The sequence below is a fragment of the Magnolia sinica genome, chromosome 10 (genome assembly GCF_029962835.1).
Source record: "Magnolia sinica isolate HGM2019 chromosome 10, MsV1, whole genome shotgun sequence".
In the NCBI taxonomy this organism is placed as follows: Eukaryota; Viridiplantae; Streptophyta; class Magnoliopsida; order Magnoliales; family Magnoliaceae; genus Magnolia; species Magnolia sinica.
The window spans coordinates 87,699,650-87,771,738 of NC_080582.1; the positions used below are offsets into that span (position 1 = coordinate 87,699,650).

Below are 72,089 nucleotides of genomic sequence, written 5' to 3' on the forward strand. Positions count from 1 at the left end.
AAGTTTTAGATCTAACTCATTTTTAGGTCCATGCCATAAAATGAGGTTACAAAGCAAATGAATGATTTAGATACAACACACATGTGTTATTCTCAGTAATTTCAAATGATGGTGGGTATATCCATTCAACATACCACCGTATTACCAACAAAGCATGACATTAACCTTATCCAATGGCGAGGCAACCAGGGATAATCCCTGCCATGCCATGGGTAATAATTATGTTTTTTGAATCCCATCCCACCTAATCCCTTCTAATCCCACCGCCCAAACACGCCCTTAGGGTAATGCGTGAAATGATACTGGAAAATGGATAAATGGTGTTGATAAAAACACCTGAGGGTGGACCCTACATAGCCCTGCCCCTGACGGATTATCTTCCCGGCAGAGAAGAATGCTATGTTGCTTGAAACGCAGAAACTAAACGTGACATATGATTGTTTGACAGTTAATTTGTTTTCTGCTAAGCAGATATAGCTGCTTCATTTAAGACTATTAACTTTGACAGTAAGCATCAAAATAAGTAGATACATCCAAACGCAAATTAAGGAATAAATTCTATGAAAATATGATCGTTTACTCAATTATTAATGATGATTAATTAATTGATAAGTAGAGGATGAGGTTCTTCTTTTAAAAATGAGTTACTTTATATCTTCTATAAGAATTGACTTTCAGAATATCAATGCAAATTAAATATATAAAAAAAGAAGAAAACTTACAATTATCATTATGGTACAAATATGTTTCTTGAAAGAATTACTTGATATTAGATTTAAAAAACAAATTTAGCATATGAGAGTACACTTGGATTATATTTAAATATAATGGCTAAGAATTAGCAATACTTTTATGATAAGCTAATGGCCCGTTTGGCCGGGTGGATTGGAAGGGATTGAATGGTATTAGGGTGGATGACATGGATTTCAAGGTAATGATGGTGTTGTCAGTGGATTGTCTTAAGATCCATGGGATCGCTATATCCTGGGATTACTATATCGAGTTTGTTTGGCACATAGGTCAATCCCAGGATTAAACCTTCCCATCCCTTCCAATCCCTCGAACCAAACATGTCCAACCTGAATTTGAATGGATTAGGGTGGATTGGATGGGATTTAAAGGTAATGATGGTGTTGTCAGTGGATTGTCTTAAGATCCATGGGATTGCTATATTTCGGGATCAGGTCACCTAGTCTGTTTGGCATGCCCGGCCAATCTCAAGATTTAACTTCCAATCCCTTCCAATCTGCCCGGCCAAACGGGCCCTAAGATAAAAGATAAATAAATTTGGTTGATTTGAGGTGGATTTCGAAATCCCCTATATCCATAGGCCCCATGTGGATGTATGTGTTTTATGTTGTTGATGTCTCAAATCTGTAAATAGCAAAGTCTGTCGATGTCATTTACAGACCATTCAATGCCATCGAGTAGAGTTCGATGCCATCAAAATTTTTTTATATTTTATTGCTAGAAAGTGTTTTCTCGATGTCATTGACAGTCTCTCAATGCCATCGAAGTTCCATCGAATGTGTCATCGAACGCACGCGCAGAATTACATAAGTGTGGGATTTGTTTCCTATTTCAATTGCGATTCTCATGCAAGCTATAAATATGTGTGTAATCGAAATTTGAGAAAGAAGTAGGCTTTCTAATTCATTATAGGATTTCAAGGGCATAGCTTGAATAGTTTCAAAGCTTGTTCAAATCATGTAATATTTATCTCTTGTAAATTTAAAAAAAAAAACTTTCATAGTGTATCACTATCACTTTGTCTCGTGATTTTTTTTTTTGCAAGATTTTTTCGACGCTAGATTCAAATTTTTTGTATTTGAACTTGGTTGTATGATTTGAATACTTTGCTTGATTCACCTCCATGTACTTCTGCAGTTCTCCAACATTTTATCCATGCTGCACATCCATATGAGTCCCTACTGGCTCTGACCATGTTTTCCCTACTAATCTGTCTAACTCAAAAGGTGAGCCCCAATATTGGAAATGGGTGGTTGGGTTAAAAAACTTCAGCCCAAATATTTTAAAGTTGTACATTTGTTTTGCAAGCTATGGCCCAATGGACAACCTAATTCTTGGGCTGAGGCATCAGCAGTTCCTTTTTAAGAGATGGATTGTCTTTTGGACCTGCATGCCATATGGCAAACATGGGACCTATACACGAGTTGTATTGCACACATGAGTGGGCCTAGGAAATCCTGTTTCTATAGAAGTTGGACAAATGAGATTATGCATACAAGATATTTCAAGGGTTACAGTGCAAAAATAAGGGCCTGTTTGGGAGCGTGGATGGGAACCCCTTGGATTTGGAATCCCCAAGATTGGAAACCCCCTGGATTGGCAATCGATGCGTTTGGCAACCTGGAGTGTGAATCAACTTTAATTCAAAAATACCTATGCATGGTATATTTACAGAGGTTTGAATTTAATTAATAAATCAACTTTAATATTCCTAATTAGTGAGATATATAATTTTTGACACTATGGTTGTAATAAGCCCGCTGAAATATATGCTTTGCTTGAAAATGATGAAATTCCAAGTCTCAGATGGACCGCTAGCACAAGATCATGTCTGAGTGACTAACCAATGATTTTCAATCGTTGATTAATATGAACAATGTTTGGATGGTGCTGGACAATGTTTGGACGATGTTGATTTACATGGACAATGTTTGGACGGTGCTAATCATCATTAGTGGGCCATGCGCCCAATAAAATAATAGTATACAGTGACACACATGTTACACCTGCAACTATTGAGATGATTTTAGGTATAATCCAAGCTGTCACGGTGGATTGCAAACCCCCTCAAAGAGGGGATTAGAAACCCCAAGGGTTTGAAACCCCCAGTTACTCTATTTGCCAAACAATCAAGGGGATTTGAAATCCCCTCCAAAGTCCAATCCCCTCCAATTCACGGTGCCAAACGAACGCCTAAGGGCCTGTTTGGGAGCACCCTGGTGTGTGAATCAACTTTAATCCAAAAATACCTATGCATGGTATATTTACAAAGATTTCAATTTAATTACTAAATCAACTTTAATATATCTAATTAGTGAGATATATAATTTTTGACACTATGGTTGTAATAAGCCCGTTGAAATATATGCTTTGCTTGAAAATGATAAAATTCCAAATCTTGGATGGACTGCAAGCACAAGATCATGTCTGAGTGACTAACCAATGATTTTTAATCATTGATTAATGGGGACAATGTTTGGACAATGCTGGACAATGTTTGGACGGTACTTATTTACATGAACAATGTTCGGGCGGTCCTGATCATCATTAGTGGGCCATGTGCCCAATAGAATGATAGTGTACAATGACACACATGTCACACTTGCAACTATTGAAATGATTTTAGGTGTAATACAGGCTCTCACCGTATATTGCAAACCCCTTCAAAGAGGGGATTAAAAACCCCCTGGATTTGCAACCCTCAGTTACTCTATGCGCCAAACAAACAAGGGGATTTGAAACCCCCTCCAATCCACGGTGCCAAACGACCCCTAAGATTGATTAGCTGATCAAATCCATCCTAAATTCAAACTTCCTTCTACAGCCGTTCTTTTCCCAACCCATGGATGGGATCACGGGTTCGAGTACCCATTGTGGTGTGTGGGTGGGAGGGATAAAAATTCTTGCTAAGACCTATTTTTCTATAGATTATCTTGACCGTCCGCATCAGAGGAATTTAATAAGTTGGTTGAGACCATCAGATTGGTCTAATATTTTCATGATAGCCTATGAAATATAGTTTTCACCTAATGGACAGTCTAGATCAAACAACTGGACTTTTTAAGTGTCTAATGAAACTTGGATCACTATAACTTACACTGCTCTGAGAACACCGTAGCATCCGTCATAGTGGATTTCTCATCTCGTGATATCTCTTTATTTCTCGTGTCACGACGAGTCTTGTCGCCTTGCAAGTAGACTCCGTCTCACGCACTTAAATACTTATTAAACGAAAACGGAGCAGTTTTCTAGTTCCACGCGCGTGTGCAATCCCTACCCCTTTACACGCAGCAACACGTGCCAATATGAGACTCATGTTATAAACCTGAGCTTTACTTCATGTGAGCATCAGTGTCTAATCTAACACCTCAGGTGGGCCACAAAAAAATGGACCCAATTGAAAAATAAAATAAAATTCAACCGTCGGTTTACTTGTTACATCCTGACCCACCTGAAGAATGGAATGGCTTGAGATTTGAGGAAGAAGATCTAACCATTGTTTCAAAATAGAGGGAATTTTTGGCACGTGTGCACCTGTGCCTACAGGGAATGGGCGGGGTTTCACATGGGTGTGGAATTAGCAAACCTAATAAGAACAATGACAATGATTTGTCAAGCTGTAATTAATTATCTTTAATTATATATTTTGTCGCATATGATACCTTTGGAAAATATTTTAAAATAAAACAATAAAGTGTTTATAGATGCGCCAAGATTGCTAACGTGAGCGTGGGGTAACGGGAGTCCCAAAAAATTCCATTTAATTAATGCTTAAATGACCAAGGCAACGTTTGGGTAAATAATTAATGATTTTGATATTTTTACTTTCACTAGATTTTCCAAAACCTAATGAAATGAAATTCATTTTGGTATAAAAGAACTTCCATTTTGCTTACAAGAGCGACATGAATGATTTACATTTTTCTTGAAAATTTTATTAGGTATAGAAATTCCAAAATCACAAATTATTTTTTCAATCTTAAAATAGCCATGAGCAAACACATACAAGAATCGAAAGCCAAAACAATGCATAATACATGTGATTAGAAAACGGCATGTACCATTTTTCAAACAATTCAATAAGCTATAATGCATTTTATAATAAAGCTAGGAGTGGCTACTTGTTTTTTCAATGATCTTTCAACTATTTTTATTTTATTAATACTTGTAGAGCTGACCTGGGGAACTAGGGGTTGCAATAGGCCTAGCCCATGCCCAATGCTATAAGGTCTAAGTCTTGATCTTGGCCCAGGGCAGAAGACTAAGTATAACATATTTAAGCTTAAGCTTGAAAAAATCTCATTGGGTTTTGATTGACTTAGCTTTGCCTCAAAATTGATTAATTCTCTATTTCTTAAGATAAATATTCCTAGTTCATTAGATCATTAATAACTGAGCTAGAGGTATATGAAAAAAATAGTCATTTAAGGCTTGTTTGATTTGGTATAGATACAGATAAATCTTGGTAAAAGCATAATAATGAAGAGTGCCATTTGTTTAAAATATAAGAGAAATTTCATCTCAAATTTTGAAATAAACTCATCCTACTAAAAATGAAAATTCCATGGGATCCATGACATATGTGTTATATTTAAGTTGCCCATTCATTTTCTCATATCATTTTAGGACATCAGCTAAAAACGAAGCATATCATTTTCTCACACTTCAGTGTGGTCTACTTGAGCTTTGGATCAGTCTCATTTTTTAAGCCATGTCCTAAAAAGTCCATACCAAAATAAATGAATAGCGTGGATAAAACACGTGTGACATGACAACCATGTCACAGAAGTCTCTGAGCAACCCTTTATCTATCAAATCCTACCAGAGAAAGTGGTAAAGTAAATTATTATTACTTATTTACCTTAAATTACAGGTAATTTTGTGGAAACAAACAAAAGTCTTAATAAAATGAAAAGCAATGATGTAAATGCACTTAGTGGCCAGGCTAATAGGTCCAAGCCCAGTCGAAAGCTAGGTCAGGTGAGATATCTAGCTCGGTGGAACGCGTGTGGAGAGGAAGTTGTGCACAAAATGCAGGAGAGGAGAGATGAAGCAATTGTAAATATTGGGTTTCTTTTAATGTATACATGACATAGCTTTATGACAATCAAAACCATTCAAATGGCTAACCTGAATTAGATGGAGCACAACTTCAAATTTAGGTCAAGAACATGATATTTACTGTCTGATTTCGCATTAGGAATTGGGATCATTTTGATATTTTATTTCTAAGCATTTATTTGATAGTCATCAATTGAATGGTTAGAACACCTTGATTATTGGATTTTAGAGGTTTGATCCATCCATCATGTGTCCTATCATTTGGGTGGTGTAGATAGCCTTTTGTCACCTTAAATGTGAATAGATGAGTCTCTCACATTTTTTAGATGTTTGTGAATTATTGGAGGAATCTCTATTATTGTGAAAGAAGATGTGAGAGATAACTGCCCCACCTTCTAAATTTCCATAATGCCCCTTACTTGGATTTAAAATCCCTCGCATGTGGGGAAATTTACCCATAGACGCCCGTGTTATGTATGGTTTTTGTCAAAAAGCCTGGACCTATCTACATACCGCCGCACATGCCCATAGGGCACCTATGTGCCAAGTTCTAAGTTTTCTTTGATGTGGACTATGCTTTTTAGATCATCTTTCCCTAATATCAGGACGATTGGATCCTTAAGTAAGCGAAAGTAGAGATAGAAAACCCCTTAAGTGAACCTTTAGAATTCTAATTTCTTTTTGAATTTCAAGTGATCTCATAGTACACCAGGTTTCAACACAACAATTTTACTATGCTAAAGGATGTGTTTGGTTGCACCAGGTGCAACCAAACACATCCTAAATCAAATGAAAAAAAGAAAAGAAAAGAAGAAGACTATATATATATATATATATATATATATATATATATATATATATATATATATATAACACACGCACACAAATCCCCACACACTCACGGTCGTAGTGGGATTTCACCACCTATGGGTTCTCGAGCCCTTGACTCGTTCATGTGAAGCGGCACTCGTGAAACCCCAGGGCCCAAGTTTTACTTTGATCTAAAACTTTTATGGGCCATGAAAAATGAAAATAGTTTCCTCCCTTGATTTGCATTTCTCTTTTCTATGGCCCACCAGAATATTAGATCGGGGTGAAAAAATTTTTCATAGGGTTTTATGTGATTCCTCATCACATGGACCGTTCAGATTAGACACCCATGGCACGTGTGCAAAGGTGCGCACGTGCGTAGGTGTGCAAGGGAGCATGACTCTCTCTCTCTCTCTCTCTCTCTCTCTCTCTCTCTCTCTCTCTCTCTCTCTATATATATATATATATATATATATATATATATATATATATATCCAAATGCTTAGCTGCGCACCAGATTGCATGGAACTTATGCGAACCTATCATACGTAATGTGACTCTAAAATCTGAATGGTCCACGTGAAGCAGCACTTCATGAAAACCCCCGGGCCCAATTTTTACCTTGATCCAAAACTCTAGTGGGCTATGAAAAATGAAAACAGTTTCCTTCCTTGATTTACATTTCTCTTTTCTATGGCCCACCAAAAGTTTAGATCAGGGTGAAAATTTATTCCGTTGGGTTTTATGGGACTCTGCATCACATGGACCGTTCGAATTAAACGCCCATGACACGTGCAAAGGTATGCACATGAGTAGGATGTATATATATACATATATGTGTGTATATAAACAAAGGTAAAGTGGTAATTGGTTCCTTAGCCTATGTATCATGATATTTGGTGCAACCAAACACATCCTAAATCAAATGGGAAAAACAAAAGAAAGAAGGAAAAAAAGGAAAACAAAGAGAAAGAGGTGATGGGGTCCTAGGCCCGTGTAGAAGAGCATCAAGATGAGCTGTTTTTTTGTTGCGAATTTTATATGTGATAAAGGGTTTTCTATTTTAATGGATTAGAGATATGATGAGATATCATATTCAAAGTAAAAGGGAAATTGAAAAAGGATGTTTGATGAAAATGTGTAGACATTGTGATGTGTTTGCTAAAGTTATATATGAATATTATAAGGTAGGGATCATATCTTTGTTACATCACTTTCTCTATTGCGCCCCTTGAATGGTTCTCATCATTTCATCCTTTTACTAATCTCTTATGTATCATATCATATTAAACCCCCCACTTTTAATTCAGCACTCTCTCTCTCTCTCTCTCAGCAAGAGAGATTAGTTTAATCAAGGGATCCGGATTGTCCATTATATGCAAGATATTCCTTGTTGGCTACCATTTAAAAATGACACCAATTGGACCACTCTGACTATCTGATCAACAGCCTAAAAAATCAATGCTCGTGATCATTTACTTCAAAATAGGTCCAGTCAATAACTCCAAACTCTAATTTGTGGGGTTCCATCATGGAATTCCCATGGTAATAAAGCACCAATGCCGTTAGGTCATGCTAACCATCTCATCCATGGATTTGACCATCCACTTTGTGCAATTTTTTCTTGGTTGTCGGTAGAATGCATGTTGGACCTAATGGACTATCCAGATCAGTGATGGGATTTCCTCCCAGGATTCAACTGGTCATGAGCCTCGCTCGACCGGTCATAGGTGGCGCTCGACCGGTCGAGTGGGGCTCGACTCAAAGTCCAGCGACCATCTGATGATTTTTCTCCAGATTGCTCGACCAGTCGAAAGTGGTGCTCGACCAGTCGAAGGTGGTGCTCGACCGGTCGAGTGGGCCGCTCGACCGGTCGAGGACCCTGCTCGACTAGTCGAGGTTACGCAAATTCGTTCCTTAATTTTATATGGATTGCGAAATTTTGAGTCATTTCGCAATAAGGTGCAGAAGGGAGTTTTCTAAACTATAAATAGGGGTGCCTAGGGCTTTTCTAGGTAAGGCAAAAGGGTTTCCTAAAGCTTTGCAAGGGTTTGCTAAAGGGTTTAGGGCTACCAAAGGTGTGTGAGTGAGAGTGAGAGAGAGAGAGAGACGGAGGGAGGGAGGAAGCTTGTGGAAGGGAGGTTCTGTTCGTAGAGGTGTTATATTGTGCACTTGATATCTCAGCACTTTTACGTCCTCGTAATCGGTTAGATCTCTTCTTTTTTTCTTTTATTCTCTTATTGTTTATCCACTCTTGTGTGAGTGAAGAAGGTTGTAACGTTCTACTTCATAACGAATTGTTGATCTAGACGAGGTCCCGTAGTTTTTTATCTCTTTGAGGGTTTTCCACGAAAAAATCTCTTGTGTGGTATAGTTTAAGCTTTGATTTATTTCATTGCTTTATTATCCTATAATTCTGGTTTGTTTTGGAAGGCTAGATCCTAAAATTTTGTGCAAAGCCCCCATCAAAGTGGTATCAGAGCTAAGTTCATTGAACGGAGTGGGATCGGTTTTGAATTATGGAAGGTGGCTCATCAAGGATGATCAGCCTCAATGGTTCTAACTGGACCATAGAGAAGGTTAAGATGGAGGACTTGCTTTATTACAAGGACCTATATTCTCTAATTTTAGGCATATCAGCAAAATCCAAGGATATGTCTGATGATGATTGGAAGAAGTTGGATCGAAAGGCGGTGGGGTTTATTAGACAATGACTTGATGATTCTATGTTCTACCATGTGTCTATGGAGACCTCAACCATTAGCCTATGGCTGAAATTGGAAGGGTTGTATGAGAGGAAGACAGCTGATAATAAAATCTTCCTGATAAGACAACTTGTGAATTTCAAGTTCAAAGATGGTGGTTCTGTGGCCGAGCACATGAATGAGGTTTGCAATATAGTAAACCAACTCTCCGCTATGAAGATGATCCTGGATTATGAATTGTAGGCTTTACTATTGCTTAGTTCATTGCCTAACAGTTGGGAGACATTGGTGGTGTCTCTAAGTAACTCTGAGCTAAACGGAAAGATATTCATGGAACAGGTAACCAGTCGCCTCTTCAATGAAGAGATAAGGAGGAAGTCTTAGGGGTCAACTCATCAAGAGGCCCTTGTAACACTGTAACGGGAGAGAGGAAAGAACAGGAATGGCGAGAAGGCTCGAGATAAATCAAGAGGCAAGTTGAATACCAGGAAGGATGTTGAATGTTGGAATTGTGGCAAGAAGGGCCACTATAAGCATGAATGTCGTAAGAATAAGAAAAAAACGAAAGGAAAAGGAAATGAGAAGGAAGATGAATCAGATTCCACTGCGGTCGCTTTAGATGGTGACGTTGTAGTTATTCTTTCAGCAGATTATGATGTATGGCTCACGGCTGCGAGTCAAGACACCGACTAGGTGATTGACTTGGGATCTTCTTTTCATGCGACTCCACGCAGGGACTTCTTCACAAGCTACAAGTCAGGTGACTTTGGGACCGTGAAGATGGGGAATTCTTGCGTATCGAAGATTGTAGGGGTCAGTGATATCTGTGTGAAGACCGATGTGAGCTACACATTAGCTTTCAGGGATGTGACACACATTCCAGACCTTCGCTTCAACTTGATGTCCATGGAAAGATTGGATGATGATGGCTATGAAAGCCGATTTGCTGGTGGGCGCTGGAAGCTCATCAAGAGTTCGTTGATCGCAGCCAGAGGAAAGAAGTGTTGCACCTTTTACAAGGCAAGTGTGTAAGGGTGGGTTAAATGTAGTGGAAGATTCAGCTATTGACATGTGGCACAGGTGTCTAGGCCATATGAGTGAAAAAGGGCTTTAGCTACAAGCGAGGAAGTGACTCCTTCTAGACATGACAGGTATACCTCTCAAAACTTGTATGATTGTTTATCAGGAAAACAACATAGAGTTTCATTTGTTAAAACTGCTTCTTATGTTAATAAAGTGCATGCATTAGATTTGATTTATTATGATGTTTGTGGTTCTATGCGGACAAAAATCTTAGGTAGGGCATTGTATTTTGTCACATTTATAGATGATGCATCTAGGAGGGTTTGGGTTTGTACTTTGAAATCTAAGGACGAGGTCTTTAGTATGTTTAAACTGTTTCACGTTATGGTCGAGAGAGAGACAGGTAGATCATTGAAGTGCATTTGCACTGACAATGGTGGTGAATACATTGGCGACTTTCATGAGTATTGTAAGTCCCTGGGTATACGGTATGAACAGATGGTTCCCAAGACCCCCTAGCATAATGGTGTGGCTGAGCGAATAAATCACACAATTATAGAGAGAATCAGATACATGTTATCCCATGCGAAATTGCCCAAGACGTTATAGGGAGAAGCAATGGACATGGCGGTGTATTTGATAAACAGGTCTCCATCAGCCCCGTTAATAGAGAAGTACCTAAGAAGGTGTGGACTGGATATGATCCATCGTACAATCATCTCAGGGTGTTTGGATGCAGAGCATCCGTTCACATACCAAAGGACAAAGGTCTAAGCTCGATATGAAGATCAGATAGTGTGTGTTCTTGGGGTACGGTGATGAAAAATTCGGTTACAAATTATGGGATCCAACCGAGAGGAAGCTCGTCAGGAGCAGAGATGTGGTTTTCTTTGAAAATCAGTGTATAGATGACATTGGTAAGCCAGAGAAGAACCAGCCTAGTTCAGGTGAGCTAGAGGATATGAATCCGGTTATTCCTCCCGTGGTGCCTGATGACGGGGGAGTACAACAAGTTGAAGAGGACGGAGGATTTCCTTCAGAAGATGGACCAGGGGAGCAGCCCCCACTTAATCCACCTGTTGAGCCACATGTGAGGAGGTGATCTAGGGACAGATAGCCGTCCAAGAGGTACTCGCGCATGAGTACATTATGCTGACTGATGGGGGAGAGCCAGAAGATTATTCTGAGGTCCTAGCTGATGAGCATAAGAGAGAGTGGTTGAAAGCTATGTAAGAGGAGATGAAATCCTTTCATAAGAATCACACCTATGATATGATGAAATTGCTTAAGGGCAAGAAAGCTTTGAGCAACATGTGGGTGTTCAAAAATAAGGTTGAGCAGAAGAATTTATAAACGAGGTTCAAGGCCAGACTTGTAGTGAAAGGGTTTGGTTAGAGGAAATGCATAGACTTCAAGGGGATATTCTCACCAGTGATGAAGATGACATCCATACGAGTGTTGCTTGGATTGGTGGCTAACATAGATCTGGAGATAGAGCAATTAGATGTTAAAACTGCCTTCCTCCATGGTGACTTGGAAGAAGAGATCTACATGCACCAACCAGAGGGGTTCAAAGTCAAGGGCAAAGAGTATATGGTGTGTAGGCTAAGGAAGAGCTTGTATGGACTAAAACAAACTCCATGACAATGATACAAGAAGTTCGACTCGTTTATGTTAAAGTATGGGTATGACAGAATGGAGTCGGATTACTGTCTGTTCACGCGCAAGTTCTCAGATGGTGATTTCTGAGTTCTACTATTATACGTTGATGATATGTTCATCATGGGAAAAGATATTAAGAAGATCGACAAGCTTAAACAGGAGTTGGGCAAGTCGTTTGCGATGAAAGACTTGGGCCCGGCTAAATAGATCTTAGAAACGGAAATAACTCGTGATAGAAGTAGCAGAAAGCTTTAGCTGTCACAAGAACGGTATATTGAGAAAGTCCTAGAACAGTTCAATATGAATGCAGCAAAGTCAGTCAATACTCCATTGGATGGTCACTTCAGATTGAGCGACATGTAGTATCCCAAAACGAAGGCAGAAGTGGAAGAGATGCAAAAGATACCCTACGTATCAGCTGTAGGAAGTTTGATATATGCTATAGTGTGTACACGCCCAGTATATGCGGTTGACGTTGTCAGCCGGTATCTTGCCAATCTTGACAAAGAACATTGGGCAGCGGTGAAGTGGATATTGAGGTACCTTAGAGGCTCATCCAAGTTAAGCCTATGCTATAGTGACGGAAAACCTATGTTAGAGGGCTACACAGATGCAGATATGGTAGGCGACATAGACTCCAGGAAGTCTACATCGGGGTTTATGTTCACATTTGCAGGAGGAACGGTTTCTTGGCAGAGCAAGCTACAGAAGGTTGTAACATTGTTGATAACAGAGACCAAGTACATTACAGTCACAGGGCATGCAAAGAGATGCTTTGAATGAAGAGGTTCCTACAGGAACTTAGCCTGAAGCAGGAGCAACACGTGGTCTATTGCGATAGTCAAAGTGTTATACACTTGAGTAAGAATCCAAGTAAGCATTCTAAGTCGAAACACATAAAGATTCAGTATCACTGGATTAGGGATACTTTGGAACAGAAGGTGTTAGAGCTTAAGAATGTCCACACGGACGATAATGGGTTAGACATGATGACCAAAGCTTTGCTCAAGGGCAAGTTTAAGGTTTGTAGAAACCTGGCTGACTTGAAGAAAGTGAATCCCTCCTGGGTCGGAAAGGGAGAGTTTTGATGGGATTTCCTCCCAGGACTCGACCGGTCGTGAGCCTCGCTCGACCGATCGTAGGTGGCATTTGTGCGGATTGCGAAATTTTGAGTCCTTTCGCAACAAGGTGCGGAATGGAGTTTCCTAAACTATAAATAGGGGGGCCTAAGGCTTTTCCAGGTAAGGTAAGAGGGTTTTCTAAAGCTTTGTAAGGGTTTGTTAAAGGGTTTAGGGCTATCAAAGGTGTGTGTGTGTGTGTGTGAGAGAGCGAGAGAGGAAGCTTGTGGAAGGGAGGTTTTGCTCATAGAGGTAATCTATTGTGCACTTGATATCTCAGCGCTTCTACGTCCTTGTAATCGGTTAGATTTCTTCATTTTTCTTTTATTCTTTTATTATTTATTCACTCCTGCGTGAGTGAAAGAGGTTTTAACGTTCTACTTTATAGTGGATTGTTGATCTGAATGAGGTCCCATGGTTTTTTACCTCTTTGGTACCTCTTTGAGGGTTTTCCACGTAAAAATCTGTTGTATGGTTTATACTTGATTTATTTCATTGCTTTATTATCTCATAATTCTGGTTTATTTTGGGAGGCTAGAGCCTAAGTTTTTGTGCAAGGCCCCCATCAATCAGTTGATTGGATCTCCACTTACTCAATTCCCGTATTGACTCTATACCCAAAATTTGGCCAATTTTATCCTTGGGATTAGTCTGGGGGCCAAAACTTTCGATTGTAAAAAGAAAACAATGCAGCTAGCCCTTCAACTAATGGCATTTTTCTAACTCGATCTTCCCATACTAAATAGCCTGCTTCCACATTTATTCCTTCTCTTTGTGTAGTTCCCAATAACAACATAGTATTAGGGCACCCTTGTAATAAAGGTTCATTGGGGCCATTGTAATAGATTTGTTGTGTCCATTTCATATATATTACTCTAAAATATGAGAAGATATTAGTCAAAATATAAAATAAATTTAAATCTTATGTCAGTTATAAATATCGAAAAAAGTAGAGATGGCTCACCCCTCATTAGTGTTCTCTTTGTTTCTCTCATTTTCCTCCTCTTCTCCATCCGCAATACATGTTCCATAATCTTATGTTATTCCTTTAATGGATAAAGTGGCACGTGCATCATAGGAGAAAATGAGAGAGTTATAAGAAAGGTGCAGGCTACACCAAACTAGAGAAAGAGAGAAGGGTGCTAATGGTTTCAATGTTGAGCAATCCATCTCCGTCTTGTCTTATGCAGTCACTTATTTGAATTTTAGATCTAACTATTATTATTATTATTTTATTTTTTTATTCTGATATTTTATCGTGAGCCGGTGCAATAGATACACAGTATGAATTTCATATAGTCATCATGGTGAGCACCATAGAGCATTTGTTACACAATATTCGTACTTGCAATCTAAAAATAAAGAGGATAAGTTGGAACTGACTTCTCACATCAAAGAATTGACATGATATTATACTTGGTTGTGGATAAATTCAAAGGTGTTTGAAGGCTTCTGCCGATAATATCTAAATCAACGTCAGGTATGAATCACATTTTGCAATTCCAAAAATACATTTTACTTCAGTTAAAATGTCCTCTCATACTCTATATTCAGAGTTTTCCACCGTATGAAGATATAAAAAAGCTGCTCATATATGTTATATATGGTATAAATATATGTGTGATTCTCCTTGTTCAAGTTAGTCATTTTTAAAGTAAGAAAAAAAAAAAAGAAAAAAAAGAGTGAGGACATCCACCCCCCTCTCTGTCAATCAATCAACCAATGTGGACCATCACCATACCTATCATGTAGCTGTACTTGACACAATGCTTGAGCCAAGGTTAGTACAGCATGCTGCCGGTTGAGACAAGTAGGACCCTTGATTCAGTGATCCAAACCATTGGTATGATTGATCTCACTGTGGATGGACCATGCACCAAATATCTCCAGATTGAGAGATCCTAGCCATAGAAAATTTAACCTTTTAGTCATTAAATGTCAACATTATTGTGTTTTCTTTTCGTTACCCATCTATTTCTTGGCCACCTATCTGGGTTTTTGGGTGCATGGGCCCCACTCTAGTTGGAGTATTGGTCATGACATGCTCTTTTTTTTTTTAATAGCAAAGCTCTCTCTCTCTCTGCCTGGCGCCATGAATTGTGTTACCATGACATCTTTCTGGTCAAAATGCCACTTGTTCAGGACATCAGTGCTATGAAAACCGTAGATCCCACCATCGAAAATCACCTGGAACAAAATCAGGCCGTTCGCCTATCATGTTAGCCACACCATCGGAATCAATGGAAACCGATGGTCTGACTCAATGTACATCTGTGGCCCACATTGTGGGGCCTATCATTTTCATGGTACTGATTTACTGTACAAGTGTGAATTTGGTGGAAAAGATGGTGCTGTACCACAAGTTTCAGTACCCTTGCCTGTAGGTGATCAGTTCTTACGGTCCATTCAGTGACAGACGAGATAGACGTTAACATTCAAAACTAGGACCACATGGTCCTCATCCTTCTGTCTTTGTTACCATTGTTAGACGCACTTCTTTCGTGGCCGTTTCCTTCTGAAGTGGGCCCAAAACCAGATCATGACACAGTCAGGTGTTAGCTATCATAGCCTGGGTGGGGCCCACTTAACATGTGGTCCTCTCTGTATCATGGACGGAGTTGGAGCTGATGATATGAGCAGTGTACTAGATTTTTGGGCAGGACTTCCATGTTGGGCGTCTATGAACCTCCAAACCTATGTGGGGCCCGTTTCTCATGGGCCTACAATTCAAGCCCATCCCAACACATGGGCCATTAGCACCAGCTCGAAACAGACCAATGGGCTCAGCACAGTCCAAACCCAGGACAGCCTGACCCACTTTCATTCCTGGTAACCATGTAAAGAAGAAAACAGGGATGCTTTTAATAAGCACTTCAGTGCACCCAGAAAGCACGGAGTGTTGGTGCGCACACTATCTATTCAGTGGGTCCCATCATTTTGGAAGCAGGAAGTTCCTGCGCAAGGATGCTGGATGGGGCCCACAGAGATATTTGTGAGAAATCCACTCCGTTCATCAGCTTTGAGAGCTCATTATAAGACATGCTACCAAAACTAATGTATATCTCAAACTTAAGTGGCTCACACGAGAGGAAATAGTGAGGATTCAGTGTGAATCGTTGAAACATTATTGGGTCATAAAATTTTTGTATCAGGCAATTTTTTTTGGTATTTTCTCTTCATCCCAGTGGTAACCTCTGACCTTATAAAGGGTTTGGATGGCATAGAAAAATCACGGTGGATCCTAAGAAGGTTTCAACAGTAGGAATTTCTTTCTCCAAATTTCACTCTCGTGTGACTCTCTTGAGTTATGTATCCACCGCATTTCTAGTCATATTTTCTAAAATGAGCACTCAAAACGGATGAACGGACTGGATTTATCACAAACAGCTCTGTCATCCTTGCAGGCTTTGGCAGGAAATCCGCGTCCCATCATTCCTATTCTCTGGCGCAGAAAATCAAGCTGGTCCGCTCATTAAAGGGCCAAAAATGATTTGAGCCTGTTTTTCTAAGCCATCTGTCTATTTCTAACATTGTGGTCCACCCAGCTAGTAGACTAACCTAATTTCCTGTCTAGGGTATCCACATATGGCGAGACGTCTGCCATGCTAGTATATGATGTGGGCCATGCTGTGCTGAGCTACAACATGTATCAAGGTTCGGTGGGCCCCACAAGGCCTTTACTGGCCAACTGGGAGAGGATTAAGTGCGGCCCTTACCATGGGGCCCATCTTGATGTATGTACTCTACATCCACACCATCCATCCGTTTCGTCAGTTCATTTTAGGGCATGAGACCAAAAATAAAGTAGATCCAAAACTCAGGTTGACCATACCATAGGAAACAATCATGATTGACCATTAAAACATTCTTGTGCATTTTGGATCAAGCTGATATTTGTATTTTCACTTCATCCAGGTTTGTGTGACCTTATCAACAGCTTGGATGGCAAATAAACATTACGATGGGCCTTAGGAAGTCTTTAATGGTGGGAAGTTCAATCACCACTGGGAAACTGTTTCCCATGGTATGGTCCGCCAGAGATTTTGATCTACTTCATTTTTTGGCTCATGCCCTAAAATGATCTGAAAAAAACGAATGGACGGCATGGATGTAGAATATATACATCAAAATGGGCCCCACGGTAAGGGCCGCACCCAATCCGCTCCCTTTACTAACGCACTTGTCTGTGTGACATCTGAACCATGCATAAGATGGGCCCCACTACGCATATAAGCTGATACAATATCTAACGAAACATCCAAAACCAGTCAACATTTAAAGTACATGTGACCCTGCCTGATGAGTAGATAGACCATCTGAGTGGTGGACCACACGGGTGCATTGAATGCTGGCCACGTGTAAAGGTGCCAACTTAGCACGTGTATCATTTGTACGTGTGCCGCTTTTGGAGCTAGCAAACCTCATGCATGATTATCTTCCCACCCACACACCCCTTTCATAACAAGACCGTGGTCCACCTACCTTAGGATCTTTTCAAGTGTCTCAAGATAGGGTTTGGTTTGGCTGACACATGAGATACTTTTTGTAGATTCCTTATCATTGGACCATTTCAGTGGGGCCCAATAGATGATGGTTAGTGTTAGCTTTTCACGTGGGTGGGACCCAACGGTCGAAATCCATATCCATATCCATATCGTCCCCTCAAAATGATAACGGCCGTTAAGTGTAGGCTATTTTGGTATACATTTGGGTGCTATTTTCATCTGATCATCGATCACCATCCTTTTTAGGCGATGGTGTAGGCATACGATGGCCCACCATATCAACGGTACCGGTTACTCAACATGGGACTCAATGTAGTGGATTGCTCTAGATAGCAACACTAAGCATTTTCTTATTTCTTCTATTGGTACTTTTGACTCACGGTAGAAAGAAAATATCTAAAAATGATAAATGAAATTGGTATTATTTAATATATATAAAAAAATAGTTTACAACTGAACTGATGAACATATATGAGCTTAGACATCTTATACTTTTAATTCAATTCAAGAAAAGAAAAAAAAGCAAAAAACTCCTCTAAAGTAGAACTTACTAAAAAATAGTAAAACATTTAAACTGGCTCAAGCTTAAAACCATTAAAAAAAATTCACGAGGAACAACTGTGAGAATTTAATAATTAACGGTTGTTAAAAGCTATGGTGGGTAGGTATTTAGGACGTTTTTATCACAAATCGTAAAGTTGTCCACAACCTATTTATGTCGTCAGACTAAATCTGGCCCATTGATGTAGAGCGGGTAGCAGACACTTTCATGTCCAAGATGGACCAAAAACAGCCTGATTTGTAGGCAGAAGTGATTATGATCGTTGGTATACAAAAACAGGTATATCTTGCAAAATAAAATGAGTTATTCAATATATAATATATGATTTTAGGGTAGGAGAAACTACTTTAGCCAACTGACTCTGCTATGCTGGATTACTCATGCCAAATTTTCAAGATTCCACTAAATTGACAATTAAAAATTTATTTTATTTCTATTTTTACTATTTATAATAAGTTTTAGTTTGATTATAACTTCTAATCTATTGTGTTTTAGGAGTCGTGCCTAACATGAAAAGAGCTTAGAAAAGTTAGGAGAGTAACATGGTTAAGCCATTTTGGACACTTACTATTTTTGGCCAAAAACTATGAAATCTAGTAGAATGGTAAGTTTACTATTTATAGTAAGTCATGATTTTAGAGAGTTTAAGCTGGAGTTTAATTATGAAACTTCTTCCTAGTTTTGGTATCATTATTTAAAGGGCTGTAAACTCGTTTTTGTCATTAAGCAAGATATTTTCAAATTTGTTAGTATTATTTCTATTTTCTCATTTTTCCTCATGGATTCGAGGAGAAGCTCCATGGACTTGGAGTAGTTATCCCTGAGAAAGATGATGATCAACCTTATCACGTCCATCCCTACGTCACTCAATTATTTATTGAGCCTAAAATTAAGGTTTTAAGTCAAAAATAGTAGCAATATGTGACATCAATTATAAAATCTTAGAGAATGATTAATTTGGGTTCCTGTTATGAATCAGCCACGTCAAAGCAATTTCTTGATCCAATGATAGTTGAAGGTGGAAGCTCAGTTTATTGGTGTAAGAAGAGATACAGAGGAGCACTCTTCTTCAAATAAGATTCACGTTATAAATCGTGTGGTAGTGATGGAACCTGACTTTTCTCTCACAATATCTCTCTGTACTCTATAAATTGGTGCTCGAAATTTTGATATTCTGGTCGTCAGTCCTTGATCCATTTTATAAAGATGTAGCCATGAATGTAATCAATTGCAAGAGATGAACCATTTGGAAACTGCTTGAGAGATAATCTATTATATTCAAGATTTAAGCACTTTTATATTCGTGGCTCACAATATTACAATCATCCTTTGGCTTTCATATATTGGTTGAGGGATGCCATGCATTAATGGTAGGAGGATGACATTAATGAAGAAACACTAGCTTGAAAAGTCATTTTCATTTTGGGGTATTTCAAATCATAGTAACTTTGGTAATCTCTTATATTTCTTCTCTAATTTTCAGTTTGGGTCCTTTTATTAGTTGGAGTTTTTTAGGGGGTAAACTGCAAATAGTAAAAACATCAAGGGTAAATTATAATGTAAAAGAAGTGAGGCTACATACATTGTAAAAATATATTTATGGTGTAGTTTTTCAGTCTTGCAGGTTGAATCCATATATTTTTTTAATTTAAGAGGAGAGACTTATTATATTCTAGAATAGACTAATTACATCCAATAAAACAGCGAATAACTCATTAAATACAGCAACATTGTAATGTACCTTAAGCTTATCTTTAATGGTGTATTTCTTTTCTTTCTGCCTCTCTCTTTCACATGCAACCATGCATGTCGAACCTAGTTAATCAATGCCTTAACAGCTTTCGAAACAAATGCACGTGTACACATCGAATGAAAAATGTGAAATGGATGTCATCCAAACACACCCATGAAAAGGCCGACTATCATGAGCCTGAAATGAGGGCCCATGATTGGTCCACGGTGTGCTCTCAACCAAAAAAACAGAGAGAGAGAGAGAGCCATCGCAGACCATGATATTGCTCACCCAAAAGAGAGAGAGAGAGAGAGAGAGAGAGAGAGAGAGAGAGAGAGGGTAAGAATTATATATAAATGCCTTGGCAATGAGCAAAGACAATCTAAAAAACCTGTTAGTTTGTTTCTTACATACAGAAGTACTACAATACACGGATTCTCTGGTGTATATACTTGTTCTATCAAAGGAAAGTGTCCCACTAGCATGCTGAAATCTTATTTTTGTTCCAAAACAGAATAAAAAGAAATTGAAAACTCAACTACTCCAGATTACTCATTTGGTTACATATCGAGAGAAAACTGACTTCATCTCCGCCTCTGGCTCTCGTGTCTAATCATGGATTGAGAAAAAATAAACTCATATCATTCCTCAATACAAGCTTTCATGCATCAACGTTTGGATGCTCTATTGAACTTGATCGCGATTTCCTCAATTCGTTACCGAGAGAAAAATTAACTAAGTGGGGGTGGCACAATTTTAGTTCCTAACACCAAACGGGCCTGGATTGCAATTCCGCGCAATTGCGATCTGGGACCCAGTTCTCACTGTGAATGGAGTTGGTTAGCCCACTATGGTCTTTACACTTTTATTGGATTTTGAGTGATTGCAATTTAATTCAATTGAGCATCCAAACGCAGCCATAATTTTGAGAAAAAATGAGAGAAAAAATGTAAGCCTTGTCAGTGTTATCGCCATGTCTTCTCTTAGGTCACGCTCGATCGCCTTCCGGTCAATGATCCGCTCGAGCGGGTCCTCGAGCTCTCGGATACATAGAATGCATTGTGAGGATCACTCATCACCTCCTGCTAGAGAATTTATCAGCCGTTCATCAGGATTTACATATCTCAGTGGGCCTCTTTTACACTGGGCCGGATATCTATAATAAAAGGGCCCAGAATTGGGGTTGGTCTGGGCCACCCACAATCAAGGAATGAATCCTCTACAACACCTGGTGATTGACATCCACTGGATTGCCTGGACCTGACTCTGTGAGGTCCACCGTGATGTATGTGTTTTATCCATGCTGTCCATCCATATTTCCAGATCATTTTAGAGCATGAGCCCAAAAATAAGAAAGGCCCAAAGCTCAAGTGGACCACACATGAGAAACAGTGGGGATAATAACAACCACAGTTGAAATCTTACTAGGGCAACCATGGTGTTTATTTGCCTCCAACATGTTTATAAGATGAAGGGAAAACACAAATATAAGCTTCATCTAAAAATTTTAATGCCCCCAATAAGTTTTCAACGGTGGGTGTTCAATCCCCACTGTTTCCTGTGGTGTGGTCCACTTGAGCTTCGGATCTTACTCAATTTTGGGCTGCCCTAAAATGATCTGGCGAAATGGATGGACGGCATGGATAAAACACATACTTCATGGTGGGCCCCACAGAGTCGGGTCTCTATGCAATCCGCGACCCACTCCATCTATCAGATGCAACCCTCAATTTCAGCTCACGATGCCAAGAAAATACCCCAATCCACAACTCAGGTGGGCCACACCACAGGGTACGATAGAGAGGGAAACCAACCATAGGTTTGTGTCTGGAGTCCACCATGTGTGTGTGTGGGCGCGCGTGTTGTATCCGACCCGTTCATCAGGTGTGGCTCGCATGGATGAGTAGATATTCCAAAAATCAGATTGATACTAAACTCGGGAAGGGCCCACTGAGTGAACTCAGTGGTTTTAGGGATGTCAAACCTCACCTGATGGATCGAGTGGATTGTGAGCCCTTCATTTGTTAGGCCTTAAATCAACGCCCGAGCCTTGCTTGTAGGCCCACACCACTTGCAGCCGTTGGATCCTACTCTTCCCATCTCCCCACGTGCGTACGAGATCCAGGCAGTTGATCAGGCGGGCCCGATCGACCGCGTACTCCACGCCAATAACGTGGTGTTGTCGCCACTTGGCGGGGAAAACGGATTGGCTACTCCCCTGCCACTAGCCAATGGCTGGTGGTCGGTGCTATGTGGGCCCCAACATGATGTATGTGTTTCATCCATTCCGTCCATCTATTTTTCTAGATCATTTTATATTTTGAGACCAAAAATGAGGTATAAAAAAAATTCTCAAGTGGACCACATTAGAGGAAAGAGTGTTGATTGAATGTGGACCATTAAAAACTTCTTAGGGGCCATAAAAGTTTTGGATCAAGATGATATTTGTTTTTATTTTCCCTTCATCTATGTCTGTATGACCTCATCAACCGCTTGGATGTCAAATAAACAGACAGTGGGCGATATCCAATCACTATTGTTTTCCTGTGGTGTGGTCCAGCTGAGATCTATATGCCTCTCATCTTTCGGGCCAAGCCCTAAAATGATGTCTAAAATTGGATGAACAGCATGGATGAAACACATACATCATGTTGGGGCCCACAGATCACCGACGGCGAGTAGCCAATCCGTTTCCGTTGGCGGGCCACATGTGACCGTACCAATAACTTCATACTGACAGATATTGAACACGGCAAGTGGAAAGTGGGGCCCACATGATGAACGGCTTGGATGAGCTTACAATGAGATATGCATGCATATACCTGCTGCTGGAGGCTTTGGTTGGAGGAGGGTCCCACACTCCCTCCCATCTTCACAGTATTATAATGCATGCTCTCATCGGCAAGTCTTCTCAATCTGTTGAGCTCCGGCAATATGACGCTGCTGAGGTCCGGCCGGTCCTTTCTCCTCAGCTCTGAACACTTTAAAGAAAGCTTAGCGAAAACCAACGCTTCCTCGACCGGCCAGTCTGTAACGGCAGGGTCCAGCATTTCTCTGAACGTCCCTTTCTCAATTGAACGGTCCACATGATGTGTGAGCCCCATCGGCGGCTTTGCTGTTATTATCTGCAATAGCATTATCCCAAGCGAGTATATATCCGACTTTATCCCCAGCATTCCTGTCTGCTGGTACTCGGGATCGATGTAGCAGAACGTCCCTGCCGTCGACGTCATTCGGTATTGGGTGACACTGTCGGCGACGGTGGGCGGTACTAGGCGAGCCAGGCCTACGTCACTGATCTTGCTGACGTAATTCCGGTCGAGGAGGATGTTAGCCGGTTTAAGGTCGCGGTGGACCAGAGGCTCTGGTTTGGTCTGGTGTAGGAAGAGGAGGGCGGTACCGATCTCGGCGGCGATCCGGAACCGCAGCTGCCATGGGATGACGGGCGTGTTGCCTCGACGGAAGAGGCGGTCATCTAGGCTGCCGTTCGCCATGTATTCGTAGACTAGGCAGCCGTACTCGGGGCAGGCTCCGAGGAGGAGGACCATGTTCGGATGCCGGATGCAGCTCAGCACTTCCACCTGCGGCCCTCCGGAAAAAATAAAAATAAAAAATGAACAGTTTAGTGGCAATGTAACACTCTCTGGCTATTCATCAGGTGTGGCCCACCTCAAATGGGCCATTGCTTGAGGCAGGGCGCACATGTACATAAGATGACCGTAGAGGGAGAATTGTTGGAATGTTTAAACCAATCTGGACGGTCCAAAAATTCATCCATTTCCCCCCATTCTTCCACGTATTTTTCAGATTAGTCTAAATTTTCTTTGTGGCTCAGAATGGAGCAGTTGGTTTTCTACTGCTTTGAAAATAAATTCATTTGATTTTTTTTATTTTTTATTTTTTATTTTTGTAAAAAGTAGCTAATGTAAAATGAAAATATTTTGATCTTTTACACGGTAACAAATATTTATATAAAATTTATGGTGTTGTACATTAAAAGCAATTAAAATAGTTAGACAATTCATTACACATAGTTTTAAATGAACCCCGATTTCCTACGAAGTTGGGTGGGGTCCACTGAGATGTTTTTGAGGAATCCACCCGTCCGTTCATCCATTTTGCCAGCTAATATAAGGAGGTGAGACTAAAAACGAAGTTTATCCAACACTTAAGTGGGCTATATGGGAGGAAACAGTGGGCATTCAATGAGCACCATTGAATCATTCTTATGGCAATAAAAGTTTTGTATCATGCTATATTTTAGGTGTTTTCGCTTCATCCCATTGGGAATTACCTATATAAACATTAAGGTGAAGCCCAAGTTTCAACAGTAGAAATTTCTTTTCCCAATTTTCCCTCTGGTGTGACCCACTTGAGTTTTGTATCCACCTCATTTTTGACTGAAGCTCAAAAAATCACATACATTGCAGTGGGCCCCACCCAGCATCCTTGCTCAGGAACTTCCTGCCAAAGACTTTCGTAGGAAATCCGCGTCCGTTTTAAATATTCGATTTCTCCTTTAGAGTAATAATCCTAAGACTTAGCAAAGCCAATCTTCCTACCAACAAGAATGATCTATGTACACACGAGGCCCAACTGATGGAGGCCCACCTGATGAACGTCCCAGATTTTGCACAGGTAACACATTAGCATGTTGTGTTGTGACAGTATGATTTCAGTGGGCCACTAATTCAATTTCAACTGGAAGCCATTCAGGCAGTTCTATACGTATGGATGCATGTATAATTTTCAAATACGAACCTCTTGTTGGAACTGAGACCGGCCTTGGGCGGCGTCGGGCCGCAGGACTTTAATGGCGACTGGCGTGTGATCCAAGTAGCATCTGTAAACCGGGCCATACCCGCCTTCGCCGATCTTCCTTGATTCGTGGAAGAACTCGGTGGCGGCTTCGATCTCTTCAATCGTGTACTTGCGGTATCTGATGTCGGTGTTCGCAAGAGCATCCAACGCCTTCTTCTTCTCCTCTGATTCCTTCACTGCCTTCATCTCTGCATTTATTCTCTTCTGCGCTTCCAGCTCCGCTATCCTCTGCGCAGCCTCCGCCGCCTCGATCGCCATCTTGCATTTCGCCTTTTCTTTCTCCGCTATCGCCAGTGCTGCTTCCTCCGCCATCCGCGCCTCTTCTAACTTCTGCTCTTCCTCCATTTTCCATCGGTGAAGCTCTCTCGCCTGTGGGACAAGCGCCACCGAAAGAACGGTCAGATTTGAAACTGATTCATACAGTTCAATCAGGTGAGAGTTGGATCTCTGTTTCCAAAAGCCAGACCCAAGAACCCATAAGCAGACCAGCACCAGGCTCTGGCCAGACCCGACCCAGCTGCTGAGTCGGGTCGGGTTGATTGTACCCGACACAATTACGATTAATTGGGTCTGTCATGGGCTCGATGAATTGTTGGAAAAAATGTACTGTATGTATCAAAAAATAGAATAAAATAAGGTTTAATTATTTATATGCTGTCCTTAAAGCAGATCTTCCGGCAGAATCAAACTGTTTACAATATTTATTACGAAGAAGATGCAATGTGGAGGATCTGATGGAAGGGGAGAGATGTGTGTTCCTGGTCATCGGATCAAAAGATCTGACTGTTGGATCATCATAACTCAGGCCCGAGCGTATGTTCTAGTAATGGAACACGCAACCTAAGCATCACAGTTTTCAAAGCTCCAAGTAAGAATACTATACAAACATCCATATATAAATCACAATTTTCTTAATGTTAGACAAAAGCACACAGTGCACTTTTCAATTTAAAATTTCCCACCAAAATTAAAATCCCAAAATTTTTGAATATTTTGATTTTTCAAAAACCACAAATTTCAGCATGAATTTCCTAAATGGGTTAGGTTGGGCCACATGGAAATGTGTTATGGGCCGGAGCCTTAGAAAAACATAGACCCGGCCCGTTTACTGTCCTAGCAGTGGGGCCACTGTTATGGGGTGGTGCAGCTGTTGTATCTGTACCTTTTGTTTTGCAGTAAGGGCTTCTTTACAAGCAGTGCTGTACATATCCATTGTCTGTTTGAGTTCTAGTTTCAGCCTCTTCATCTCAGCTTCCACGTCATCCTGCGTGTATAAAAGACATGATACATGATACCGCAAGCATATTTTGCATGCATGAATACGTATGTGTACTTGCAAACATGCTGTCGTATATGAATGGACAGTATAGAAATGCATGTAGGTATTGCAGACGTATTAAATACGTACATACGTATTAAAATGCATGTATTCGATCCTGGTCTGGATTGTATGTCCTCACCATCATATGTGAATTTGATGACCATGAATTGCTGCCGCTGTCCTGAGAAGTGGTCGACTGTTCGAAGGAGTTGCCTCTGAATGGCGATCGCATATACTCGAAGCTCCGGTCCGTCATATCACCGCCATTCGATAGCGTTGGAATACGACTTGAATCGAAGTGATCGTAGTACGGGCGTTCGGTACTCGGCCTACCGCGGTCAATGCTCGGCCTACCGGAGCTCACGAATGATATGTCGGCGTCAGATGAGAGCTCTCCATATGGTTTGATAGTCGAGCTCACCGTTGACCTCGTGAAAGGAGATCTGTTTCCAGTAGATGGTGCCGGTCAGTCGATCAGCTACTAATTACTTCCATATTTCTGTATTTTGGACGGTCACATTCCATAGGTCTGTCCATGTGGGCCTCACTCATCCAACACTGGGCCTTTAAATTTTATGTTTGAAATTGGGCCTAAGATGGGCTTAAGGCCCAAATTTATTAGTAATATTAGACCGTGAAAACCATCCGTTTAGGGGGTGGCAATGGGCCAGACGCCCGATCCACTTAGGGGTGCACACGGTTTGGTTCAGTCCGGGGGGTGAAACCGAAACCGAACCATTCCCAACAGGAACTGGATCGTTTGCACCCTAGAACCGAATCGGATCTGGACCGAAAAAACCGGCTCGGCTCAGGTTCAGTTCTACAGTTCTAGGCTTTTTATAATCTAGCTCAATTGCATTTTATTTTTTTTTAATAATTCAGCTCATGTCCATTCGTGTTGTGATCCATTTGATGAATGGTATAGATATTGTATAAGGTGTGCAAAAATATGTTTACAAAAATAATTAATGGGCACATTATAAATCATAACTCATGAGTGAAATAGACAACTAAAATACACATTAAACTCATAAAATAGCTTTAATACAAGTCCAATTAAGCATGATAATAGCATGACAATCACGGTATACTTCCAAGTTCAGTTCTATGGTCCGGTTCGATTCTACATAACCCCAAACTAAGAATGGAACCAAACTAATGGTTCTTTGATTTTCGGAACCGGTGCACCTCAGAACCGGGTTTGGCCGGTTCCGGTCCAGTTTACCGGTTCTACCGGTTCCATGTGCACCCCTAGATCCACTAAGGCCAGGGCTTGAGTACCTGATCTTGGCCCAAGGGATCGGCCTGAGCTAGAAATCTAGGCCTAGTGTCCTGACCAATGATGAAAAAGCCCAGCCTAAACCATTGGTCCAGTCCGATAATCAACTAGGACGACTCCTGTTTAAAGAAACTTATGAGTTGTTCCCATCGATCTAGTTGGATCCACGTCATGTTTTAATCATCCAAACTGTGTAAGTGGTGAGACTCATCATAGGTGAGGAACCCAAGAAAAGGATCAAACTATTTCAAGCCATTGATCATTTAAGGCTTAAGAAAGAAAGGCCGAGCTAGGGCCACTCCGAAACTTCTAACCTAAGAACAAGCCCAGATGAGTCAGTGCGCAGTGAGCCCGACCAAATGGGCCCATTCCACCCCAGCCCATTTACAGTTCTGGTGAAAATATTTTGTAGTTTGATAACGTACCTGATTGAATCTATTTCCTCATACGAGCTCCGAGATGGCGTTGCATCACCTGTCCCCAAAAGAAAATTCAAGGTTTTTTTTTTTTTTTTTTTTCCTTTTTTTAGAATTTTTAAATGCTTCATACAGAAATAATAATGAAAAAAGGAGAGCCGTCGGATTGATTACTATAAGATTTATAATTGTTGTGATAACAAACCTCTTGAACCATTCACCACTGGCATCTCCACCGGCTCTGTTCTGAGGCTTGATTGGTTTTGGATCTGATTGCGAATGCCTGAACTCGGCGCTGCCCGGACGGCAGATCGGACGGACGTGATCTTCCCTTTTGAAATGACATAGACGGTGCAGAAATCTGGGGCCCCTTTGGTCACGGTGGTTGGAATGTCTATTGTCTTGAATCTTCTGGAAAGAAAGTTTTCAGTGTTGAGAATAAATAATCAAACAAGCTACGTTTATTCTACGTACTTGCATGGAGAGCTCTGCTTAAGCCCACGTGCATGCATGAGACTGGCCTATCTACGTGCCACCAAATCTGCTTGCGTGGGATATGGGTGTAAGATCTAATCCGTCCATCAGGTTGATTCCACTGTCTAGATGCCCTTGCCCGAATTGGCCCACTCATCAGGTGGGTGATAGTTCACAAAACTAGCCGGCGGCTTAAAGAACCTTGGCCAGTTCTTCTAATACGCGCCTGTTTCTAATGGATCTTTCTGGACATTGGATCATGGAAACCATGCAGCCGGACCCACCTGATGGATGGCTTCAATCTCGCACACGTATACAACTTGATCATACGGCTATGATATGTGGGGACCACCACCCATATCACTTGCAGCAAAATTCAATGTAAGAGATTTCACCGAATCATACATGTTGCCCTTGGTTTCAGTAACTTCAATAAAAGGGAGGTTGCTACTGCCTTCGCATGCAACTAGGTTGATGTTTACTTGAAATCTACTCCTTCATCCGTTTTTATCCAATCATTTTAGGACACGACCTCAAAATCGAGTCAGATACAAACTTAAATGGGCCACATGACAAGATACATCTAGGATTGGACAACCACCGTTAAAACAGTAGTGGGGTAACAGACGTTTTGGATAATACTAATATTTTTGTATTTTCAGTTCATCCCAATAGAAATGACCCTGCAAACGGTTTGCAGGAAGTATAGACATGAAGGTGGGCGCTAGGATGGTTTTAACGGTAAGCATTATCCTCCCCACTTTTTTCTGTCCTACGCCCATTGAGTTTCCAACCTGCCTCATTTTCAGGTTATAAATGTCATCATGGAAGCTGTGGATAATTTCTCACGCACATCAAGTGGGCCCCACCGGTGGGGGAGCAGGCAATCTGCTACCTTATTTGATACTCTGGCAGTTGTTACACCGGTTGGAAATTGTAGACATGATATACTTTGATTAAACTAATTATCCATTCATGGACAGTAATTCGTTGAAATATGACCCTTAAATATTTTATATTTTTAACATTACAGAAAATGTACACTAATCCAATAGTAAATGAAATAAGTGTAGCTTTTGGTTCATGATCGTCTAAACCCAGGAACCATAATTTGGATGGTTTGATTTTATTCACTGGTATGCCACGGTGAATTTCTAAGTAATTGTGGGTTCTTCCGTATGAACAGGAAAAAATCATGTTTATTTTCATTAACTAAGTGTCATGTTTGTTTTGTACAGGGAAATTCCAAAGTAACTATACAATAATACCTTATATCTTACCCGGTACAAAATGCTATTGTGGTTAAAGCTAGTAATTATTTTGAATAATTTTTAAATTATTTAATTAATAAAAAAATATTTTATTAAGGGAAAATATTTTCTTTTCTTGTGAACTCCACCCATCCAAACATGTCCTATTCTTTCACTAACAAAAATAAAAATTAATGATAAATATAGTTAGGGGCTTGCAAAGAAATATGCAAGAAGGGAGTTGATTAGTTCACCTAGCAAGGGCATACTCTGTATTGACAAAAATGCCCCAAGTGGCCTTCCTCACTTGTTAGGTAAACTAATCAACATGCCTTGGTTTTATTTTCCTCTCTTTCCATTTCTTTTCTCCCTTTTATGGCCATCAATGCTTGAAATAGAAATGATCACCTAAGGAAGCCACCGCGAGTGCAAGCGCCAACGACAAGAGTATCAATCCCACATTGTGTAACATATTCAATTATTCCCTTCGCCACATCGCTTTCTTCAAGTAAGACATCATTGCAATGTATCTAAAGGAAAAAAAAAAAAAAAAAACTATGTGACTTTTAAGGCTTTTGTATATAAAATAGTTTTCTCAACATTCAAACAGAATAAACACTATCTTTTTCTCAAAAAATTCATGGATACCATGCATTAAGTTTAATTATATCGAAATGGAACCTCGGAGGCAATTAATGGTAAGTACAACTCAAGGATGAAGAAAAATTTACCTAGTTTCACAATGATTGGTCAAGCAAACCATGTGCAAGGGGGAACAAATAAGCTGCAGCACTCGGCCTCATTCAAGACGGTGCGGCCCTTACTGTGGGGCCTATCTCGATGCTTGTATTCTATATTCACTGTGTAAATCTGTTTTGCCGAATCATTTTAAGGCATGATAAAAAAAATGAAGCAAATTCAAATCTCAGGCGGACTATACCATAGGAAATATGGGTGAATGACTATTAACAACTTATAATAGGCCATAAAAGCTTAAATCAATTTGTATTTATTTTTTTCCTTTCCAAATTTATATAATCTTCTCAACAGGTTGAATTGTAAATAAACATTATGGAAATATTACAGTGGGCCCTAAGAAGTTTTAATGGTGGGTCGTTCAATAAACATTGCTTCCTATCACATGGCCCACTTGAGATTTGATCTACTTTATGTTTAGGTTCATGCCCTAAAATGATCTGAAAAATAGATGGACAACATGGATATAAAATACATACATCAAGGTGGACCCCACAGTAAGGACCACACCATCTTGGGTGCGGTCGGGCCTAATCAGCTCCCTGTGTAGGGTTATTTTGCGGATACGAGAATTTCAAAAGAATGGGCCCCACATGGACACTTGACTAATCTAGTACAATTGTAAAAACTGATGGCCAAAGCTTAGTGAAGCTTACCAACACCACATAATTACTATCATTCTTAATGTCTAGGGCTGTGTCTAAGTACCCCTATCAACGGGAATTAAGTCATGATCAAATTGTAATTGTCCCAGCGAGCCATCAACTTATAATCACATCCTTTCCAAGTCTAAAGGCCTGTTTGGATTGCTAATTACTATAAACGTGTCATTAATATAATTTTAGCTGTGCTAAACCAAACATGGAAATTGAATTCTTTGTCAAATGCAGATGTTTTCAAGAGACAGGTAAAATATTTTTAATCATTACTCTTTTCCATAATATTATTGTGGAAATCTCAAATCTAAGTATTAATATTAATATATAATGTGATGATTTGACATTAAAGTAATAAAAAAATAATACAATCATTAAAATTTTACCACCATAAACTAAAAACTACTCAAATCAATGATCAAATGCAAATGTGCCGTGGTGGTGGGTGATCCCCAAGTCACGAGGCGGTGACTCTTCAATGTAATGAGAGAGCAATAAATTAATGTAGAAGACAAGGAATTCAGAAATTGCACCAGCTTCTAACATTATCATGGTAATTGGTAATCCAAACATGCCTTAACTAGAAAGTAACATAATTTCCATTTGGTCTTTTCTACTTCATGGACCTACTTATCGTAATCCAATTTGATGGCGCATCCAAACGCAGTGCAAAACAGGTTGTATGATAAGTTGTCATGTTAAGGAAAAGAAGAAAGAAGCTTAAAGGGGTACCGACGTCTTTTCGCGTGCAAAAACAACGAAAGGGGAGGAAAATCTCTTTCTTCTGAGGCGATGAAGAATCGTCGTTCCCATTGCTGCCCGCTGCAAATGCATGAGAATGAGAAACATGAATAAGAGCACCAAGGGCATGGTAATAAATTACCATATATGTGTGGGCCAGGAATGATCACATACAGACCATGCAATCGACCTCCGTGGCCCCACCATCCTTTATTGCATGGATCCAATCCGTCCATCAGGTGCATCCCATCATGACAGGATTAAGCTCCGAATCTCAGACGAAACCATTACCCCCACAGGAAACACTGCCATGGAGATTCGCAGTCTTATATTGATGTTTATACACCGTCCAACCTGTTCATTCTGTGAAACGCACCTAGATGAGGGGATATACGAGAAAATCAAGCTCCTCTAGAACTCCATTGGGCTCACCACGCGATTTTAGAGGCTATAGGCATGTTTTTACACTCCTCCGGATCCACCTGAGTCTAAGATATAGTTCATCTTTTACGAGTCCAATTTTCATGGTGGGACTACTACGATGTAGGGTTCAGACCATGGTGTAGCTTACAAGCAGTCATCTTCATGGGATCATTCTCTCATGTGCAAGTGTGTGTTTCAAAGACCACAATACCGTGACCGTACACCTAAATTATTTAATTGTTCGTAGTTCATCATCCTTAATCGAGATTATCCAAGTCATTGGGCTCATTGGGCCCATTTGACACAGCATACCCAAAAAAATTCACACTGATCAAACAATCCTAACCATTCAGTTGGTGGTTATAAAATGTACGGTTTAAAAAGATCAACGGTCCAAAAATTAAATGGACGAAATCAGAAGGTTTAGATCATGTCTGTGTCGATGAATTTGGCAGTTGGGATTACTTACATGAAGGCCACGTGTACAGTGGATGAGTCATCATCGTATAAAAGGTTTTTTTTGCTGCTCCCATTGTGACAAAGTTCAAAAAAATTAAAAAAATTAAAAAATAAAAATTAAAGTTACAAATCCCTCTGTACAAAAGTGAGCTTTTCCTGAGGAATAATAGCCGTGTGATCGTGTCATGATGGAATATGGGACCCACCTTAATCTTTTCATTTTTTATTTATATTTTTTTGAAATTATGTTATAGAGAGAAAGAAGCATACCTGGGTTAGGGACAGGTGGCAATCTTTGGGTGACGTGGACGAGGGTGACGGTCTGGCCTTTGCTCAAAAGGTGGTCGACTGCCCATTTCAAAGCGTATTGGCTTCCCTTGTCTTTGTCTATAGCCACTGCTACTATCCCATCCGCCTTCCTCTCTACTATCTTTGAGGTTGACATCTCTCTCTTCCCCCCGAAGAAAACCCACCTCACACAAATTCCAAAAACATTAGAAGAATATTGCCCAAAACCCAACCATTCAAATTAATAAATAAATCCACCCTTTTTGTTATTTTCTCTATACATATAAAAACTCACCCAACAGATCAGGTGTCTCAACATCCAAAACTACACCCATCTGTCCCCTAATTACATCCCTTCTTACAACTACACCCTATCAATGCTCTCTCTCTCTCTCTCTCTCTCTCTCTCTCTCTCAAAGGGACTTGAGGGACAGGCAAAAGATGCCACCTTTGTTTTCTCTCGCTCTAAATTGAGTTCTCTATCCTTTGGTTTCTCTTTTCCCTCTCTCTCTCTGCAATCCTACATTGCCATGCAATAAAGGCCACAAACACTTTTTCTCGTAGGAGAGGAGTTTGGGCCCTACCTTCATTGGCGGGCGGTTCCCATTTTTACGGTTGACCACTTTATAAGAGAAAAATCGTTGACGCTCTGGCAGTTTGTCATGGATGATACTCATGCATTTCAAAATTACATGCTTTGGAATGTAAGAAATTCAAATTCAACTGTCCAAATTATAGTTCTTAGATGTTTAATAAATGAAAATTTACACTTGTCTTAATATCACTTTATCCGATTTTTTGACATCCATTGAACGGACACGTATGGTGTACTACCCTGCCTCGACCAAGCTCCCCTCGATGGATTGTGTACTACACAACTCAACTTCTACTCTGTGGAACTTCTCCAGGCCTCATCATGATTTATGTGTTAAATCTACACTTGTTCATCAATTTTTTTTAGATTAATCTAGGCACATCCAAAGCTCAAGTGGACCACGCTAGGGAACCGAGTCGAGATTGAACAACTAACATTAAAACCTTCCTAGAGTCTACTGTTAGGTTTATTAGCCATCTAACTTTTCATTATGTCGCAGGGACTTTTATGAAAGAAAAACACAAACATCAGGTAGAGCCTTTTATGGTCCCAAAAAGTTTTTAACGGTAGGTGGCGTTCAATACCCAATGTTTCATCCATTTTTCCAGCTCATTTTAGGGCATGAGCCCAAAATTAAAGAATATCCAAAAATTAATTAGACCACACTACAAGAAATAGTGGGATGATGTACACCATTGAAACCCTTCTAGGGCCTACAGTGATGTTTATTTGCCATCCAACCTGCTCATAAGGTCACACAAATTTGGATGAAGGTTAAAAACAAATTTCAGCTTAAACCAAAACTTTTGCAGCCCTCAAGAAGTTTTTAATGGTGAGCCTTCTATCCCCAGCGGGTGGTCGACCTGAGCCTTGGATGTGCCTCATTTTTTGGCTTATATGCCAAAATGATATGGAAATGGATCAACGGCTTGGATGAAACCCATGCATCACGGTAGGCCCCATAGAGCCCCTGGCTGGACCGATTCTAATAGTAGGGAGATAACTAACATATGATCGTAGCCGAAAGTGGTAGGTTCCACCATTGGTGGGCCAACCGATAAGTACGAGTTGCCACACAATATCCTAGCCATGCAACCATAATTCTCAACGGATTACATTCAAATCCACTTTCGAATAGTCAGGATCACCTTTTCAGAAAATGAGGGCTTTCCATGTCCTATCGACCTTATGGCCCACTTTCACCTCAGTAGTCCAAGGAACACCTTCCCTTTTTCAGGCGGGCTTGGGTTGGAAGATTAGGCCCGAGGACGGGTTCAGGAGTAAAATTTAAGCCCGTCTATTAATTGGGCCGGGCTCGGGATGTGTCTAAGAGCCCAATATCTTGGCCTGGCTGGCTGGCTTAGGGTTTCAAGGGCAATTTTATCATGCATCATGAATGATGGGGCACATCTAACGAACGGCCCATATCTTGCACGAAAGTGGGTGGCCGGGCTCAGTATCCAGATCAAAGGAACAAACATCTATATCCTCTCTGCTCGATCAAGACCGTCTATTAGGTTCAGCATACATTTGATGGGTACAATTTTGTGGCACTGATCCGATGATCCTATCCGTTAATAAGTTGGTCCTATTTTTTATAACCATTGGTTTATCAAGCCATGGATTGGATGCTTCAGACTTCATGTTTATGCACAAGCAATTTACGCCAGAAATTGATGGAAGAGGTGCATCGCAGTCAACGTTCAATAGGGAAGTATAGTCCATTCAGTGTAAATTTTGGGCTTGGTCCCATCATGGTGGGGCCCAGCGGATGAATGGCCTCGATCTCATGCGTGTGTGTCAGAAGTACAGGTAGACAGTGCCTAGTATATAGGCTTTGATATAAAGGGTTTTCTAATTCCAAAAGCGTGTATAGCGTACACATCTACACACGACCACACGTTCAAATATGAAACACGTGTATGAGATCTGATCTTTCCATAAGATTGGAAATAATGGTTAGATCTTCTTCCTTTAAAAAAATAAGAAAATTTTACACTTCATGGTGGGCCACAGTGTACAGACTAAATTGACGGTTAAACATTTTTTTCTAGCCTTTCACTTGTTTTGAAATGCTGTGGCCCACATGAGATGTGAAATACCCTTTATTCCTGCCAGAATATCTAAATAATACAATGAGTCTTTGATACACTATCATAGTGGAGGTGTGGACGTTACTATATTTTAATAATTCAATTAGTGGGCCCTAAGCTTTTATTAATGGACGTTTATCCCCCCATTGATTTTCTTTTCTTCTTTTTTTATTTGATAGTATATTATCTGTCCACATATCTTCCAGTTAGAATCATCCATTCGACCTGCATACGATTATGCTCTATCTACACTCTTTGGAGGGTTAGGATTGAGTTACATGTATGTGCGTGCACATATATCATCACACCTGCGAGACTACCAATCCAAAAGGCAGGATAAGATACGGCTCCAGATCACCAACGTTTATAGCCGATAAGGCACACCTGCAGGTATTTTCTGATGATCAGAACCGTAAATATTCTTTCCACTACCTTGAATTGGCCATGATCCAATAATCACGCTGAAAAATTATCCTGATCATTGATTTATGGAGTTGAATGTGAACTGCTGAAAATTTTCTTTTCAACAGTCCACATTCATCTATGCAGACATTGATCAGAATCATTCACTAGTGTAGACGATACTAACCATCGGACCATCTCTATAAGTGGGCCACAGTTGGGTGATCGTCGATACCAAACAACATGCTTCAAATGAATTATAACCACAGAAATAAATAAATCTTAACATATCCCAGCATTTTACAGTCCACAAATGGAAGAGAAATGCTAAGTGCACACACCTCACACTGATTATTAGCGACGTGTTCGGCATCTAAGCCGCTCATCAGGCAGTTCCTACTGTGAAGATTCCATGCCTCAAAATTCATAGCTATCTGATCATCAGGTGGATCTATTTCTCCCAACCGTTCATTGGTTTTCTACGTATGCGACACACCTGATGATTTTAATTGGCCCTGATTTTTTAGACAAGGCGTCTATACAGTGTGGATAGTCTGTTGAACGGATCAGATATCAAATTCCTCGTCTGAGGTTAGTACTCTTGGCAATTATCAAACGGGAAAGGCCCACTTCAATTCTCCACCACCCACATACAAATTTCAAACCTGCATCACCAAACGCCACCTTCTAATCTTTCAAAGTTCAAACTAACGGCCTAAATCCAACCTAGCTCTATGATCCGATACGAACTACCTTATAACAGTGCGAATTCCTACGTGGACCCCACTAATCACACCCATCATCAACATTGGCCGTTGGATAAGAGTAACAAACCACAGATTGCACATGGCATAAGAATAACCATAATAGGATAATCACAGCCATGCAAAATAATGGACGGTAAGATTATGTCAATGGTCAGCCGTTCAGAGTCAGAACCTAACCAAAGAGCAATCCACCGTAGATCATTACTACCCAATGGCCTACTGTGATCGTAGGTGGGCCCCACAAGTAAATTCGCACTGGATCATAGCTTTTTCAAACCCATGATCACCACCACTCCCTCCTTAGACGTTCATGGAGAAAGAGAACTCATCTCTGGAAGAATACATCTCTCCCTCACTACCAAATGAAGAGTATTCCTCATTCTCCCTCTCTTTCAATTCTTCAATCCTTTCAACGGCTTGGATCAATCCCCATCTCTTCTCAACATCCCTCTCACAACAACCCAATCCAACCTGCAGCAGCTTCAGCATCTCCCCTTCACCGTTCTTGGTTCCCTGCATCTCACCGTCGAAAACTTCTCCAGTCCACTCCTCCCTCACCACTGAGTTGACCCAACTGGCCAGATCCGTACCGCCGCCCTTCTGCCGGTTGTAATTCCCCGGGAACTTGCCGGTCAAGATCTCCAGTATCAGTATCCCCAGACACCAGACATCACTCTGCTTAGTGACGTGGCCATATCTGACGCACTCAGGCGACTGGTAGGCGACCATCAGCTGCTTGGCTTGATCTTTGTTCATCATAGGCGCGAGGGCGTAGTCGGCGATCAACGGTTCGTAGGACTCGTCGAGTAGTACGTTGGAGGACTTGAGGTGGCCGTGTGGTAGTGTTAGGTTAGGAAGCTCATTGTAGAGGTGGGCCATGCCCCTGGCCACTCCTTTGATGATCTTCAATCGGGTGGGCCAGTCGAGTATCCTGCGGCCCTGGCTCCGGTTGCCTGAGTCTATAAGATCACGATTAAAAGCCATGAATCATGAAGCATTAGAAATCTTGAAATGTTGGGTGGGCCCACTTTTTAAGCATGGTCATGATTATATCACTAAGCTAGACATGAATGCATGCATGGGCCATGCGATGCGTATGACGTGGATCACACGCTACCGTGAGTTGCGTGCATAAAGCATGCGAAATCCATAGTTCTATCACTCGTGGATTCTACTGGAAAGCTTATTCGAGTCAACTGAACTTGTCACGACATGTCTTAAATCTGTACATATAACAAGGTTCGATGGATCAGCCATCCTAATTGATCAATCGGGCAAGCCTTGAATTATACAAGTTGATCTCTAGATAATTTTAAACAATATTGATCTATCAAAGTCTTAACTCGATTAATCGGCAAAATAGGAAAATTACTTGTTAACTCTCTGAATGGTTTTGAGTATATTCGATTCTTTAAAATGAGAGCTTTCCTCGATCCTTAAATTGATAGCGCACGGTCTTACATAATTGTGTAAATTATTTCTTATTCCGAGTGTGACACGGGGGCGGGGGGGTATAATTGTGGGATGTAAGTGCTAATTGTTTGTAAAGTTTGAGGGAGTAGAAATTGGGAGTTTTCCAACATTGTAAGTGATTTCATATCTTATAATTTTGATTTTATAGTGATTTGTAGTCGCTTTGTGCTATGATTTTTTTCACAACACAAAGCGATAACGAATCACTATAACAACAAAAGTACAAGAGATTAAATTACTTACAATGTCGAAAAACTCTCATTTTCTCATCCCCAAATCCTAGAAATGATTAGCCCTTGATTAGCATACTCTAATCCTGCATCTATATTCATATATACAGTGTCGCACATGGAATAGGAAACAATTCGTGTAATTAAGCAAAATTGTATGCGCCGTCAATCTAAGGATCGATTGATCCAAATCGATCGAGCAAACCCTTGATCAATCAAGCTCACATAATTGAGCGATTGAACATACTTAAAACTCTTCAGAGATTTTACAAGTAATTTTTAAATTTTGTTAATCAATCAAGTTTAACCTTGATCGATCGAAACTATTCACAATTATCCGGAGACCAATATGTATAATTTGGGGTTGGTTTGATTAATCAAACAATCTATATAATTTCAAGGTACGTCACTGTAAAATTGGGTCCTAATAATGCATGACTGGACTCAACATGGACTCACTCCAATGGAGGATGAGTCACTTGCCTGGATACCCAGACCTGCAGGTACTTGATGGACCCGACCCATTTTAATGGGTTTGATCCTTTCTTTTGACCCATTAAGAAATTGGCACAGTATCAGCTGGTCTCACCTCTTTGACCCTACTAAAAATCTGGTCTAGCTGAGTTTTGGGCAAATCATCTTGTACTCGGTTAAACTTGGGTCAGCCTAGTGTGTAGGTTTTGTTTACTCCCCACTTTCATAAGAAAGTAACATCCCATACTTTTTAAATGGCACGTAGGATGACCTATTGTCCATCTAAACAGCTCATTCATTCCTTACAATTAGAAGCAACCTGTGGTGTAAAAATCATGCCAATCAGGTAATCCTAAGCTTCTAATAAAGCTTGAAGATAGATAATTAAGATTGACTAGAGAAACTAAAGAGGTCTAATCATCACCTTGAAGGATCTAGTCGATAGTTCCCACTTTGTATTTCTTAAGATTTTAAACTTATAACACTTCAATTTGATGACTTAAACTATGTAATTTCCAGCTCTAGACAATAGACGGCTGTAACAAATAGGCCTCATTCAAAGGATTAAGATCACCCAATGAAAATTATTCTAGCACCATGACTCGCTCCTAGTTGTAAGAATGAATTATGAACGGTTCAGATCAACAACTAATCATTTAAAAGGTTTGGAAAGGTTGCAATGAAGGGAGTCATTCTACTCCCATCCATATGTCAAAGTAGCAAATCTGTGTGCAATCTAATCCATCCATCGAATGGACCAAACTAAGTAAATGCTCTTATTTATCAAGAACCCAACTTGGAACCTAGATTCAAATACCTGATGCGTACCTGAATCAAGTCCGGGTCTTCAAGAACAAGACCAAGAGACCCGGACCCGACAGGACCCAAACCCAGCCGTTTAGGCCAGGCCTGGTTACTCTAGGATCCGACCCGTTCCATTAAATATCGAGTCCAGTCAAGACTCAGCCAAGTCTTCAAGACCCGACCAGACTAGGTTTCAACCTATATATATGGTGAGATCACGTGATGCACGCGTAAAGAAAATCCAAATGCATGCATGCATGCATGAATGTATGTATTTGAAAGACTTACTATGAAGTAGTTGCACCAAGTTCCCATTAGCAATGTGGTCAGACACCAACAGCTTCTCCTCTTTCTTATAGTAAAAGGCCACTAAAGGAAGCAAGTTAGGGTGTCTCAACTTCCCCAGCCTTCTCATGTGATCTTGAAACTCCTCTTTCCCTACACCGTTCATCTCTCTAAACCTTTTAACCACCACAGCTGGCCCACTCAAGAGAACGGCCTTATAAGCAGACCCAAAGCTCCCATTCCCTAGCACTTGAGCTGAGGCCCTCAGCAAGTCTTGCAATCCGAATTTCTCTCTATCTTCCCTCAGAAACACTAGGTTTCCTTGGCCATAGTCTTTCCCAGCTTTCTTGTCGTCGTGGCCTGAATAGTCCGGTGACCCATAGTCCGGCGGATCTCCACCATAGGATGTGACCTTCTTCTGGTTGGATGATTGGATCTCGGACGATCGTGACCGCCCATGTCGTTGACGGACCAAGATGAAGATTGTTCCGACGATTGCCAGCACGACCGTTGTGGCGATCAAAATAAGGACTATCAAGAGGGTCATCGACAGCTTCTTGGACTTCTTGCATGGGGTATCCATCGGCTCGCCGCATAGAGCTTTGTTGCCTGTTGATCAAGAAACGGACGGTCAGATGATGTAATCTTGCCATATGGTCCATTTTCTAGGGCAACTTTCTTGAGTGATTTTAAGTTTGTCTAACGGTCTTTTTTTATCTGATGCAGGGAAAAATGGTCTTTCTTCACTCTGAGGTGAAAGTTATTACAGAAAGTTTCTACATTTACCAATCGGTTTTAAGTTTTCATAAGTGGGGGCCATGATTCACTGATCTAAACCGTTGATATGAAGGTCCCCACCATGGATGTCCATGCACCAAAAGATTACCCAGATTGGAGGATCTGAGATATAGAATATTGGCCTTTTATATGTGAACCGTCTTTGTGTTTTGTTTCTTAACCGTCGATATGTTGGCTGGGGATTTCGACCGTCTGACTTGCTTCTGTGTGTGGTTGGGGCCACGTTCGGATAGGAACAGTGGTAAAACAGTCATTTTAGTTTCGTCTGAGGTCTAAAATATATTTTCTCTGGAAAAAAGCATCCTTCAAATATATAACAGCATGTTGGCAATTAGATTATTCAGTTGATCAATCTGGACCGTCCATTATGTCCAGTGCACATATCATGGGGTACCATGAACAAAGAAAATCAGATGGGATGATTCCAGACATCCCATCAATCATGTATGGAATGTAGGATCTGGCATGAAAAAGGTACAGTCAACAATCTGAAGCATGTATTTGTAAAGAATTATCTTTATCAGATAATCCTAACCGTGCTATCCATCTCTTGGAAACGGATGACTTTAGGAAAGAAAAAGCATCCGTGGATGGATTTAGATCATCCCTTCAGTGTTATTTTCGTACGATGGACTGACTGGATGGTCTGGATCGATTACTTACGCTGTTGTGGTATCACGATCCAAGTAGGAGTACCGTAACATATGGTGCTCTCATAGCACTGGATCATTTCTGGAACTTGAAACACGGAAATGCCCTTTGACCTGTTTTGATTTATTCAAGACCAACGTGCAAGCGACTTCCGTTGACATGATCACCATGCCGGTATGTATCGCCCATGGGCCACATCCAGAAACAGTCAGACAATCTGAATCGTCCATTTCTGTCTTAAAAGATTATCCCAACCATTGATTCATATACCTCATGAATCTAGCCCATCGAAAAGCAATTTCCAATGGCTTGGATTCAGCAAGTACATGGACGGCTCCGATCATTGAGATCTTTTACATTGGGCCCCAACGATGATCATGATGGTTGCGAGTGGTCAAGAACAATATGCGACTCGATCCAACGGTTCTTCGTATCACAGCACTGAACAGAAGAATGGTTAAGATCATGGTTTTAAAACACGATCTTAACTCAACTCAAAACCTAGCTGAGTTGAGTCGACTCAAAACTCGGTTGAGTTTCTTGAAAACTCGTACAAGATTTTCAAAGTTTTCTCGGTATTATTAGATATTTATTAATATATAAATAGAAGAATGCTCACATGCGCACCTTCTTACGTAAGCACCCCAGCGCACCTTTGCACACGTGTCATGAGCACAGAATCTGAACCGTCCATGTGATGCGGCACCCCTTGAAACCTACAAGTCCCAACTTTTAACCTGATACAAGACCCTGGTGGGCCATATCAAAAAGAAACATTTTCCTCCCTTGATTTTCATTTCTCTTTGCTATGGCCCACTAGAGTTTTGGATCATGCTGAAAATTAAGCCCATGGAGTTTCAAGGGATGCCTCATCACGTGGACTGTTCAGATTCTGTTCGCATGACACGTGTTCAAAGGCACGCAGGTGCCAAGTCCAAATTTTAATGAGTCGAGTCAGGGTTTTCTCGAGTTTTCACTGAGTCATAACCAGATCGAGTTTTCTCGAGTCTCGCTGACATCTGGTCGAACCGAGTCGAATTTTTTTCGAATTTTAAAACTATGGTTAAGATGGCTCACCAGCAAAAGAACTGCTATCGATCTTTCTGAGGCCCACCGGAATCTGACCCTCCAATTTATTGTAAGAGAAATTCATCGATTTCCATTCTCGTTGCTGGAAATTCGGTATCGTCCCTGTAAATTGATTCTCCTCCAACCCAAGCTCAATAAGCCTTGTCAACCCAACAAGTGAATCGGGTATCGGACCCGAAAACCCGTTCCGCGACAGATACACCTTCTTCAACATCACCATCCCTTCGAATGCATTCTTCGGTATTTCACCCGAGAAGCGGTTACCCGATAGAAACATCGACTTCAAATTGTTAAGTTTCCCAACGTTCGGCATCAGACCGCCGAAGCTATTGTTCATGAAGCTCAAGGTCCGTAGGTTCGGCAAGCCCATCAACACGTCGATGTCTATACGGCCCGTTAGGCCCATGTTCTGAAGCTGCAGACCCCTCACTGTCTCGTTTTTGCAAAGGACGCCGAGCCAGTTGGCAGTGCCGTCGGGCTTGCATGGGCTCGAACCTTGGGTCCAGCTGCTGAGTACGGCGTTGTTGCCGATCGATTTCTTGAAATTGAGGAGAACGTCGGAGTCTGCTGCTGTGGCTGCATGCGGCGATGTTAGTATGTGTAGGAAGATTGTGAGGAGGGCGAGGTGGGTGGCTCGGGCCATGGCGAGGTGCGCAGTCTAGGTAGAGGGTGCAACGTGCGCAGTTTAGTGGGAGGAGGGGGTGAGGGTGAGAGAGGGAATTTGAGGAGAGATGGAGAGAGATGACAAAGGGAAGGCGTGGAGAAGGCGTGAATAGCTATGAATGAAGAGACAAAGCGACGGATGTAGAGATTGACGGAGTCTGCTTTAGCTCTAGTGGGTGTGGTAGATGAGCCGGCCAGGTACAAGGTATTTTATTTCGTTTTGAGTTCGTCTTTCCTCCGTCGCGTCTGAGAGGAATGAGTGCGTCGCTTCACAGTTGGGCCCACAGGATGAGTGTTTTGATAATCGAACCGTCCATCTTGAGGAAATTATGGTAAAAGAATCTAACTTTAAAAAATTACATTGAATGGATAATAGTGATCATACTATGAAAAGAAAATTTTCAACGACTGTCTTTCAGATTAACAGATGAAGGTAGGATCATCGAGGAAGCGTGACTGTGGAATAATATATTATTTATATTATTAATGAGAATTTTACGGCTAAATCATTGGACCACCTCAGCACGTGGGCCCCAGTGAGTGGCGACACACCGGAATCCTATAGATTCCGATTCGGTAGTGGCCCCTCCGTGGATCCCAACATGATGTTTGTATTATCCACGCCGTCCATCTATTTTTCAAGATCATTTTAGTATATTATACTAAAAATGAGGAATATCCAAAGCTCAAGTGGACCACACCATGGGAAACAGCGGGGATTGAATGTCTACTGTTGGAAACTTATCGTGGCCCACAGAAGTTTTGGATTAATCTGATTTTTGGTTTCTCCTTCATCCAGGTTTGTGTGACTTTATGAACAGGTTGGATGACAACATATCCTTCAGCCCTAGGAAGGTTTCAATGGTGGGCATCACTATTCCCACTGCTTGCTATGGTGTGGTCCACTTAAACTTTGGATCTACCTAAGATTTGGGATAATTCCCTAAAATGTGCTTTTAAAATGAATGGACGGCGTGGATAAAAAAAATATACATCATGAAAGGGCCCACAGTGCTTTTCCAGTACCGAGCTCGGTACGGGAGGGGTCACCACCGAATCCCGTACAACGCCTGTTTTAAGCAGCGCGTACAACACCCCTCTTTGGGCTCTCCATGTTGTATATTTAAAATCCACTCCGTCCATCAGGTGCCATCCCTCGATGCTATGCCAATGAGAAAACAAATTAGTTATATTTAAACTCAGATGGGCCACACTACAGGGAAAAATGGGGATTGAACGCAAACCGTAGGTCAGTGTGGGGCCACTGACTTGTGTATCTTTCATCAAACCCGTCCATCAGGTGTGACTCACCAGTCACCAGGATGAACATAAAGATACAAAAAGCAGACTAATTCAAAACTCAGGTCGCGCTCAATGCGTGAGAGGTTGAGTGAAATTTCACATTTTTCACCCACTGGAGTGATCTTTTACGACGTGATTATCACTTGAAGGACAGACTGAATTCCGCATATGGAACATGGTGGCCCCCACAGAGCTTACAGGTATTGTAGAAAATTCCAGTCCGATATATTGCTTTCTTGTGGGTGGACGAGATCAATATATCCAGCACTTGAAGGACCCGTGCTCAAGCAGGATCCATGCCTAGAAATTGATCCTGCTTGACATTTTAATAAAATCCCTATTTCCCATCTGAATATTTCTAATCTAACCGTTGATAAGTGGACCACATATGTGGAAAAAAAAACAAAAAAACACTTAAAATGGACAAAATCAATGGCCTACATTCAACATGAATTGGTTGCTTAATCAAATATTAAATTTTATTTTTAGGTAAAAGACATGCATATGAAGTTGAATTAAGCCGGCTTGGTCTAGGCCAACCCCAGCTTCAAAAATTGATATATTCATGCATGTCATTCAAGCCATTCCTAATTGGTTGAGCCATTGGGCCCCATTGATGTCTTTACTTACAGCCGCATATGAGAAATATGTAAATTAAAATTAACCCGTCCAATTAATTGACCCCACTTTAGATGGATCATAAATAAAACACGTAAGATTTTACTCACATTAAACTCTTCATGAGAAATATATAAATTAAAATTAAATTGTCCAAGTAATTGACCCCACTTTAGATGGATCATAAACACATTAAACCGTTCAAATAGTGGGCCCCTTAAAGGTAGATTCTAAATGAATATAAAATAAGAAAATCATATTTTAATTGTTAGGGGTCCTTTGTCACCATGGGCTTCTGGGGATTTACAAGGATTTATGATATGTTTGGCTTCATAAAGTAAATGGGGGGTTTCAAAACTAGAGGACTTATGGAAAGAGGGGTTTGATTTTAGGGAATTTGAAACCGAAGGTAAAAAGCTTGGATTACATCAAAAATCATTTTAAGAGTTGCATGTGTAACAAGTGTTACTAGACTACTAATTTGTTGGGCACATGGCCCACTATAATGGGATAACTTGCACCGTCAGTTAGTCACTTGGATGTGTTCTTATGCCTGTGGTCCATCCAAGACTTGGAATTTTATCATTTGCGAGCAAAATATATATTTCAATGGGCTTATTACAATTGTTGTGCCAAACATCTCCTGTAATTCAAAAATTGCTATGTATAGTATATTTATAGGGTCTAATGTGTTCTTATGCCTGTGATCCATCCGAGACTTCGAATTTTATCATTTTCGAGTAAAATATATATTTCAATGGGCTTATTACAATTATTGTGTCAAACATTACATAAATACATTAAGTAAATATATTAAAGTCGATTTAGTAATTAAATTCAAGACTCTATAAATATACTATAAATAGCAATTTTTGAAATACAGGAGATTTTGAATTCAAGGTGCCAAACACAACCAGAGGGAGGATTCCAAATTTAGGGGGCTCCAAATCTAAAGGGTTTCGAATCCAGGAGTTCCAAATCCACGCTCCCATACAAGCCCTTAGATTCATAGAGATGCTTTATACATTTTATTCTACTTCTAGAATAGTATTGTATTTTAAAAAATTTGTAAGTATTTACATGAACATGTATGTTTACCAAAGAGGGTTAAAATTTTATACATAACAAATTTTATTTATTATTTTTATTTATGGTATTTTTTTAACCATAATCAAAACATTTTGTATCCAAACAGCCCTATGAGCCGGTGTATCATCCATCACCTTATGCGGGAGTATCAAAGGCCGACTCTCCTAGAATACCTAGGAGAGAGGGTATTGGTTTTTCCCCTTGTTATGCATTGGGATTGCAAAGAAGAGATGCTACTTCCAAGAGCCAAAGACAAGAGCCCCAAGCGTGCCCAAGAATTTTGGAGCTCAGCCAAGAGTCTCTTCAGGTCGGCCACATAGTAATTGATTTTTTTTTTTTAATTTGAAAATTTAAAGTAAAAAAAAAAAACAAACAAACACCTCATCAATAGAGAATTGACATTCTAATACCTTTTCAAAAAGGTTTTGAAGTAGCTACATCATTAATCTAAAGAATGATAATATAGTGCGTTCCGGCCAATTGGAGCAAAAGGGGGACTGCTTGGGTGGGCCCCACCCTGGTATTTACATGAAATCCACCTCAACCACTAAGTATGTCACCCCATGTTAGAAGCAATTATACGCTTTGGCATACTAAGTAAACTCTATACAGTCCACCACGGATGTTATGTCTTATCCATGCTGTTTATTCTTTCTTTTTTTTTTCAGTTCATTTTAATGCATGAGCCTAAATTTGAAGCATATCTAAGGCTCAAGAAATAGTAAGGATAATGACGCCCACCATTGAAACCTTCTTGTGGTTTATGGTGATGTTTATTTGTCATCCAACCTATTCATGAGGTCACATAAACATGAATAAAAGGAAATATAAATATAAACTCAATCCAAAACTTTTGTGGCCCCTTAAGAAAGTTTTTAATGGCAAGTGTTCAATTCACACTGTTTCTTATGATGTGGTCTATTTGATCTTTCAATATGTTTTAGTTTTGGGCTCAAGACCTAAAATGAGCTGGTAAAAGGGATGGATGGTGTGGATAAGACACATACATCATGGTGGACATGGAGTTAAAGCATACTGAGGCACTTAGCACCTAATCACCTGTTTAGGAGAGGGTGGTGGGCCCTGTAAAAAATATCAAGGGTGGGTGAAATTCACCAGGATGTTTATGTCAAATCCCACTCTGATAATTAGAAATGTAATCCCATATTGGGCACAGTTTCAAAAGACTGTTAAGAGAGATATCCACAGTTGATATTTACAAAGCCTATTGTGATGATTATATAAAATTCACTCCAACCATTAGACATCACACCAAAATTTAATTCTATAATCTAAAATTCAAGCTTATTCTTGATTCAGGTGGGCCACACCAAGGAAAAACAGTTTGGAAAGTGAGCGTTGTCTTGTACACTTTTTCTAACCATGTGGTCCATTTGAATTACGAATAGAGCTGAGTTTTAGAACCTACGCCTAATAGGGGGTGTGCACCTAGTGATCGGGTTGGATTCAAGTAAACATCATGGTGGGGGCCACCCAAGTCACAGCCCCTCTCCTAACGCAAGCCTGCCTGACCGGAGCCGGCTGTTAATAAATCTAAATATAACTACTTAATGAAGCAGCGTATTGAAAACAATTTTGAAAAAGTTACCTGGACGTAACTGTTATATTAATTAGCAGTTTTTAGTAAAATTCCATTATTATCATTTTTCTGCTTTTTAGCTTTCTATTGATTTTCGTTAACAATCCTCATTCACAGAACGCCATGTAAGATCAACGGCTTAGATAACAGGAACATGAGCCCCTACATACAGCCGGACACTGTATATGTCCCGATGGTTGCTTCATGAAAACAAACGCGGCCAGTCTTGATTGTCCATCCACGTGTAGGGCTGTCAATAGGCAGTGGCCCAGCGGGCTTTTTGGCCAGCCTCGCTTCAATTGGCCCTAGGGCTGGAATACTAGGCCTGAGGTCTGGGCCTTCCTTAAAATATGGCCCTGTTTAGAAACGGGCCGGGCTTTTTTGTCTGAGGACCCGCCCATCCTTGCTCGAGGGCATTTTTGCCTGTAATCATGCACGAGGTTATTAAGCTGGATGGGATCCTTAACTGTGGGGTAGGTAATGTATCTTTATTAAATCCACGCCGTCCATCCATTTTTAAATATCATTTTATTGCATGATTCAAAAAATGAAGTACATCTAAACATAAGATGGACTACACCGAAGAAAAAAGTGGTGATTGACGATTAAAAACTTCTCGTGCGCCACAAAAGTTTTGGATCAAGATGATATTTCTAAGATCCCTTCATCCGTGTTATTGTGACCTTATCAACAGTTTGGATGGATAATAAATATTCATATAGCCCGCAAGATGTTTTTGATAATGAGTATTCAATCACCACTGTTTCATGTAGTAAATGGTCCACCTGAGATTTCCATCTGATTCTTTTTTTTAAGATAATGCTCTAAAATGATCAGTAAAAATGGATGGACAGAGTGGATGTGAGGAAAATACATAAGGATGCGCCCCACAGTCAGGGATGCACCCAACTCCGTGGATCCGAGGATTCACTGAAGGCGCGCCACTAGATGGGCCACACCACACGGATTTGAGAAATTGGACAATTAGAGAATAGATGAGCAACGGTCCATGTTTGACATAATGTGAGGAGTGGACCTTTATTTTTCACCTAGGTATGTTCACGTTGGCCCCATCCGATAGTGGCACACGTGTGACAGTTGTGCGATCTATGCATATCCCGAACCATCTAACATCCACATTTGGGAAATTAGATGGACGGTCCCAAATGATTACGATCTTTGTCACGGGTGTTGCAGAGAGATTGCTCTTCCATATTCCAATTCATTGATCCAGACCGTTGATCTGATGGCTCATGAAAATACGGATGGACTGCGTCGAGAAAACACATGCATCATTGTATGGTCTACTGAGCTTTTCCATCTACCCATGCCAATTCCGCATGGAAGACTCCGTATTCAGTGGCCGAAGAAACAAGCTTCACGCAAACTGATATGGTACATGTGTGAGAGATCTGCGACATTCATTAGATGGATCGCATCTGCCCTATGCTAAAAATGTCATTGCCTAAGTAACGGGCAGATCTATGTGGGGGCCACCGTGATATATCTGTTTATCTGCTCGGTTAATTTCTTTTCTCATATCATTTTAATGTATGAGCCCAAAACGCAGATCCAAAGCTCAAGTAAACCACACCAAATAGCAAGCCAGCGTTAGTCATCTGGCAATAAGATGTTTGGTGTCGTCCATTTGAGTGTTAGATCTGCTTCACTTTTAGGCTCATACCTTAAAATGATTTGAGAAAATAACAGCTTAGATAAACAGATGCATCAAGGTGAGCCCTCAGACAGATCTTCCCATTACTGGCTGAGGCACATTGAATGTAAGAAAACATTTAACATTATACCAACCGTACATTTCTTCCTACATCTTTGCCCGGCTTATATAAATGGACCTCCCAGATTTTAGCTTAAAAGGCATTCACCATGGGACCACACTATGAACGTTCCCGATCCCAAATTTGTGTCACGTAACACTTGCAAGTAATTTTTGTTAAGTGCTTGAAAAGGGGAGCGTATTAGGTTTATCCCCTACCGTGGCCCCACCCTCGTGCATATATTCTATGTCCACGCCATCAATCTATTTTGTCATGTCAGCTTTAGGTTAGTTTAGAGTAGGGCTGTACACTAGTTGAGTTAGCTCGCCCACGACTCGTCTCGTTTTGAAATTGGAATGGATTGGGTTGAGCTGATTTTTGAAGATCAAAAAAATTACGAGCTAAGTTCGGGCTTGTCTGAGTACAACTTGACTCAAATTGAATCAGCTTGGTGACTGTGTTGTTTCGGGTGCATACATTCTCTACAAAATTTGCCAGTGAGGAATGAATGGATATAAAACAAATCATTAAAAAAATAAAATTAAAAACTTTACATTATAAAATTACCATTATATTTTGATTTTGATGCTACTCGCCGAGTATGTAAAAAAATACATGTAAAGTATTATTATTGTTTTGCATTCTATTGAAAATTGAAATTGTATTCTATGTGCTTGAGGAAATGTTGCACAGGCTTAAACCGGTAAGAACTGGCTTGCATTGTTGATCTAACCGAGCAGGGCTGGCCAGACATGCTCGAAGACCAAGCCGAGGCGAGGTGAGTTTGAACTGAGGTTACCTATTGGGCTAGCAAAGCTGGGCTCAATTCGACTCATGTACAACTCAAAAATGAAGCGGATCCAATCTCACCTAGTTTGAACCGAGGTTACCTATTGGGCTAGCAAAGCTGGGCTCAATTCGACTCATGTACAACTCAAAAATGAAGCGGATCCAATCTCACCTAGACCATACCATATGAAAGAGTGGCCGAATAAGTTTTGGATCAAGCTATACTTGTTTTTTACTTTGGTCAAATAAAGATTCCGGTTGGTTCCATGAAGTTTTTAATGGTGGGGATTCAATCATGATTCTTTCCTCTGGTGTGGCCCACCTAAGAGTTGGACATACGTCATTTTCGGGAACATACCCTAAAATGGTCTTTCAAAATGGTTGTACGGTGTTGATTTATCGAACATACATCACTGTTAGCCCCACAGTCAGGTCTCATCCACTTGGGTTGATCCGGACGTCTCACCTAATCCGCTCCCGGAAAAGGGAGCATCTGGAAAGGAAACTGATTGCGTGGTGTGCCGCACACCACCGACCTCCGTGTAGTTTTGATGTCACCCAGATCGAATTGTGACCCCACCATGATGTCTTTGTTATATTCACACCGTCCATCCATTTTATGAGATTGTTTTAATGCATTAGACAAAAAATGAAGAACATCCAAATCTCAAGTGGACCACACAACAGAAAGCATGGGAGATTCAACATCTACCGTTGGAAACTTGTTAGGCCCAAAAGTTTTGTATCGTATTGATTTATTTATTTATTTTTAGTTTATCCACGTCTGTGTTACCTCGTGAGCAGGTTAGATGGCAAATAAATATCAGGGTGGCTATTAAGAAGGTTTCAACCGTTGAAATCATTGTCCACACTTCTCTGTGTGATGTTTCAATTTAGATTTAGATCAGTCTTATGTTTAGGCTAATGGCCTAAAATGATCTTGCCAAATGGATAGACGGTGTGGATATAATACATACAATATGGTAGGCCCAAAGAACTTGGTGACGTCAACACACCACCAAGGTCGGTGGTGTGCGGCACAACCCGAAATCCGCTTCCGGAATGGAATAAGCATTTTTCTTTTTAGGTGTCACTGGACAGGCCCCACCGCATCTCGTGGAATAAGCATTTATCTATTACTAGCAGCTTGCGTCCTGCCCCCGCCCTTCTGTAGCCACGAAAGGGCAGTTCTGCGGGCGGGCCCACCATGATGTACCTGTTTATCCACGCCGTCCATCCCTTCTATCGTATCATTTTAAAGCACGTTGATAAAAATGAAGCAGATCCAATGCTCAAGTGGACCACACCAAATAATAAGCTTGAGTTGCATTAAATGCAAAAGTCATCTGTGGTATGGTCCAGTTGATCGTTGGATCTGACTCATTTTTGTTCTTATGCCTTAGAATGATCCGAGAGAAGGGATGGATGGCGTGGATAAACAGATACATCACGGTGGGCCCGCCAACAGATCTGCCCGTTCGTGGCTAGAGACTGGCGGGGGTAGGACGCAATCCGCGTCAGTGGGTGTCGTGTTGTGGGCCCCACGCCTCTAGCCAATCAGTTCTTGTCTTCTTCCTATTCTCTCCGGTGGTCAAAATCTCTCTTCTCCGAACAAAGAGAGGTAATTTTTTGAGGAAAACAAGGGCAATTTCGTCACAACTTGCTGATATATATTCCTTTTCCTTTCTATCTCCCTAAACCCTAATTCTAATATTTCCATGGCGGCTACCGAAGACGAGAAAACCCTAATCGAGATCCTCGACGATCCTTCGGAGATTGACCCCAACAAATACATGAATTACGTCCGTGCCCCTCAATCCGGCGCGATTGCAACCTTCGCCGGCACGACACGTGACTCCTTTGAAGGGAAACTCGTCGTCGAGCTCCGTTATGAGGCCTATGTTCCAATGGCGATCCGACGGCTAAGGTCCATCTGCTCCTCCGCCCGATCTTCATGGAAAATCGACTCGATTGCCGTGGCCCACCGGCTCGGATCCGTCCCAGTCGGCGAGACGAGCGTGTTCGTGGCGGTTTCGGCGGTGCACCGGTCCGACGCAATGGAGGCGTGTCGGTACGTGATAGACGAGATAAAGGCGTCAGTGCCGATATGGAAGAAGGAGGTGTACGCGAATGGAGAGGTGTGGAAGGAGAACGCAGAGTTTCTAGAGCGGAGGTTGGGTTTGGAGATGGGTGCGCACGATAAGGGTGGTTGTTGCGGTGCGAAGGTCAAAGTTGGGAGTGTGAATGAAGAGGCGCACGATAAGGGTGGTTGTTGCGGTGCGAAGGTTAAGGTCGGGAGTGCTAGTGAGGCGGCTCACGACAAGGGTGGTTGTTGCGGTGCGAAGGTTAAGGTTGGGAGTGTTAATGAGGAGGCGCACGTTAGAGGCAACCACGGGGGTATGTAGAAAAGGTGTGATTGCACAGACCGAGGCCAGCTGTGGTACGAGACCTCCACATGTATCAGGCATCCGAAGATCACCGTCCATCGTCTCATGTATTTTTTTTTTTTAAAAAAAGTTATTTCAATGTAAATGAATAGGAATGATCCTTTTCGAGTCTTATCTACGTAATCATTTCTCAACTCAGCATGTAGGTTGTCCATTTGGTGGGCCATCCTTCCCCAATGGACGACAATTAAAAATGAATATAAAAAAAATTCCAATGGTCCAACTTCCTTTAACAAGTGTCCAAAAATTTGATATTGGGCGTGTGGCTCAGCGATGCGGAAACGGATTGGCTAGTTACCTGCCACTAGCCAATGGCTAATGGCTAGTGATCGGTGCTACGTGGGCCCCACCGTGATATATCTGTTTCGGACGCGGATTGCGTCCTACCCCCCGCCCGACTCTGTGCTGCCTACCGTGATGTGAGTACTTTATCCACCGTGATTGAATTTCCACCGTTAAAAACTTCTTAGGAGCTTGAGAAGTTTCAGATCAAGCCGATATTTGTGTTTTCGCTTCATACACGTCTACATGACCTTATAAAGAGGTTGGATGGTATTAAAAAAAAACATAACTGTGGCCCTTAGAAAAGTTTCAACGGTGGGTCTCACTATCACTGCATCTTCCTTTGGTGTGGTCCACTGGAATTATGGACCTGCTTAATTTTCAGGATCTACCTTAAAATGATATGAGAAAATCGATGAACGGCATGGATAAAATACTTACATCACGGTGGGCCTCATAGAGCCCTGCCGGAACGGATTACCGTCCAGGCAGGGGTAGGATGCAATCCGGGTCCATCTGTTTCATCCATACCATCTGTCCGTTTTTCCAGATCATTTTATGATATGAGCCACACGGTGTTGATTGAACGCCCACCATTTAAAACATCTTTCGGGCCATAAGTTTTGGATCAAGCTGATGTTTTTTTTTTTTTTTTCCTTAGTATTGTTTTTCCGTGGTGTGGTCCACCTGAGTTTAGATTTGGCTCATTTTTTGTATAAATCCCTAAAATGATCTGTAAAAATGAATGGACGGTGTGGATAAAACACATACATCATGGTGATGCCCACGTAGCACCGACCACTAGCCACCTGGCTAGTGGCAGCGTAACTAGCCAAACCGCGTTCCAGCGACGCTGGATTCCACAGTTGAGTCCGTTTGACTTGAATTAATGTGTGCCACGTGGACGGACCTGCGTATCAAGCTGCTGAGTATAATATAGTTGGACAAATGACCACCATGGAATGGATGTTGGGCCATGACAAAGGACGGTTTGGATTTAATTATTTGTGGATGTGAATCCTGGGCTGAGCCCGGACGGTCGAAAAGTTTGCCCAGCCTAGCTTCACTACTTAAACACTGTTGGGCTAGCAGGACCGATGGTTGTCAGTGGGCCGGAACGAAAATTCAAAATCCGGGCCGAGACAACCAGGGTGGGCCCGTTGATAGGCCCAGCTGGACCCGGATCCCTTTTTCTTAGCTAGTGGGACTTGGGTCCTTGACTCATGGGCCTCAGTATCAACTGGCCAGCTTGGCCCTGACCCAATAGAGGTGGACCGGAGCCCATAGCTTGCCCAACGTGCCTAATATAGAGCCCAAGGTCCACCCACGTTGGGCCAACACCTAAAGACCTCCTGGCTTTCCTGGCCCATCTCGTTTATTCAATAGGTGGATTAAGTAGTGATCGAGGTCGTTGATCAAATGTAAAAATCTTTGAGTTTTTAGTAGGTGTATTCCACGTATGCATTTTCTAAGTAATTTATTAAGTGCCTGCGTATCATCCATCACTCTTTCAGAGTATCAAAGTTTTCTACAACTCCGAATGTGCACCATGGCGTGTCCTATTTGACTACTGTTCCAACAGCTCGACCGCCAAGGTGACACCTGGCAGTAATACTAACCAATTGAACGATGGGCCACGTGACAATAAAGTTTTGTCACACGTGGCACTTTGCAGTGGTCTCATTCAGTGGGCCTTTGATCTCTTTTTTTTTTGAAGCGTCTAGCAACCTGCCTCCCCAATCATGAAGCTATTTGCTGAGTCACAAGTGTCACGCCATCTCTGGTGGGCCCCACAGTGACATTTTGTTTTGTTTATTTATTTTATTTTATTATGGTATGCGGGGCCCATAGCTGTGTGATCCAAACCACTAGTCTGTTTTGACCTACCACGAATGGATTTTCCTTGGAAATCTCCTTGATAAGATCATATTAACCTGTTGATCCAATGATCAGAACCATCCATTATGTAGAATCTATGGTGCATGAAATGAAAAACCATCACAACTTGAAAATTCAAAGGTTGTGATCATCACTATAATGTGATTACATAACAATAACTTATTACAATAGTGCAAAGCATGGGACCATCTCAGCATCTGGGCCCAGTGGATGGAAGAGGCAAAACAAACTTATAATATCCATGCCTTTGTCCAAATGCAACATTTTCTTAAATAGCTTGCGGGGAGAGTAAGGGAGGGAAAAAAAGGGTAGAGACTTAGAACTACCTGCTAAGGATGGAGGAGAGAGATGTTTTCAGCAATAGGACACTTAGAAACCACTCATTCTTTCTTTTTCTTTTTTTTTAGTGTTGCAATGTGTTGAATTTTATTTTATTTTTCATTTTTAAATTTGAAATTCTAAGAGACAATTGTATGAAAAATGAACAGAATAGATTTCACAAGGTTGTTATGATGGGCCTCTAATAGCTTTTGTTGCCCAAATCCCTTATAAAACTGTCATGGGAGCTGCATGTAAAGAATATAAGAGCAGGCTACTTGCATGAAATAATTAATTAATACAATATAAAGCTATTTAAAAACTTATTTAAATGAAATTGGTGACCAGCCGTCTGAATTATAGTACGTAGAAGTGTTATCAACGACGGACTGGGCCCAAGTCCACTAAAAGTTAGTGCCGGAGAGGATGAGAGCCTCGTCGTACCCAGACCCTACCGCACCACAAGGTGCTGTCAGCAAGTCGAGTTGAGTCGGGCAGCACAGCAGACCGTCCTTCACTCAGAGCAACTGAAGGAAGAGGCGGTGGATGGAACCTGGCCGATAACATCCTCCGCATTCGAAAGCACGCACGAGAGCTGCGAGCCAAGGTAGCCATCGGTCGACAAAGCTCTTTAGGACTTAGCTAGATATGGACGATCTTAGCAGAAGGGCCACCTTGACGAATGTGTTTTATCTCTGTGACCTAACTATTTTAATAATTCATCTTTGGATATAAACTAAAAAAGAAGTCAGATCAAAGGCTCTAATAATGGACCACACCACAAGATATATTGAGATTGAAGCATATCATTGAAATCACTTGAGGGTCACAAAAGTTTTGTATCTTGATATTTATGTTTTCCCTCTTTTCATCGTTGACCTTATGAATAGGTTAGATGTCAAATAAACTCTAAAAAGGTTTCAACCATGGTTGTTACTACCATGATTGCTTCCTTTGGTACAATCCACTCAAGTCTTTGATGTGACTTCTTTATAGGCCCATGCCATCCGCAGAGGCATGGGCTCTGAGGAGCCATCGTGATGTATGGATTTTATCTACACCATCCATCAATTTTTCCAAATAATTTTAGACCATGATCCACAGAGATGTACGTGGCAAATTCACAGAGATGTGCTATAACACCCCGAATTTCGAGGGTCAAGCAAAGGCTCAACTCCAGAGATCCGTCACATCACTTATGCAACATAGAAAATGATGATTACATGTTGTCCGTATTAGTGCATTAAACATGAATGGGATTATACTAAATCAGCATATCATACTCCAGAAATGATTAAATTTAGCAAGTAGGAGACTGATAAATATATAAGGTGTATAAGTGGATATGAACCTCAGAGTATGATCATGTCACCAAATTAAATAATTACATGTATAATTTCAAAATTTACAAAATGATAAAGTGTAATGTTTAACTAATCTGTATCCCTGCGACGCAACTCTAGGTCTACATAAACCCGCAAGAGAGTTGCATGTAGGAGAACTCCTCCTTGTCGTCATAGAAGGTCAGCTCCAACTCGCAAGCCGCAACATCATATGCAAATACAACAGAGTCTGGTTAGTGTTTTAAAACACCATCCCAGAGTGGGAGTAAGTGATCAACTCAGTGGAGCTATAAAACAAAGGTTAACATGTTATTAATTCAGTCAAGTAGTAATGATAAAGTAATACAATAAGCATTCCTAAGTACTCTGGTTAATACAATGATGATATGTATTAATGATGCATGCCCTCGCCTGCACTCCCTCAACGACATCATCACACGGTCGCGCATGTTAAACTCCCAATATGCTCAACTCCCAGCCAAAGGCACGTGTAATGTGGTGCATGGTCGTGTTAACCAAGTTCTTAATTAGACTTATTCATACAACAGATTCAGGAAGCTATGGTACCTCCCTTTATATCATTTATCCAAACAATGATCCATCTAGGGTCGTCAATCCTAGCTAATCGCATACGATAGGCAAGTTATAGGGCAACATCACCCCTGATCTGAAAGCAGTGGATAGGCAAGATCAGGTCACTACGAAGAGGCTCGTCACCTCAGCGTAGACCTTAGTTTATACTCGAGGTCCCTACGGAAAGGCTCATCACCTTAGCGTAAGCCAACAGCTCGAATACGGTATCGCATACCACCGTATTCGGCTCATGAGTTTGGGTTGCTCATTGGTCACTACGGGGAGGCTCGTCATCACAGCATAGGCCGACAGCTCGAACACGGTATCTCATACCACCATGTCCAGCTCATAAGTCTTACTAGATTGTAGTACTACGGTTAAGCGGATTTTTCATTGGTAGGTGGTACCTTAGATTCAAGCAATAGCGTCCACACATGGTAAACACACATTAGGCCAACCGAGTTACTTGACAGGTCCGATTGGTACGAACGCACGCTAAGTTGATCGACATGGAGCGCATACGCACTCCTTGTAGCCTAACCACTATCAATAATCACCATACGGTTCAGATTCATCGAATGTGTCCGTGGTGGCAAAACTGATTCAGCTACTTGATCGAAAGTCGTTATCGATTGTCTAGACTACGTCATAGTCCCAATCACACTCCAAAGCAATAGTATTCACATATGGTAGCCATAACAGTATTGAACAAACAAATCAAGCATTGCAACCATTTAAGCACTTCATATAACATAGTGAACATGACATCATACACCTGCATTTCATACATAAATCACGTAATTGGATTTAGGTTACATGAAGGAATCTATACCTGTAGCTAAGATAGTTGAGAATCTTATCTCAACACCCTTATAAAATACAATTTATTAAACACTTACTCATTCAGACATTTTATCAAACACTTAGGCTACACATTTCAACATACATGTAATAAATTAGTCATAACATATATTATGATGAATCCCTTCACAAAGGAGTTGTCACACATTTAACAATCACGCATTCTCAATTAATAAGCATGGCAAGCACAAATCATAATCCATATTCATTCAGACATTTCAACAAACACATGGAATGCATTATATTCAACATAGTTCATATATATGTATAATACACGGAAACATCGCATCTAAACACATGTAACAGTAATCAAGTCAGTCATAAATCATTAACTGGCATTGAAAGCCTTGAAAACCATAACCTAAACATTTATAGTCCGCACCTTTCGTCGGTACGCCAATTACGAACTCGACTCGTACACTATATCTTTGTTTACGGCACAACGGCTACCTATAGCATGAAATAAGTTAGCTATTTCACCGATTTACCTATTGGATACCTAAAACAGATCAGGGTTAGGATTCCTTACCCAAAAATGGAGTCAAAATTGCTAATATAGCGACACGGAGGAGGGGATTCAGCACGTGGAGTGGTGGGAATGAATCCCAGCAACAAACCACAACTCTCTCTCACTTCTCCTCACCTTCTCCTTCTCTTTTCTCTCCTCTCTCTCCTAGGGTTTAGGAAATTCGTATGGAATGAGAGAGTGGTTGGTTTAGGGTCTAATATAGGCACATAAGTGAAGTCAATGGCCCCAGGGCCATGGTATACTTAGAATATGGCCAAAAGACATCTGTTTCGGGCCAATGGAGCTCATTTGGAGGTCCATTGTCTGCATACGGTCTGGAAAAAGTTCTCTAACAATGGATCTATGTCAGGTTAAGATTTTAGTCTGATCGGATTTGCGAAGGACCTGTTTTAGTTCAACGGTCATCGTCACTTGATCAGGGCCACAAGTACACTGACCTATGTAGGAAAATTTTCCTGATCCAAGGTATAGTTGGGTCAGATTCTGACGGTCAGAAACCTTAAATTTGGCCTGCAAGTGAACGATCCAAATTACTTAAGTTGAGTCCATGTTCTAAAGATATTCGTGTTTCTCACACACTTCGCTCCAAGCTCGAGTTATGCGTTTCTAGACACTATTTGGACTCAATTCCCGCGATGGTTGTCAAGCCCAGTAAGGCAGTCGTAACCGTATATTTCACAATTATCGGACTTTCAACGTGCGGTTCAGGTCCAATACAGAGTTTCAAGATGCTCCCGAGAGCAACTGGGTTTTGAGATCGATCTTAGGTTTTTAGGTGATGTAGAGTTAGTGATTCTACTGGTTTTAGGTCTTGCAGTTCATATAGAAAGTGGCTCGAGCTAATCTACTAATTAATTCAATTTAGTACTTAATTCATTCTCTGTCTAATTCGGTCCTTAGTGATTTTCGCCTAAGGTGATACTCGGGTCTTTGTACAAATTTTTCCGAGACGTTATATGTGTTCGATGCTTTGTTAGACCGACAGAGATGTACATGGCAAATCCATTCCATTCATCTGTTGAAACCATTCCATCCAAACATCGTATGGGCGAGCCGTGGGATGGATTTGTTGAAACTAGAGTTGTACACAAGCAAAGTAAGCTCGGTTATTCGCTCGACTCGACTCGGAATTACTCGACTCGGCATTAGTTTGAGCCGAGCACAAGCATGAGTTTGATACTCGTTTTAATTATGAGTAGAGTACGAGTTAGGCAATACTCAACTCATACTCGACTCGTACTATGTGGTGTTGATTTATTATTATTAGTTTTTTATATAAATTGTTAATATATTTCAGAAATTGATATCAGAAATTGTTAATATAGAAATTGTTAATATGTTAATATATGTCAGAAATTGTTAATATGTTAATATACGTTAATATAGCTAATATATCTTAAAATTGTTAATATATGTTAATATAGCTAATGTATGTTAAATTTGTTGCTCGAAAACCTTGCTCGAATTGAGCTCAAATTTGGAATCGGACTCGAACTCGACTCGAAAACTCGGACTCGACTCGACTCGATTTCTGCTCGTATTCGAGTCGTACTCAGACGAGTAGAGCATGAGCAGGGAATCCATGCTCGATGTCCGAGCAGAGCCGAGTATAAGTAGGACTCGGGCAGTGCGAGCCGAGCATGAGTTGGGCAACACTTGGCTCGGCTTGACTCATGTACAGCTCTAGTTGAAACCCTTCCATCCAAACATACCGTCGGATTTGGATGACCCATATTCCCGTAATCTCATGCCATCCAAACACAACGGCATAGAAATCCATACAACCATGAAACTCATAGCATTTCAAGACAATACCCTGACAATTGTCATCATTCCTTTTATTAAAAACTCATCCCACCTAGTGTCATATATTCCCACGCGCCAAACACCCCCTAAACGACGGTTGACCCATAAAGCTCCTTCCAAGACCGTCCATCTCTTGATTGGTCGATCCTAATGGAAGTCCGTGCTAGAAATCTCAACTGTCCCTGGGATAATAATTATATTTTTATAAGTTTCTAAATTATTTTAAATCTATTTAAAATATCTACTCATGATTTTTTAATATAAATTATTTCCTCAATAAAAATAAATTGCGAGGTAAAAACATCCAAGATCCCGTTTCCTACGCTATATACATTATTGATATAAAATGTAGAGATATTCACTGCATGATGGGACATAGTTTCTACGCGAGTCATACTCATTTCATTTTCATTACAAGTAATGGCCTGTGAGTACGGTTGCGACCGCTAACCAAATCTCGTGATGGATGGTCCAGATTAACTTTTCTGTGGCCAGAATCCGCTGGCCATCCATTCTTTCCGATCGATTGAAGGAAAGCCATCGCTCACGTGGAGAACCTAAAGCCACTAAAAAAAAGAAAAAGAAAAGCTTCAATATCAGGCGCCTTTATTCTTTCTTGGGTGAGAGCTCACGAGAGGCTTGTAAGAAAACCTACCCTTTTTATTTCTTTCTTTTGGTTCTTCTCATTTTTTTTCGGCTCGTTACATGGGTACACTTGGACGGTCCAATCATTCAATCCAGACCGTCCATTACGTCCACAAACATTTCATTGATCACCATATTATCATGACACCGTTCGTTTTCTTGTACCCATCCGTTTCAATGGTCTAGAAGCTACCCCTAATGGCTCTTATCATGTGCACCCATTTTCCATAAAGATCTTGACCGTCCATTTTATAGGAAGTGATCAGAGGGTTAAAATGTCTAAATGGTATTTTTTTTTTATTTTTTTTTGGTATCATAGCCCATGATATGTGTGCTGGATCTAGCAGACGGTCAAGATCAATTAAATGAAATGTACAAGTGCACCAATACAACTAGGAGCACTATAAATCAAAATGCTGCTAGAGCAATGGTTCATTTGTCTTATATGCTGCAGAAAAAATAGAGAAATAGATAGTTTGGTGTAAACACCTCCATATTTACAGGTGACTTAAATCGAACCGTACCAATCATGGCCCCACTTATATGGTTTGTGAACCAAAAATTAAATTAATTTTATTTCCAAAAGGACTAGATTTTGGATCATTAATGTAGGGTTGATAATGAAAGTAATCAACAGCCGAAATTCAATAAGCAAATGCCCATTAATCAGAGATTAGGATTATTCTATTAAATCTGAGTTCAGGATCACTACCTATCTACATTGACATCAATAATTTGGACGGTGTAATTTTGAGTTAAATATGCCACATGTACAATTCTGGTGTGCCTGCGCATCAACCATCAAATATGGCGGAGTATCAAATAAGTCCTTGTTATCATTCATGATAACCGTGATGTTCTTACTTCAGCTTAAAGTTAGAAGTCTTGGCTTTATTAATCCTGTGTAAAACCTTGATTTCCTCACACTCAAAGTCTCGTTGACCCTTCCAGCCTCGTAGGACCCATTTTTTTTCTCTGTTTGACCGTACACGTGGCATACATACACTTCAATCTGTACCGTTCAAATTGTAGGGCCCATCATGGATGGAGCTGGAAGAAAAACCGTTGAAATGATCATGACCAACAAAATCAGATGGTTAAGATTGATTCCTCAGCGGAAATCTGGAGACACGAACCAACAACGGTGGACCACACAATTTGGACTGTCCCGATCGTATAATTGTATGCCACGTGTACAACGCACAAAACGTCACAACTTAAAAATGGTGGTGAACCATCACCATAGTGTAACTCATTTTGTAATTAAATCAGAATGGGATAGCTAGGTTTGTCCTGAATGTATGGTTTTTAAATCAGAGCCCATCCAAGGCAAAGCTCACTAGGTGGACGGCCCCGATCCACCGCCTGCCTTCCACGTGGACGGTGGAATGCAGCTCCATCATGCAAAGACAGAGAAAGCTCTGTCATACCATTTCCCGTGTTTTTCTTTCAAAGGCAAAGTTTTATATATATATAGAGAGAGAGAGAGAGAGAGAGAGAGAGAGAGAGAGAGAGAGAGAGAGAGAGAGAGAGAGAGAGAGAGAGAGAGAGAGAGAGAGAGAGAGAGAGAGAGAGTCATGCTCCCCTGCGCACCTACGCACGTGCGCACCATTGCACACGTGCCATGGGTGTCTAATCTGAACGGTCCATGTGATGCGGAATCCCATGAAACCCCATATAAAGAATTTTCACCCTGATCTAAAATTATGGTGGGCCATAGAAAAGAGAAATGTAAATCAAGGGAGGAAACTGTTTGCATCTTTCATGGCCCATCAAAGTTTTAGATCAAAGTAAAACTTGGGCCCAGGGGTTTCACGAGGTGCTGCTTCACATGAACGGTTCAGATTTTGGATCCACCTCACGTATGATGGGTTCTCAAAAAAGTTCGTACCTAGTACGAACTGGTTCGCAGGTGAGCGTTTCCGTGTGTGTGTGTGTGTATATATATATATATATGGGAAACTGTACTATGCGCTCGACCTCACGAGCTCCCGTGAGGTCAAGCTGTGTGGGCTGAACCGCGTGTTGACCATCAACACCGTGCATTTGATGGATCCCCTCTAAATTATGGTATATCCCAAAAATCAGCCGTATACAGAACTCAGGTTGGCCATACCATCTAAAATCATGTGAAGACATGTCAAAAACATATAAAAGCACTTGATGGGGCCCACCTGAGTTTTGAATGCTGCTGAAACTTGGTCTGAACCCTCATCCAAGTGGGACACATATAATGGATGGGCTGGATTTGCAAACCACGTCTCGGTGGGCCCAAAAAATAATTATGAATGTTTTAATGGTGCACAGCCCCTCCTCACTTCTATATGTGCTGTGGCCGACAAAAGTCAGGGATTGACTTGATTTTTGAGACCTAGGCCCACGATGGAATGGTGCATCTAAATAATGGGGTAGATGTTTGAAATGCATCACGATAGCGCCCACACAGCTTGACCTTATGGGACAGTCCCATCAACCTGAGTGCAAAGTACCTTTTATATATATAATATATATATATATATATATATATATATATATATATATATATATATATTGAACATCAACACTGTGCATTTGATGGGTCCCTTTAAATTATAGGATACGTCGAAAATCTGTATATGTAACTCGAGTGGGCAATACCATTTAAAAATCACGCGCAGACATGCCTAAAACATATAAAAGCATTTGGTGGGGTCCATATGAAATTTGAATGTGTCTGAAACTTGGTCTAACTCTCATCTAAGTGGGACACACATAATGGATGGGCTGGATTTGTGAACCACGTCCCGGTGGGCCTAAAAAATGATTATGAATGTTTTAATGGAGGATAACCCCTCTCAACTTTCGTATGTGGTGTGGCCCACAAAAGGCACGGATTGACTTGATTTTTAAGCCCTATGCCCATCACGGAGTGGTGCATCTGACTGATGGGGTAGATTTTCGACATGCGTCATGGTGGGGTCTACACAGCTCGACCTCATGGGAAGTTCCCATGAGGTCGACCGCATGGAACCTTTTCCCATATATATATATATATATGAGAGAGAGAGAGACCCTGTTGATTTCTTCATGGCCAGAAATAAAAACACTGATTGAACGATCTTCTCCCTCTCTCTCTATATATAAGAACTCATATCAACAGACCATCATCTCTCTCAATGCTCCCATAAACATGGACCCCACAAATCGCACCCACAATTCCAGCGACGCCCGCATCACCGTCGAAATCTCAGAACGACCCACATCTTATTCCGATCAGGCCGATAGATCGGTCCCCTTGCTTCCCCACGTGACCCATACACGATCAAAGCCATCCGTCTTCGACAATCTCCGTAACTTCCATATAAGTCTCCGATGGTGGACGCTCGACCACTCATCATGGATCGGAAAGGCCGTATCCTACTTGGCATTCGCCACCCTCTCCATCGCCATACCCATCATCTGCATCCTCTCCGTTCATGTCCCACACGCCATGGCCCCCGGCATCGCCTTCTACAAGCTAGCCCAGATACCTGAGTCAGCCCACGCAGCCATCGCTTTCTTCACACTAGCCCGCTTCTTCCACCGCTACGGCCTCCGCCATCTCCTCTTCCTCGACGGCCTCCAAGACGACTCGCTCTACGTCCGCCGCGGCTACGCCCGCGAGCTCGACCGCTCCTTCCGCCACCTCACCTACATACTCCTCCCGTCGTTCGCCGTCGAACTCGCTCACAAGATCATTTTCTTCTCGATGGTGTCCGTGAAGGTTCCATACGTGCATGCACGTGTACCATGGAATTCGATCATGTTCGTAGCGGTTCTGGCGTCGTGGGTGTATCGGACGGGCGTGCTCCTGCTTGTATGCATGTTGTTTCGGCTCACGTGCGAGCTACAGATACTGAGGTTAGAAGGTTTTAGGAAGCTGTTGGAGGGATGTGGGTCAGATGCAGGTGTAATATTCAATGAGCACATGAGAATAAAGAAGCAGTTGTCAGTTACAAGTCATAGATATCGGGTTTTTATCATTGGGTGTTTGGTTACAATCACAATCAGTCAGTTGGGAGCTCTGCTGTTGGTATTGGCTTCAAAATCTGAGAAGAATTTCTTCAATTCAGGGGATCTTGTGGTAAGCCAAACGAGCCCATCATGTTTATTTATTTTAATTAGTATGAGTACGGTAAGTTATGGTCCGCATGGTTGCATCTGGACACTTGAGTAATTCAATTGATTGATCTGGACTGTTCATGAGGTCTAGTACATGCTTCATGGGCTACCATAAAAAGATCATGGAGATTGGATGGTAGGATCCATTTGTAAGTTGTTCTTATCTTTTATAGCAGTCCGTTTTCCAAGTACTGACGGAATGGTTAAGATCGCCTGATAAGATCGATTCTTTGGATGTATAAGCATCCATGATAGTTTCCTACAAATAAACGGCTTTGATTGGACACATTTTTATGTAATCAATCCTGACCATCCATTTTATAAGATACTGATCTAATGGTTAGAATCGTCCAAATTGACGCAATTTTCTCATGGTAGCACATGAAACGTGTGCTGACCTAATGAACAGTCTAGATTGAGTGATTGAACTGTACTAAATGATAGTTTTCTCTATTTTAGATATTTAATTTATGAAGTTAATACTTATATATGTGTTTAAAAAAAAAAAAAAAAAAAAAAAAATACATATTATTTTGTGTAGGTGTGTTCGGCCGTTCAGCTGAGCGGTTTCTTCATGTGTCTTATGGGGGCCACACGGATCACACATAGGGCACAAGGGGTGGTGGCCATCGCTACAAGATGGCATATGCTCATGACATGTGCCTCGAATGCTAGATCCAACGGTCTGGATTCAAAAAATCCGGAGCCAGTGCCAGCGACGGAGGGATTCTTGGTGTCCACTTGTGGGAGCGATTCCGAGACGTCGGACACTTTGATCGTGTTTCCGACACAAGATGCCTCTCCCTTTGAAACCAGGCAAGCTTTAGGTGAGTCCTTCATTTTTATCTATTTATTTATTCCTCCCCGCAAAATAGTTCAGATCTTATAAATGCTTAACGAGAAATTATATTACTGCTCTCCATTATTCTTTTCTTTACAAATTGGAGACTGGAGAACTGTGGGACCTACGTGGTATTTGTCTTATTACCAACATATCCAACGTGTGCACATCTAACATGATTATGAATCTATATCCTCTACTCGCCACAAGCAAGAAAATCCAACTTACAGCAATCTGGATGGACCACATCATCACATTGCCAGCAGTGCTAACAATGTTTAGTGATGACATTTTTTTGCTTACGACAAGTAGAGAATCTAGTTTCCGTGTACCATTAATCACAATGAAAGAAAGCATGTTTTTTTTGCTTGTGGTAAGCAGAGGATCCAAATTCCATGATTATTAGATGAATAAAAAATACAGCAAATCAAAATCATAAGGTAGACCAATCTACAGAGATAATATGTACACCAATTCCAGCGGTACAGCTCATATGATGATTTGATTGATTTTATTTTTAGTTTGCGTTATCACCATGGTGGGGGTGCAGAAGTTAGTTGTGTTGGATTTTATACATACACTATGTGGACCCCACTAGTCTTGACTTTCTCCTATTTTAAAGGAAAAATTAGATAAGAGCATTTTTATAATTTCATCCATTTAAAAGCACCACATCCCAAGCATTATTTCGTAAACTATATTTTCCCAAGTAGTAAAAATTTCTTATTTTTAAGCTTTTCTTGTGACTAGTAGGGAACCATATGGTGCGTGGTGCACATGACAGGATGACTTATCAATTCAGTCCATCCATCTATTGGGCCCTCGTACAATAGCTTATGTTTCAAAAATCAAGACTAGTAGAGAATCCTAATATCCCATCTATTAATTATCTTGTGGCCGTTTTTCAAATGTTATGTTCAATAGCCATAACCATCAGATACAAAATAAAATGTCTAATAAATTAATGTAATTTTCAATATATCTGACATTTGATCACCGTGGATACTATCTTCACATGGACATATATTAATATAGGCATGATGTGGCGGGATTTGATTCGACAGTAAGCAAATTTTACCACATCATATCTATATTGACATCCATTTAAGCAAGGATCGTACCCATTGGACAAGGATCAGCTCAGTCCAGGAGGGGGCAGTACCCAATCCAGGTCCATTTCAGTCCATTATGCAAAAATGCTTAAGGTGATGTTTTGCACACCAATCTAGTTGGCATACGCATGTGAGATCTTAGCCATTCATTTAGTGGGCCTACCATGAACCTGCCCTGTCCAAATAAATCAGACCGGTGCACCCATCAAGTCGCCCACCTGTGATATATGGACTGCAAGATCGAGTGGACCTGTTGACATTTCTCACGCAGATGTAGCCCACCTAACACGACGATGACAATGATGACAAGGAGTGTTGATTGTGGGCCCCACCTGATGAATGGCCTGAATCTTGCACATGTGGTATCAGCACGAGTTTGAATATTAAAAAGATGGCTCTGTATAATTGAGGATCCAACCGTTACTTACACATCCAGTTATGTCTGAAATGTTGTGATTGGCAGTGACGTATTTACAGCACAACAATGGAGGAATAACGTTGTTTGGATTCCCACTTGATCGAGGATTGCTCCACACGCTTTTTGCATTCGAGTTCTCTCTGGTGTTATGGATCTTAAGCAAAGTTGTTGTTCTTAATTGATCTTTTTCTCTCTCTCTCTCTCTCTTTCTTCTTATAATGGTGAGATTAAAAGGTTTTAATGATATTTGGAAAGAGATTGTATAAAAGGAACATGGAGTAGGAAACCATCTTCCTTCATGTGATATAATTAGTATCATGTTTCCAGACTTGTAGTGGAAGTGTACAAATACAACTTGTTTGCTTGAAATGAACTCAGATTCTAGCAATCTTAGCAAGGAAAGAGGAGGCCTGATTTCTCTAGGATGGCGCACCTTGGTGTGTGTACGATATCTAAACTATCTTGGGAGTGGATTCAGTTAGGTAGGGGTAATAATGAGTTCTGTTAGACTGTGATGTGGCACTATTTCATTGGCGTAGCAGACATGACAACCTTTTGAAAGTAGGTGGACTCGTGAGATTTGGCTGCAACCGAAACCAGCGGTGTGGGTGAGACACTGACCATAGGACCCACCTTGATGTATTCATTGTATATCCACGCTGTCTATCCGTTTTTCTATCTTCTTTTACTATATGGGCCCAAAAATGAAGCAAATACAAATTTCAGGTGGACCACACCATAGGAAATAGTAGCCATTGAATGCCTACCATTAAAAACTTCATAGCGTCCACCGTAATGTTTATTGACCATCCAATCTTGGTAAGGTCACACAAACCTTGATGAAAGGAGAAAAAAAAAAAAACAAATATTAACTTGATCTAAAACTTTCATGGCCCACAAAAGGTTTTCAAAGGTCAATATCCATTGTTTCTTGTGGTGTACTTTACTTGAAATTTGTATTTATTCCATTTTCTTGAATATTGCCTAAAATAAGCTCTAAAAATAGATGATATAATCAGGGTCTCACTCACATAATTGGTTCTGGGTTGCAGCCAAGTTATGCTCTAACAGGCTCAATAACAAGCATTTGACATGCCAATGAAATTCAATCGTGTTATAGCCTAACTCAAGTTGGTATTATCCCCATAGTGGAGTGTCAACCTAAATGCTAAATACTAAACCCTAAACCCTAAATCGTAAACACTAACCTTAAAAGAACCTTAAAAATCTCAATCCTAAACTCAACTCAACTCAGCCAAAGTCCTAAAACTCCAAACCTTAAACCCTAAAACCTCAAGTTAACTTGGTGAGTCGACTCAGTGAGCCAACTCAGTCAACTCACTTCGTCAAGCCCAATCATAACCGGCCCAAACCAAAGCCCAAAACATGGCCCAAATGGAACCAAAGGTGGGGCACAGTTATCAAACCAAGAGGCAGGGCCTCCACCCACTTGAGGGAAGACTCCTAGCAAAATAGGAGGTCCCATGAGGGGGCCGGGGTGGCTCCCTGGTCACCGCCACCTATGTGGTATGCTTTCTCTTTTGGACAAACGCCCTCTAAGCATGCAAAAATCCATTTTACAAACTCCAAGTGTGCGATCAAAGCGTATTTATTTCGATGCTCATCTCCTTATCCAAATTCAATATTTTACCACCCAATCCAATCATGGAGATCTTGCCATTTGGCAATCTCCAATCTCAACCATCAGCATCCCTTTTAACCCTAGACGTGATTAAAATTACTAGAAAACCAAGGGTATGGGGCTACGAATAGCCCCCTTCCCTTCTCACTTGATCATCAACTCTCATTTCAACAATCCCTTCTCATCCAGAAGTCCCAGAGAAGCCTTAGCTACCTAGTCATCCCTCCACCAAGGAGAGTAAGGGAGAGAGAGAGAAAGTCCAACCCTGGTCTAGTCTAACTTATCCAAAGTCTAAATTTCTTGAGCCACCCAAGTCTTAGTCCAAGCCACTCGATCTAGCCTTTGCAACGCTACCATTCATTCAACCATTTAAACTTCAGTCAGTTGCATTTACTTCTAAACATTAGTATCATGCAACCTTTACTCTCTTCTCAACTCGCATGCTTCTCAAATGCACCATCATTGCATTGCATTACATCGTTTTCTCATATCTAATTGGCGGGCGTATGCTTTATGACTTACCGATATAATCGAAGCCTTCTCACCAGAAACCAAACCAGTTAGTCGTCATTTTATCATAAGCATCAATACAGCATCAAGCATCTCATATATCACAATTCCAATATACTCAACTTTCAGTCAGTTCAAACATATGCTTTGCGGCTTGCCAATATAATTGAATCTTACTCATCAGAAACCCGTATTGATTCAGTCATCGCATTCATTATATCATATCTTTTGTATATGAGAATTAATCATATTCCTCGCAAATTAATTAGATATTGTGAAGTAGAGACCACACATATATACAGAAAGAGTGGGTGCCTAACACTTTACATATTTGTAACAATAGTCCCTTACTCAGAATTTATGTAACGCAAACTTAAGAGTCATTTTAGGACAAAATATTTATGGATTCTTAATTCTAAGTATTTTTACAGGGTCTAATCGACTATAGATTCAAAGTAATTAGTTAGTGGCGACTCTAGTAAAATAAAATGTCATCTTAATCATAACACCCCAAAAGCCTTAGAAAGAGTTAGCCACAGAAGCGAGTCGATTCCCCTACTTGGGATCAGTCTTCCATACCCACATGATTTAAATAAATAAAAATATTTATGAGGGTGCTATTTTGTATGTACAGTAAACATGATGTTTCTCACATATGGAAAGAGTGGATCATATAATTTTCTACCTAATTTCAATATGAAATTTACATATTGGTACCTATTTCAAAAAGGTTTTGGAAAATCTACCTCGTTAGTCAATATGATTGTCATTTAACTACCTCAGGTTTCTTTAACCAATGATTGTTTGGCTCCACCATGATATTCATGTAAAATCCACCATAACTAACATATGTGTCACCTCATGTTAAGTCAATGGCCTAAAAATACTCTTATCCATGATTCAAGTAGACCACATGATTGGAAACAATGCACAAGGCCATGATCACCTTCTAAATTATTTCCATTAGTATGGCCAACCTAAATCATGGATGGCCCTGATTTTTAAGCCCAAGCTAAATTTTACTATGACATCTAATGAATGGAGTAGATTTCATATATTCATCACGGTGAGACCAGTAAAAATTAAGGATGAACATCTCTCCCAACTATCTTCTTTAGTATGGCCCACCTAAGTCACGAGTCATCCTCTTTTTTTTTCTCTCTCTAAGCCTAAATTGAGAATACGTACACATCTAATGATCCCAATATATTTTGTACAGACATCATGCTAAGTCCTACAAAACTCAAGTTTAATCATCACTCTCTTGTCATGACGGAGATTGATAAGTAAAATAAAAAATAAAAATTGCAGGAGGCATCCCTTTTGATTTTGATGCGGCCCACCATAATATTTATGTATTATCCACTCCAACCATTAGATATTTAATCTCATACTAAGTGACAAATTTATATATACGCTGAGTTGTGATTCTAGTGGGCACCCAGAGACAACAGTTGAGAGAGAGATATGCAACCTTAATTTATGTAAGACCCACTATGATAATTATATAAAATCCACTCCAACCATTATATTTCACACAAAAATAATTCATGTGGCTCAAAAATCATACTCGTCAGTGATTCACATGGGTCATACTAATGAAAATAATTTGGAGTGCAAGCATTGCCTTATATACCATTTCAATCATGTGGTCCACTTGAATCACAAATAAAGCTAAATTTTAGGACATTGGCCTAACATGGGGCTGACACACCTGGTGGTCAGATGGATTTTACATAAACATCATGCTGGGCCAACCAAGCCACTAACTTATTTGTCAGTTAGTGGAGTAGCTTATTGAAAACCTTTTAAGAAAAGGTATTAGAATGCAAATTTCATAATAATTAGTATTTTTTTTTTATCAAATTCCCTCCTGTAAACCAAACCTATTGACATGATAGGCCCATGGATCGAATCTTGGGCCCAGTAATTAACTGGGCTGGAGTTGGGCATGCATCAACCTAAAAATCCAACCTAGACCACTGGGGCCTCGACAATGGGCAATGGTCCACTGGGGCCTCGACAATGGGCAATGGCCCTTCTATGAATGAGCTGGACTTTGGACATGGTTGCCAAAAGCCATTAAAGAGCAGGGACATTCTCGTAATTTTAACTAATTCCAGACCCTCCCTAAATTCCCATCTCCGCTCGCTCTTGCTATTAGGGACATTCCCGTAATTTTAACTAATTCCAGACCCTCCCTAAATTCCCATCTCCGCTCGCTCTTGCTATTATAGAGAAAGGAGCAAATGGCCCTCTCTTCCCTCTCATTCCGCCCCCTCCAACACCCCTCCCTCAGCCCGACACGTGTCGGTCGGGCCAACCCCCTCCTTCCATCCAGACCGACACGTGTCATCTTCCCCCCCAACCCACCGCGCCGGACCCGCCTCAACTCCGTCCAAGGGCAGCCAAAC

The 72,089-nt window shown here is 40.9% G+C and overlaps 4 protein-coding genes across 4 annotated transcripts; 2 read left to right on the plus strand and 2 right to left on the minus strand.

Moving 5' to 3' along the window:
• Nucleotides 1-20,331: 20,331 nt before the first annotated feature.
• Nucleotides 20,332-33,036, minus strand: LOC131217670 (U-box domain-containing protein 52-like). Its single transcript, XM_058212631.1, has 10 exons — nucleotides 32,795-33,036; nucleotides 31,638-31,723; nucleotides 29,898-30,019; nucleotides 27,971-28,176; nucleotides 27,775-27,823; nucleotides 26,210-26,513; nucleotides 25,912-26,013; nucleotides 24,690-25,118; nucleotides 22,751-23,509; nucleotides 20,332-21,010 (listed from the first exon to the last, which is right to left on the minus strand). Exons 1-10 carry the CDS (start codon nucleotides 32,967-32,969, stop codon nucleotides 20,912-20,914), a joined length of 2,331 nt encoding a protein of 776 aa, XP_058068614.1. The 5' UTR covers nucleotides 32,970-33,036; the 3' UTR covers nucleotides 20,332-20,911.
• Nucleotides 33,037-36,969: 3,933 nt separating this feature from the next.
• LOC131217671 (pollen receptor-like kinase 4) lies at nucleotides 36,970-43,238 on the minus strand. The gene is made up of 3 exons (XM_058212632.1): nucleotides 42,462-43,238; nucleotides 39,939-40,544; nucleotides 36,970-37,622 (listed from the first exon to the last, which is right to left on the minus strand). The coding sequence occupies exons 1-3, from the start codon at nucleotides 43,114-43,116 to the stop codon at nucleotides 36,970-36,972; spliced, it is 1,914 nt and encodes a 637-aa protein (XP_058068615.1). The 5' UTR covers nucleotides 43,117-43,238.
• Nucleotides 43,239-51,900: 8,662 nt separating this feature from the next.
• Nucleotides 51,901-52,808, plus strand: LOC131217593 (molybdopterin synthase catalytic subunit-like). Its single transcript, XM_058212532.1, has one exon. The coding sequence runs from the start codon at nucleotides 52,028-52,030 to the stop codon at nucleotides 52,712-52,714; it is 687 nt and encodes a 228-aa protein (XP_058068515.1). The 5' UTR covers nucleotides 51,901-52,027; the 3' UTR covers nucleotides 52,715-52,808.
• Nucleotides 52,809-64,060: 11,252 nt separating this feature from the next.
• On the plus strand, nucleotides 64,061-67,896 carry LOC131217599 (uncharacterized). The gene is made up of 3 exons (XM_058212539.1): nucleotides 64,061-65,114; nucleotides 65,694-65,979; nucleotides 67,569-67,896. Exons 1-3 carry the CDS (start codon nucleotides 64,182-64,184, stop codon nucleotides 67,703-67,705), a joined length of 1,356 nt encoding a protein of 451 aa, XP_058068522.1. The 5' UTR covers nucleotides 64,061-64,181; the 3' UTR covers nucleotides 67,706-67,896.
• Nucleotides 67,897-72,089: the final 4,193 nt, after the last annotated feature.

What these genes read in the sequence shown, in the direction of transcription:
- LOC131217670 (XM_058212631.1), bottom strand. Translation starts at nt 32,969, where the DNA reads ATGTCAACCTCAAAGATAGTAGAGAGGAAGGCGGATGGGATAGTAGCA. An exon ending in GCCACCTGTCCCTAACCCAG is followed by an intron (nt 31,724 to 32,794) that starts GTATGCTTCTTT and finishes ATGCATTTGCAG; the next exon opens with CGGGCAGCAATGGGAACGAC. An exon ending in GAGGAAATAGATTCAATCAG is followed by an intron (nt 26,514 to 27,774) that starts GTACGTTATCAA and finishes TACTGGAAACAG; the next exon opens with ATCTCCTTTCACGAGGTCAA.
- LOC131217671 (XM_058212632.1), bottom strand. Translation starts at nt 43,116, where the DNA reads ATGGCCCGAGCCACCCACCTCGCCCTCCTCACAATCTTCCTACACATA. An exon ending in CGATAGCAGTTCTTTTGCTG is followed by an intron (nt 40,545 to 42,461) that starts GTGAGCCATCTT and finishes CTTGATCAACAG; the next exon opens with GCAACAAAGCTCTATGCGGC. An exon ending in CTTGGTGCAACTACTTCATA is followed by an intron (nt 37,623 to 39,938) that starts GTAAGTCTTTCA and finishes TTATAGACTCAG; the next exon opens with GCAACCGGAGCCAGGGCCGC.
- LOC131217593 (XM_058212532.1), top strand. Translation starts at nt 52,028, where the DNA reads ATGGCGGCTACCGAAGACGAGAAAACCCTAATCGAGATCCTCGACGAT.
- LOC131217599 (XM_058212539.1), top strand. Translation starts at nt 64,182, where the DNA reads ATGGACCCCACAAATCGCACCCACAATTCCAGCGACGCCCGCATCACC. An exon ending in TCAATTCAGGGGATCTTGTG is followed by an intron (nt 65,115 to 65,693) that starts GTAAGCCAAACG and finishes TATTTTGTGTAG; the next exon opens with GTGTGTTCGGCCGTTCAGCT. An exon ending in TGAAACCAGGCAAGCTTTAG is followed by an intron (nt 65,980 to 67,568) that starts GTGAGTCCTTCA and finishes TGTGATTGGCAG; the next exon opens with TGACGTATTTACAGCACAAC.